Raw genomic sequence first — 72,089 nt, 5'->3', positions numbered from 1 at the left:
GGATGCTAATGTAGTAGGCAACATGATATAGAGGTAAACATTAGTTACCCCCCAATTAACAGCATCCCCATGTTAGGCATCACCCCTGGTAGTTAGTGTCCATGTAGGACTCTCCCCTAGTAGTTAGCTCCATGGCATGTAGGCACTCCCCTGTTGCTTAGTCCTCCACATGCAGGCATCCCCATGTTACTTAGCCCCCCATATAGGCACTTAGACCCCACTTAGCCCTCTCCTGCTTATGTAGTCATCTTCCCTGGTATTTACCTTCCCCTCTCCCCTCCGCCCCCCCCCCCTATAGGCATCTCCCCTGGTAGTTATATAATCCCATTTGTAGGCATCTCACTGTTACTTAGCACCCCCCCTATGTAGTCATTTCCACTGGTATTTAGCTTCCCTTCTCTGGTAGTTTGCACCCCCTCCCATGTAGGCATCCCCTTGTTACTTAGCTCAAGTCCCCCATTGTAGGCATCACCACTTTTAGTTAGGGCCCCTCCCCTACATTTATACATCTCTCTTGAGGCCCCCCCCCCCCCCCCATGAAGACATCCCACTGTTAGTTAGGTCCTCTCAATCCTATGTAGAAATCCTTTCTTTGAGTTAGCTGCCCCCGCTCATCTAGGCCACAAAAGCTAAAAAATAACAAAACATACTTAACTATCTGCCGGGCAGTGCACGGCCCACGAATTTTCTTCATGCAGTAAGCACACAAGTTATGTCAGTGGTGCGCCAAAACGCTGGGGGAAAGAGCAGTCTCTTGTGGACAGAGGCAGAATGCTGCGTGTGGCCACACTCTTTCAGTGGTGCCCAATGCTATACTTAACTGTGAGTGCTCATTAGGATTGCTCACAGTTAAAAGGACCACTTGCAGCAACCCGACAGCTGCACCTGGTGGTGATGCTGGCACAGGGGGTGCAGGAAAGATGGGGGCCATCCTAGAAAATCAGTACATCCCCCCAAAATTGGGAATGTCCTGCTAAATCCGGGACAGTTGGGATCTGTGGACATGTTATTGGGTATTCTGTGGATGGTAAAGGTCTTACTACATTTTAGTCACTAGAGGTCACTGTTTGCTCTGGTACTATTGTGAAGCACATCTGAAGGAAACTATAAGAAATAGTTAATAGATGACATGCCAAGGCACATGTTTCTTCACCAGGAGAGGTCACCTCAAAAAATAATAAAAGACTTCCTGTCTCTCCATGCTTTCTTCACAAATAGCAAGCTTTTCCAAAAAGTCTAGGTGACCATGTAAGGACATCAGGAAGACTAGTTTAGGAAATTGGTACCAGTCAGTATCTGAAAGTGTCCACGGAAAGCCTTGGGGCAGTGTCCTCCCAGGGCCTGGCCATCTGACCAGAGCCCACCTGCTGATTTTCTCAAGTTATCTTCAAGTTCTTTTCTTTTCCTGCATGCAAGCCATGTCAGACTATTACACCTCGGTTGAGGAACAGGGACTACATCCTATCTTTGCTGAGCGGCTATCCTGCATTCTTCCGAGCCCTGCATCTTTACTAGGAGCTTCAGTCTACAGACAGCGAATTGGGAAAGTGAAACTATGCCGAATTACCCCGCTACAACTTTCTAGGACCTAAAGGGAAAACTTCATTGCATGCTCACCCTTAACTGGGGTCTGTACTACCGGACGTGTCTTTCTGTGCCCACGTCCAGCAATAGACAGATCATCTTAGCTGTGAGTACAGGCTGTTTCTACAAGCTTATCGCAACCGACTGACTCTGAGGGTACAAACACACACACCGTATACGCAGCGTATTTACTGCTGTGATACGCAGCAGATTAGATCTAAATAACTGAACACAGCATCAAATCTGCACCATCAAATCTGCTGCGTGTTTGCTGGGTATCTGCTGCGTATACGGTGTGTGTGTTTGTACCCTTAAGCTGTTAGAGCCCTGCCAGCAGAGCACAGAACTATTTAGATAGGATCCAGGACACAGCACAAATGGAAAAAGGAAACATATAAACCTGGCCCAGCAAATGAAAGGTGAATAAGGGAACCCCAACACTAGACATGGGTATCCTTGTACTCATGCAAACATTAAACATTTGCCGAAGACTATTAGGGTATGTTCACACACAGTATTTTTACTCAGTATTTTAAGCTCCATTGACTTCAGTGGAGCCGATTTATATGTCTAAAATATGTCCGTTTTTTTCATTTATGTCATTTACATAATCTAATAGCCCCCGGATCATTACTAGTTGGGTGATAAGGATTTCTTTTGCCAAAAATGTACTAAAGTGGATGCAGCACAAATATTTTTTTATTCATGTAAATGTTCCCTTGCGTAAGTCCATTTCACAAGCTATCGGAACACAATGCAAATATAGAGAAGTAAATGCCTATTCAATGACACTCTGGAATATAGAGAGGATGCATTAACAGGCTGGACTGACATTGCTGTGGTCAAGTTACTTATATGCTCAGGTAAGGGTATCTGATAACCACAATGGTGTAAGAAATTAGAATTCTTTCTTCATTCTGAATGCAGGCTGTACAGATCATTTCTCCCAGCTGAATAGAGGGATTACAGAATGAAAGAAACACTCGGGGTCAGGGAAATTATGGAGTAACTATAGCAATCATGGTAAGTGGTATATGGTCAGAGAATCTCCCAGCCTTAAGGGATAAAGTGTGCAATTCTGATGAATGACGGAGTGATAGAAAAGCCTCTACACCCCAATGATGTGTTAAGCCTGGTCCCAGCTTGTGGCTGATAAACTGTCCAAGGGATAGAACCAGACCCTTCTGATAAAGCGTTCATATTACTCTTTAGTGTTAACAAAACCTAAGAAATAGTATATACTATGCTCATGTTAATAGCCAACTCTGTTTTACCTATTCTGTCGCTAGCAATTTCTGCCAGAAATGATATATTACATCATTTAAGATATAAATTTAAATAAATGTTCCTGTTGGCATTTTCCCCTTTCATATCAGGCAATTCTTACATACATGAAAGCCATTGCCGTGTAATCTAATGGTTTTAAAAGAATGATGGCTACTGCCACTTTATGTTTTAGAAGGTATGAATAATATAGTAAAAGGCATATGAGGAATTATGAAATCAATCATCTGAATAAAGACAATGTATAAAAATGACTATACAGTATGCCACGGGATTATCTCACATAATTAACAGCACATGGCATGTTGTATCATCATTGTACGTGTGTGTGTGTGTTATTGTATGTTATTCAAGTTATATGAAAGCCAAATTAAAGTGAATGCCCATCCTATGTAAGTTGGAAGGAGGGGGGGGTCTTGTTTAAGTTTGTGCATCTGGGCCTAATGTATATAAGTTTCCTGTTGTGTGCCTAAAAGCTTAAAGGAGAAATCTGTTTTTTTTTCTAAAAGCCATCAGCCTGTAGGGAGAGGGGGAAATTGATTTTAAGTACGCACTTAAAAAGTTAAAACACCTTTCTAAAAGCAGTTGATTTGAAAGAATTTTTTTTGCAGGAGTACCCCTTAAAGTCCCTCGTATAAAATGCAGGTCTTCAATTAATTTTCCCCACATTGTCCTGAAGTATGTTATAAATAAAGTTAGTTAAAAAGAAGAGAAAAAAAAAGGGAAAAAAAAAAAAAAAAGAACACTTGGATGATAGATGTGCACACTATATTAGCAGACCATGCAGTGGATATAGGGCCCTGAAACAGATTGAAAAAAAAAAAAAAAAAGTACGCACTTACCTATCCCTGTGCACACAATGAGCGGCTGGACCGGCCGCAGGACCCCCACCACGAGGCATTTTCCCTCGATTAGTGATGATGTCACAACTCAAGGGAAAAATACCTGCCCGACTGATGGACTGGAGCAGCATCCCGCCCCAGTCACTGGACAGTCCATCAGCTGGGTCGGGACGTGGAAACCCTGGAGATCCTGGAGCTCGGCAGGCGTCCTATGTCCGCTCACACCGCTCACCACGGGCACGCGGAGAGGTAAGTTGTACCTAAAATTGATTTCCCCCTCCCCCTACAAACGCCTGACTTCTCCTTCAAAGCAAATCTAGAAGCAACATTACCCATATAAAGTATTTTTTTTGTGGGGGCAGATTGGTTCTGTCACGTAGAATCCAATGATGTGCATTTTTTTTAAAAAAATTTGATGTCCAATTCTTGAGTTATCTGCTCCCAGTTCACTACTTTCCCTGCCTACTCAAGATGCTTAGGAGGCTTAATAAGTGACGTTGCTCTGACACTGATCACTGAGGCATTTGGAGAGGGCAGGAGCAATGGTACTGTTCATGGTGTGCATATCAGGATTCCAAGAGGAAAGACTGTTCTCCAAATAAAAGATTGCTGCCTATCTGCAGTTTGTTAAAGATTATCTGGATGGGCCAAAAGACTACTAGAACCATGCTTCATGGACAGATGAGAACAAAACAGAGTTTTTTGTTTTTAAAGGACAACTCTGGCGGGACCCCCCCCCAAAAAAAAACACAGACACACACAGACACCATACTCACCATCCCTCCGGTGACGATCATCACTCCATCCGCCCGCCGTCCGCCTCACCGTCACCTGTCTCCGCCGTCCAGCGATGTCTCTTGCTTCCGGGTCCATGAGAGAGAAAAGGCTGCCAGTGCGCTTGCGCACCGGCAGCCTTTTCATTGGCTGGAGCGCATCACATGGCTTCCAGCAAGCTCAACCAATCAGGGCTGAGCAAGCTGGAAGCCATGTGATGCGCTCCAGCCAATGAAAAGGCTGCTGGTGCGCATGTGCACCAGCAGCCTTTTCTCTCCCATTCACTCTCAATGAAGACGCCGAAGAGGAAGAAGACCCGGACCGCCCCCCAGCTCTGACGTCACCCGACACCAGAGAAGAGGACCGTGACGACCGTAATAGGTAATGTATACATTCTTGAACTTCCGGGGTGGGGGGTCGGGGGTCGGGGGTCGGAAAGTGGGGGAAGGGGGCCAGACCGGGTATTTAACCACATTACAAAGTTATATAACTTTGTAATGTGTGTTAAATAAGCCAAAAAAAATTTTCGCCGGAGTTGTCCTTTAAGGGAAACTAATAGCATGGATGTACATGTATCCGTGCTGCCAGTTTCTCATTACTAGGAGCAGTGCATACTTAGTGTCAATACTGCTTTGTGATCTGGTGTCCTTGGAGGTCTGTACTTTGGCCAGTAGTGCTCTTCATCCGATTCTTCAGCTTCAGGCCACCGCCCACCTTCTCAATCATTCTGCCCCAGAGCACTGATCAGCTCCTGGCAGGCCCACCCCTTCTAATGATTCAGTGGAGTGGGCCGGCCTGGGGAGGGCCGGATTGACGCTGCTCTCCAAACAGTGTTACTAGACACTGGATTAGGCTACAGACTGCATGGAAACGGCTTGGAGGATGAAGGTAAGAAACTTACCTTCATCCTCAGTACTCCGTGCTTAATAGGGAGCTATCAGCATGTTAGATTTGTAAGGTTTGCATACTTTTGCTACTCAAAGATATGTGACATTTATTCTTCAATAAATAACTGACCTTGTCTAATATTTATATTATTTATGCCTCCTTTCTTTGATTTGGTTCTCTTTATCTACTTTTAGTCATTGTATGAAAATTTGATGTTTTAGATCAAACGTATGCAAAAATATAGAAAATTCTGAAGGGTTCGCAAACTTTCAAGCGCAACCGTACATGTAATATCCAACATTTAAGAAAATAGAATTCTATCTTGTATCAATTAAGTTAATTTATATTTGATTACTGTACATAATGTGTAGTCAGCATAGTAGCAACCATACAGTTGGTTAGAGTACTGCCTTCTCAATCCTCAGCATTTATACAGCTTCCCCTCCATATGGCACACTTGTAAAGCATTCCCATTTAAACACATGCTGGTTGCTTGGGACATGCCCATAATTTCAATACATACATGTTTCGAGGCTAAACACAGATGCCAAATTGCCCGCTCTTCATGTTTAAATGACTGTGGAATCACTCAACGCAGTCTACTAACTCAACGGCAGAGCTAAGATGTAAATGCATTCCCTGCAATGTCATCACTGATGTTAGGCGCTGAAGCAGGAACTCAAAACAGAGTCATTAATCAAATTTATACAAGCTTTAAATGTTAAATATGCATATGTGAAATTCATAGCATCCTTAATTAAAAAAAAAATGGTCAACCACCAATAACTCCTGGTATACATATGGGATAGGAATAACAATGCCTATGAAATCAGTAGGGTGTGGAAGGACAATTATTTCTTAATGGTATCCAGAGCTGAGAACAAATGTTCAGAAATATGAATTTATCATATCAAAATAATATTACTCTGCTGTACTACAATTTGTGTAATCTTATTTTTTTTTAAGGTTTGTCTTCAGATCCAAGCAGTAAAATACTTCACCATTATACAGTACACAAGCAATAATAGCTTATGTTTTTTTCGGAATCAAGCAAATAAGTGGACCCTGACTGCCGTATGACTGTAAGCTGACTTGCGTAACTAGATTTTCTGGCGGATGTTCACTAGCATATTGCACAGATGTCAACACTCATGATTCCAATTTGGTTTGATTCTGGAGCTCAGGGCCAAACATGTCATTGTCACAGAATACATATGATTCCACGGAGAGACAATGAAGGTTTGTGTTAGAACTAATGACTTATTTCAAAGAAAGAATGCCTTGAAATGACTGAGACCTGACAAGAGCCGGATTATTTTCGGTCATCAGCAAGGTAGATAGGAGGACAAATGAGGGTGATATTCATTGACATGTATTGGTTTAAATTACATGTCCTCCTATCCAGCATCAAAACTAATGTCATGGAAAGTACCAGATTCATAAATAAAAAAAGAAGCGGGAGATGGAGCCAGTAATAAGAACATCCAAAAATAAAGCAAAGGTACAAATGGAATATGGGAGAAATATTGTGGTGGTAACATGGAATCGGAAAGCAATTGCATTTTCAATAGCTAAAGTAGGAAAAAACCACTACGAATAGGATACCATGCTGTGTCTAAAGACTGCTAGGAACATGGGTCAAAATTATGGTCAGCTTAAAGATTGCTTTAAATCGATTGTGGTAACAAAGAGTGAAACTTCCCAGCAGCACTAATGGAGGTGTTATAAGAAGTATAGAAGGGAAAAACTATAATGCATCTAAATGTATTAGTCTTCCGTGTAGCATGTGCTGCAGTGCATTACAACATAGGTATGATCAGAGCGGAATATAACACCCTTCCCATATGGCTGTGAAGAATTAAAGGTCCCTAGTGGAAAATTGATGGATCAATTAGTAATTTTCATTGTCAGGGAAACAACTTTGTTTAAGCAGAGAGATCTATAATAAGTATCATTTCCACAATAATCTTTCTCAGGTCAACCCATGTCTTTTAAAGTTGTCAGCTAGAAGACTTCCAGCAGAACAATAGTTAAGTCTATTGTAACAGGGAGAGGAGGATATGCTGCATTAAGATATATCTGGCTACAAATCATTGCTTTAGTAAAGAAAAGAAGGCATATGTTATATTCCATAATGGGAAACTTTGTTATCCTCAATGGCAAACACAGTAAAGCTGTCAGTGTCCTGCTAATTTGGTTAAATGCAAGTGTTAAAGGGGTTATCCAGGATTAGAAAAATATATAGTATGACTCTTGTCTGCAGTTTGGGTGGGGTTTTGCAGGTAGGCTTATTTACTTCAATGGAACTGAGCTGCTAATCCTCACCCCAACAAGGCCGGATGAACTTCAATTCCATTGAATTTGGATGCGGGCGCATTGGTGTGCGCAAGCATCCCAATTCACCATGGCACACAATAGAAAATGCGGGGGGAGCCGCACTCTCCATCGTCTGAACTGACAGGCCTGTGCGGCCGCTATTCAACTAGCATATCAGTTTTTCATGCGGCCGGTTAGAATCCCAGCCAGCGTGTATATGTGTGTACACTCCGGCTGGGATTCCTCTAACTTTTATGCAATGAATCTTCTGTATTAACCACGGCTGTTGTTGCAAATTGGCAACAACAACAAAATACAAAAGATACGTTGTGTGAACATAGTCTAAGACAGCATATACATCTGAGAAACAGATTGCTGATCTCAGGGAGACCAGAAAAATGACAACACTGCCGGCTGCTAGAGAAAGCGCTCAATTCAGTGAAGGTGCATGAAACATGAATATACTAAAGAAGAGCCCATGGAGCCTCATCAAAGAGTTTCGAAACACAAGACTAGCCAGATATCCTCCTGGGAAGGACCCAGCCAAGGGTTGGCTCCTGTAAGGAAACCATCAAAACCACCATATTAAGTGGCCTTATAAGTCAATGTAATGACAAGGGAAAAACCAAAGCCAGGTATCCATGTATACAGGTATACAGCTGTTTCGGGGTGTTGCCCCTCATCAGTGTGGAGAAGGATTCTGGCTAGGTCGAGCAATGCCTAGTAGCATAAACGTCTGGCCGACATAGCTGACAGTATGAAATGAGTCTAAGTTATGCATGCATTCTTTGGCTCTGCTTGTGCTTTAATTTGCAACTTGTATCGCTAGACATTTCAAAATTGGCAAGACAAGTAGTTTAGTATTTAGTGGGAAGACTGTGGCCTACAAAGCCCCAACAACTGTATTACAGTTAGCCAGAAACAGGTGCAAAAAGCTTTAAGTAAAGTCCTGGTTAGAACGGTTAAAAGACACTGATTCCAAATACATAATTTTTCCCCTTTACTCATTTGCATTCTCCAGTGTAAGTCCACAAATGGGGCACATATTCATAGAGAGGACTAAGTTCAGAAATATAATGCAGAGAAGTAGTAAGACTCCTGTATTTGCAGGCTGACAGCGAGAAAATGCAAGTGAGTAGAACAATAACAATTACCCATTTCTGAATCAGACTTTTTAAGCGTACCTGTTGTTTCAAGCTATTTTAATAAACTTGACAAGTTTTGTTTAATCAACCCTTCAGAATGATGACAAAATGATTTTAGTGTCCTCACTGCTGTTACTAAGCCCCTGAGAGCCACCTCCATGGTACACAGCTATTCCTTACATTTTCCATTTCATGGGGTGGGACCAGGACTGGTCTTTTGTTCAATTCTGCACACACAGGCACTTCCTATCTTAGCTGCCTTGTCAATCACAGTATAACATTCATTCCCTACTGCTATGTCATGACATAGTGCTGGTGAAAGTGCACTGAACAGGCTGACTGTGCTGAGGATTTAAAGGGAACTTGTCACCCCCCCCCCCCCTCGTGCCAGGTCAGAGCCTGGCCGACCGCCCGCAAGAGCCCCTTATACTCACCTCGTTCCCGAAGTCCCGTTCCTGGAGCCGGTCCGGGGACGGAGATATGACCGTGGGAAGTCTGGCGCGCGCACGCTACTGAGGTAAGTCCAACGGTCATAGAGAATGAATGGAGCCTTCATTCTCTATGGGCGTTGGACTCATCTCAGCAGTGTCGGACTCACCTTATCAGGGTGTGCGGCGGACTTCCCACGGTCATATCTCCGTCCCGGGAATGGCTGAAGAAGCGGGACTTCAGGAACGAGATAAGTATAAGGGGCTCCAGTGGGGGGTCGGCCGGGCTCTGACGTGGCACGGGAGGTGACAGGTCCTCTTTAACCAGTACACTACTACAGATGACATCTAGTGGGTTAATGGGTTACTAATGCACCTGTTTGCAAGGTGCTATGTGAGCAGACATGCAGGAAACAGCAGCAGCATTGTGGACACACAGCAGTAGGTACACTACTATTTACTCAAGAGACAGCTGCCCTTAACTATATGGGAGGTCAGGCATTAGAGAAGCCTTGATTTAACCTTGTGTATCTTCTTCAGCAGGCAGACGGGCCCAGCTTGCAGGTACACAACCCAGTTTTTGTTAGGCTCTCTCTCTCGCACATAGCATATGCTAAGCCATGCTCCCACTTCCTGTGTTTTGTCCTGAGTCTCTCTGTTGCTAGAGACAAAAATCTCCTGACGACAGGCAGTGGATAGCAGACTACAAAGAAGCAAGAAACATAATGGCTATGACTTTGAAGCTGTTTTTTTTTTTGTGTGCAAGGAGTCTATTTTGGTAAATGAAGTGGTTAATACATGTTAGGAATCACACTAGTGGCTATCACATGGAGGGTAATTGTTTAAAACAACAGTGGCCATCTACATTATTCACAAAGGTGAGAGTCTCTTTAAAACTGGCATATAAAATGACAGTCTTGATAAGTGTGCCCCTTTGAGTACAGTTGACCGATGCATGTGGAAGACTATCAGGTTAAACATTGTATGAATATGACTATAATTATAAAGTATTGTGAGCCTGGTGGAGACCTGATTATCCTCCACTATCTGGACCTGAATGTCCGAATGTTTACAATTATTTGGTGTAAAATGCTTTAAATGAATGTAGATTAGTCCTTACTCTTTTCTCAGTTGATCATTGTCCAAAAATGTTTAATTAAATCCACTGTGATTCAATGTTGTTACACAATAAAACATGAAAGTCCCGGGGGGAAGAGGGTGGAGACTTTTGTACATTTAATTATTTTTTGACATTATAGTCCAGAGGGGGATGAATACTTTTTGCCGGCTCTGTATATTTAATTACTTTTTGACATTTTGCTGTATTTTATTAATATATAGACAAGTAACATATTCTAATACACATAAGTCTGAATTTTTCTCTGTTGCAGATTTAAAACATTTCCTTCTTAGATCTGTAAGACATGATCTCTCACCCTAAATATTTTGGGATTTGACACACTTAACAAGCTTTCTTTCAGTACCTATGACTAAGAACTTCCAGCCTGAAATGCATCCAATGGATCTTTGATTTTTTTTAGGCTACTGAGCTATTCTTGATTCTAAATGGGCAATTAAATGGTATGTTTAATTTAACTTTAGAGATCCTTAGAATAAATATAATGCAGGTAAAAGGGCAGAATAGCCATATGAGATTGCTGGAAAAATATGCATTAGAATACTGGCACCTAGCCTGTTTTCAAAGGAACAACCATTAACTAAATCTCTAAATTTTATGTCAGGGTTGTATGCTGTAGAGTGTGTGGAGTGGGGGGTTTCATAGCAGACATGGCACTTACCCCCTCCCAACTGTGCCTGCTCTTATTCTAATCTTTTACAGTAGCTCAGAGCCATGTTTTGTTATCTCATATATTTTGTACTAGCTTAACACTTTCATGTGCTTCTTGGATCAGTGAGCTTTCTTCTATTTTTTTTTTAGTTTTTTTATTTTTTGCAAAATGCTCCTCACCTAAGGACCAGCTTTGGAATTTAATATCAGGGCTTGTTGGAAGCGTGGTATGTCTCTTCTTTGTAGAGGCATCAATGCTTCGAATCCATACCTTTGTCTTTAATATGTAAAAACCTCCTAAATTGAGTATATAACTTGTTGGAAAGAAGTTGAAGGGAGGTTGAGGCTCATCAAAATTATTTCACATTACAAACAGGGTATAAATGCTGCCATGACAGCATCAGGGAGGAGGCAGATAACACAGGATCCACCATTGATGATAGGACATGGCTCTAGACTGTAAAGCAGGCTATAGCACCGCTCCCCCTTCTACCCCACTACCCCTCCCCTACCTCCTTCTCTCCCATTCCTCTCCCCTTTCCTCCTTTCCTTTCCTTCCCCCTTTCTCCATATTCCTTCCCCTTTTCCCCATCCTTCTTTCTTACCCACCTGTATCTTATGCTACTTTTGATGGGATGATTCTCCCACTGTGCTTCCTTCTTGGGTCGGAGTCTGCTACCACCTTAGCAGGCCCCCGACCTTGTGCATTTACTTTGTCTTTAACTACAGGATATCTATCTATAATGTCCTTGTTACTTTTGTGTATTTGTTCTTATTCCAATGGTTCTGCCTTGTCTTTATTCTCCACTGTAAGAAAACTATGATGTAGGACTGAATTGTTGTCCACATTTGTCTTATGAAAATGTCAATAAAAATAATTGGAAAAAAAAAATAAATAAATAAATAACAACAGGCTATAACTTGAGATCGGTAACATAAGGAACACCATATATTTAAAAAATTTAACTTTTTATCTAGATAACTGTTTATAATGTTAAATTATAAAATTGTGTTCCAAAATTAAAAATAGCAACCCCTCTGCTGACAATTTTTCCATTGATTCCATACACAAATAAACAATAAGATATAAATGATGAATAAAAAAAAAATGGTATACCTATAAATTCCCCGGCTCATTGCGAAAATGCCACTCAACCCCCATGGGTGCCTTCATTCTATTTCCAATCAAAGCATAACCTTTCATAGCAACTACATAACATTTCATGTTTATGAGTAAAAACGTGATCCGGATGATCTGATGTACAAAACCCTTCCAAAAAATAAAAATTCAAGATATGCAGAGTTCATCGATGCCACTTTTGTCTGTGTCTACATGCAAGAAGCCTAAAGATATGAGTGATCCAGGTGGCAGTAAACAATTATATAACTGAGTAAACGATCTGGCAAATTAAGCACATGGAGTGAAGAGATGGGTAAGTGCTAGAGATGAGGGAACCAAACTTGCCGAGCCGAGATTCATTCTGAACATTGCAAAGGCTTGATGGCCTCTCTGGGACTGCTGCACATTCACAGCTTACCAGCCATTCTAGGACTGCTGCACACACACAGCTTGACAGCATCTCTGGGAATGCTGCATGCTCACAGCTTGATGGCGTCTCTGGGAATGCTGCATGCTCACAGCTTGATGGCGTCTCTGGAAATGCTGCACACACACAGCTTGATGGCGTCTCTGAGAATGCTGCATGCTCACAGCTTGATGGCGTCTCTGGGAATGCTGCATGCTCACAGCTTGATGGCGTCTCTGGGAATGCTGCATGCTCACAGCTTGATGGCGTCTCTGGGAATGCTTCACACACACAGCTTGATGGCGTCTCTGGGAATGCTGCATGCTCACAGCTTGATGGCGTCTCTGGGAATGCTGCATGCTCACAGCTTGATGGCGTCTCTGGGAATGCTGCATGCTCACAGTTTGATGGCGTCTCTGGGAATGCTGCATGCTCACAGCTTGATGGCGTCTCTGGGAATGCTGCATGCTCACAGCTTGATGGCGTCTCTGGGAATGCTGCACACACACAGCTTGATGGCGTCTCTGGGAATGCTGCATGCTCACAGCTTGATGGCGTCTCTGGGAATGCTGCATGCTCACAGCTTGATGGCGTCTCTGGGAATGCTACACACACACAGCTTGATGGCGTCTCTGGGAATGCTGCATGCTCACAGCTTGATGGCGTCTCTGGGAATGCTGCACACACACAGCTTGATGGCGTCTCTGGGAATGCTGCACACACACAGCTTGATGGCGTCTCTGGGAATGCTGCATGCTCACAGCTTGATGGCGTCTCTGGGAATGCTGCCTGCTCACAGCTTGATGGCGTCTCTGGGAATGCTGCATGCTCACAGCTTGATGGCGTCTCTGGGAATGCTACACACACACAGCTTGATGGCGTCTCTGGGAATGCTGCACACACACAGCTTGATGGCGTCTCTGGGAATGCTGCATGCTCACAGCTTGATGGCGTCTCTGGGAATGCTGCATGCTCACAGCTTGATGGCGTCTCTGGGAATGCTGCATGCTCACAGCTTGATGGCGTCTCTGGGAATGCTGCACACACACAGCTTGATGGCGTCTCTGGGAATGCTGCATGCTCACAGCTTGATGGCGTCTCTGGGAATGCTGCACACACACAACTTGATGGCGTCTCTGGGAATGCTGCACGCTCACAGCTTGATGGCGTTTCTGGGAATGCTGCATGCTCACAGCTTGATGGCGTCTCTGGGAATGCTGCATGCTCACAGCTTGATGGCGTCTCTGGGAATGCTGCATGCTCACAGCTTGATGGCGTCTCTGGGAATGCTACACACACACAGCTTGATGGCGTCTCTGGGAATGCTGCATGCTCACAGCTTGATGGCGTCTCTGGGAATGCTGCATGCTCACAGCTTGATGGCGTCTCTGGGAATGCTGCATGCTCACAGTTTGATGGCGTCTCTGGGAATGCTGCATGCTCACAGCTTGATGGCGTCTCTGGGAATGCTGCATGCTCACAGCTTGATGGTGTCTCTGGGAATGCTGCACACACACAGCTTGATGGCGTCTCTGGGAATGCTGCATGCTCACAGCTTGATGGCGTCTCTGGGAATGCTGCATGCTCACAGCTTGATAACGTCTCTGGGAATGCTGCATGCTCACAGCTTGACGGTTCTTTTGGGATAAGTCACTTACTTGCAATTCAATGCCCTATACGTCTGTATTTTCAAAAGAGATTGCTGACTTTTGAAGGTGATGAAAGATTAAAGGGATTCAGAAGTACTTCAGAAATACACAGCTCAAGCTATCTTAGGCTCTCTCCCCCTCTCTCCTGCACATAGAACTTATTAAGCATTTCCCCACTTTATGTTTTGTCTTACTGTGTCTGCTACTAGATACAGAATTCCCCTAACAACAGGCAGTGGACAGCAGATTGCAGAGAAGTGAGACACCTAGTGGCCAAGACTTTAAAACTGTTTGTTTCTTGGAGTTTTTTTTAAATGTAAGTGGTAATTTTTAGTTCACACAGATCACACAGGATTGGAGGTAAGTTGTATGAAACAATAGTGCCTGTGTAAATTGAGACCCTTAACTTTAAATTAGCCCCTCATCTGCTATGGTGCTTGGCTGTGTGTTCAGTTAATATAGAACTTGATCCAGGTTTATTTGGTTACAATCTGGTAATACCACTGAACAGCTTTTCTTACTAACCACCCACAGGAAACGAGATACTATAACCTAATTTATCTCAATGTCTTAGGAGTATGCCATAAATACACTGTCAGGGCTGCAGCGGCGTCCCGTGCTCCTTGCCGCCACCGCACCCCCTCTCTGTCTTATGCAGCCGCCGGTGTCCCGCTGCAGGGACCCAGCGCTGCTGCTAGTTCGGCCCCCGGGGGCGTCTCACCTCGCCCCACTTCTGTCTCTGTCTGTCTCGGCCGGCACGCGCCCCCGCCTCCTAGGGCTCGCGCCGGCTGTCACAGATTTAAAGGGCCAGTACGCTCCTAATTGGTGTATGCACACAGTCACTCCCTATTAATTCCAGCATGCTCTGTCCCTCATGTTGGAGCCTCTACATGTTTCCCTTAGTGTTTTTGGCCCAGCTCCCTGTTGTTCCTGTCCGCTGCCCGTGTCCGTAGTTGTTCCTGCTCGCTGCCCGTATCTGTTGTTCCTGTCTGCTGGCCTTGTCTGTTGTTCCTGTCCATTGCCTCTGCCACCTGCGGTTATGTCTAAGACCACCATCTGCACAGTCACTTGCCTACTGCTCCTGCTACACCTTGCCCGCTGTCACTAGCAAACCAAACCAGGGGTAGCGACCTGGGGGTCGCCTGCCTCAGCAAGCCCATCCCGCCTTGGGGCGGGCTCTTGTGAAAACCAGCGGCCCCTTCGACTCCGCTCCCTGGTGCGGTTTATGCCATCACTGGTGACGGTACAGTGGATCCACGACTCCCATTGTTACATACACATAGACAGCCTATTCTTTGGCTAGGCCATGAATATGTGAAAAGTGGTGCTCCCAATGGTCCACTGAGCAAAAAAATGAAGGCTATCCAAAACAGATTTACCATGTTTGACCATACAGGTCCCACAGATTGGTTGTCTAACTGTGACAGACTAGTTCATCAGTGAAAACCCCTTTAAGGCTCTGTATTATATTAAAGATTGAAAATGGTATACTTTTATAAATGTATTTGAAATGTCATTGTAAACTGACTATAAGGCAGCAATGACTGGTTTTATTTGCCTTGATGTGACTTGAAAACGCAGGGAGATAAATCCATAAAAATTAATTCTATGTCTCTGCACATAAGCAGCTTGCGTTAACTTCAGCTCATTTAAGCTGCAGTGGCCATTTCACTGGCGGGTTACATTGTGTAGACTTTGTGAAGCAACCTCATTTAATGCTAATCTTAGATATTGATATTGTGTGCACCTCCAGTATACAGAATTAATGGAGTGGGCATAAAGCGGATATTGTATTTCTCTATGTTGTGCCACGTTTTGCTCTGGTTGTTTTACTTATTGAACTAAAGAACTTTCGGAATAATTTGTTCGACAATGTGATATATGCTCTCACAAAACTTGCACAGGGAAACTTTTCTGGCTATTTTTGGACCATTTTTGCAGTAATATTTGTATATTGATGGTGCAAATTTTCCATCTTCTATATTCATATGCACCATTTAGCAGGGGATGAGCACCACAGCATCAGATTAATAGACTTCTTTTTTTATGTATTAAATATTGTCTACAATTTAGCAGTCCTGTGCGCACTTCAATCTGACAAAAGGAATATCACAACACTAGCTGGGAATTTGAATATCCTATTTGGAAGAGAACTATGTAACAACTAATAAAGGAGTACACTACTTTGGTAGCAATTTGGGGCTATAATGATAGTGGATCTTGGTGTATGCCGATAACATGATAGCATACCAGCTGCCTGCAGTCAATTGTAGGGTGATGTTAGGAGCTTGTTGCATTAAGTGTTATTTTGGAATTTAATATATTAAAGTATTCAGAAGGCCCCTAAGCATTCGAGTGGTGGCTGCCACTATTTTATCTTTTTAAAGGATAACTATCAGCAGTTTAGATGCATCTAACCTGGTTATATCTCCCTATAACGCATGGGTAGCTGAGGATACAGGCCAGCCAGGGCGTATTGGTGCACTGGGGGCGAGACTACCACCCCCACTGCAAAAAACCCTCTTTAGCTTTGGGATTTAACTGAAAACTACTCAAAAACAGCACCATGGGTTGAGGTAAAAAGCCTACCTACATTCTCAGCGCATGCATCCACATGTACTATAGGGAGATATCAGCAGGTTAAATGCATCTAAGCTGCTGACAGTTTCCCTTTAAACACAGCTTAAAGATTTTTAACAACCTTGAATGGCTTAATTACATTATACTTTTAGAGTGGTGACTAGGTGATCTTAATGCTTTCGCTGCTGTTATTGAACGCCTGAGAGTCCCATCCATGGTGCCCAGATATTTTGCAGGATGTTTGCTAGTAGCACACTTAAGCCTTCCAGTACTTATTAGCTGCTGTATGTCCTGCAGGAAGTGGTGTTTTTATTTTCAGTCTGACATGGTGCTCTGCTGCCATCTCTGTCTGGGTCAGAAATTGTCTGGACAGTTGCTACTGTTCTGGACAGTTCATAGAAACATAGAAGATAGAAAAAGACCACTTCTGCTGGAAGTTTGTTCCAAGCATTCACTACTGTTTCAGTAAAGTAATTTTTTCTCCTGTTGGTTCTGATCTTTCCCCCAACTAACCTCAGACTGTGTACCTTTGTTCTTAAGTTTAGTTTTCCTTCTAAAAGACTTCCCTCTTGAATCTTATTTAGTCCTTTAACATATTTAAAGGTTTCGATCATGTCCCCCCTTTCTCTTCTTTCCTCCAGACTATACAGATTCAAATTCTTAAGTCTTTTCTGATACGGTTTATGCCTCACACCCTCCAGCATTTTTGTAGCCCGTCTTTGGATCTGTTCTATTTTATCAATATCCTTTTATAGGTGAGGTCTCCAGAACTGGACACAGTATTCCAGATGTGGTCTCACCAGAGCTCTATACAGCGGGATCACAATCTCCCTCTTCCTACTGGTTATACCTCCAGCTATACAGCCCAGCATACGATTTGCTTTCCCCACCACCTGGTTGCACTGGTGACTCATTTTAAGGCTGTCAGATATCACTACCCCTAAATCAGTACTGCCGATATAATACTCGGATTGAGGATCACTTCTCCCCAAGTGCTTTTTTTAACATTTGAACTGCATAGACAGAGGTGAAAGTAGAGAGCACCATGTCAGACTGGAAAGAAATCCATCTCCTGCAGGACATACAACAGCTAATAAGTACTGGAAGTATTTTCAAATAGAAGTACTTTACAAATTCGTACAACTTTCTGACACCTGTTAAAGGAGAAGTCCGGCAATTGCTAAACTCCAGCAGACGGCAGGAGCAGGGGGGAAATTGATTACAAGTAGGCACTGACCTCTCCTTGTACCCAAGGAAGTAGCGGATTATAATAGGTCCATTTCAGGCGGTAGCCACAGGGCCCTGATCTCCTGGGGCCCCATGGCCACCCAAAAAGACTTTCAGTGGTGTATTGTCTCCTGGCTACTGTGCTGCCACGATTTGCAAAAAATGTATGCGTTTTTACCACAACTTTGCAAAAATCCAGGCATCATGACATTATCTATCCTGTACTATGAACACCACACTAGTACTGCCATAGTTACAGTGGGGTGGGGGCCCAGGCTTTGGAACAGACCGGGGCCTATGGTAAAGTTAAGGTGAGAGCCCCAAGGTGAGAGGCATGAGCGGTGGTGGGACCCCCACTAGGCCTTAGGAACTCCGGGGTGTCCACATCACGACCCAGCTGATGTATTGGTTTCTCAGCCAGTCATTGACTGGGGTGGGAGTGTCCAGTTCAGCATTCATGATGTCATCATAACTCGGAGGAAAATGACTTCATGCGGGGGGGGGGGGGGGGGGGGGGTCCCAAGGCTACTCCTGCCACTCACTGTGGGCACAAGAAGTGGTAAGGGCCTACTTACAACCCATTTCCCCCCTGCCGGCTGCCGGATTTTAGCAATCATTAGATTTTTTCTTAGATTTGAAGAAAAAAAGATTTTCAGAGTACCCCTTTAATGCGTCTAAAATTCCAAACAACACAATGTTGTGTTTAATCTTCTTTGGAAGTATCCTATCTTTTGGGTTTGCAGCTCATATGGAGATCTACAGTATATGCCTCTGTGATACCAGGTTACAAACCAGCCATGCATAGTGTATGAGATTATTTTCTCTGTAATATCGTCACTCATAAGATTGTATTATTAGAGTATCCTTGAGATCACCTATAAAACACTAAGCAGCCTGATTAACAAAATCCATGTAAAGAAGGAATACTTGCTGCTCTTCCGACCACTGTATATTAATCTCTTTAAGCTGCCATTTCTCTGCATGTCTAGTTCCTTGTCGTGTTGACTCTGTTAAAATTAGATCATTTCATATAACTGCCTCTTTTCTCATTCTAAATGAACACTTGTGTCAGAAGTGGCTAATGCAATTGGGCATGCCAACCCAGTGGAATGACTGTTTCCAACCATTACTAAATTGACTGATGAAAGCTCTTTATGGAGCAGTTGAAATGTGGATAGAAGTCTATGAAAATATTACTAAGAGGTGATATATAAGTCTATGAAAATATTATTAAGAGGTGACATATACCCTTTAGCATTAGGCAATACGCAGCCTTCAGACCTTAGTATAAACCCACTTAATGCTTACATCATTGTCAGCTACCACAACTGTGTCAATTTGATGTAGAAGGTGGATTATACAATACATTGTTCATTAAGTGTAAAACTCATGAGGATAAATCAGATTTACGGTAGCTGTTATTGTAGTTGCAGGTCTGACACAGAAAAATAACATCAGATTTTCTGTACCTAACAGGGTTTGTTGTGATATAATTTAAGGCAATAAACCCTTCTTTAGAAATGGTTATGCAAGTTATATTTCTTCTTTGAATGACTTACCAACAAGAAGATAATTTCCTAGGTATAGATCCACAGGAAACATGCTGCAAATGCCTAGGGCTCCACCAGGTATTCCACTTGAAGCTGGAGCTTTGCATAATGCAGCACATCAATAGCCCATATAGGCAGGGCTGGATTAAGGTTGGTGGAGGCCCCGGACAACAACCCCCCCCCCCCCAAATAAATAAATTAACTATGCCACGATCTATACAGATGGCAGCTTACTGTAACTTACTTAGCACAGGCCCTCCTCGCTCCTGGCTGTATTGCTTAGCATCCTCCTCTGTTGCGCACGTGATGGTCACTAGAGGCTGCAGTGCAGAGGAAGATGCCAGATCCTAGAGACAGGAGCGGGGAGGGCTAAGTATCAGAGTGCATTCCCACATTGTGTTTGTGTTAATAACGCAATGTACTGTAAGAACACAGCACTTTCTGTGCGCTGTTGCCCACCGATCTACTAGGGTTCCTGCTGGTGGGGGCCCCAAAGTGGTGGAGGCCCTGGGCACGTTCCTCTAGTGCCCTCCCTTTAATCCGGCCCTGCATATAGGTACTATCTTTCTTACATACTGTAGGTTGTACTGTTCTATACTGGCTTATGACTGCCCATCCTAAAAGTAAACAGAATATAGAAGGAATTCTATCCAATACAATTACCCCATAGTAATGATTCTGTGTTCACACTTTCTCTGTAACCAGCCCAGTGAATCATCACTGAACAACAAGGCATATACTGTATGCATTGATGTTCAGTACTTAGTTTCTATGGTGCGCTTGCATAGAACATTACATAAACCTTGTACTTGGGCAGGGACTCCGGTCAATGCTCTATGCATCAATGCATACTGCCTGGCAATATATATTGCCACTTACACTTGTTATACTCACTTGGACAGGGGGGTTGGGAGGTCTATATCTGGCCTAAGGAATGATCACTGAGCAGCTAAGCAAGCAATAGCACCCTCTAGCATAAAGTGACACTCTAGATAAGCAGTCACCCCTGTCAAAAGACAGGAGTCTCTACGCCTGTACAATAAGCAGTGATACTTAAAGTGGTTGGCCACTTTATAGTAAAATTGTTCAGTGTACAGTATTAGTATAAGGCTACTCACAGCATTTACTGACAGCAGCTCCATTTGTACCCCATAGAGTAAAAATCAGTAGTCCCCCCACCCTTTTCCGGCTGCGCTGCCCTTCTCTGTGGTGATTCAATCCAAACAAATAAATATTTGATGTTGAATTTGCCTGGAAATATGAAAATTTCTAACATCTTTCATTGTGTTTTTTAAGTCCATGTCACCTTTTAGAAAGACTGCTCATTGGCCCGATGTGTATATGTTCAGGGCTTGCTTGAGTAAAAGATTGCATTTGTCAGCTTTTGAAAAGGGTTCATGGCCTGACACTTGGTGTCGACAATAGAACAGGGACCCTGTTTGTGACATGTTATTGTCTGGATGTTCTTTTTGCCTTTTGCTTGTTCCTTTTGCACAGTTTAGTCTAGGTCTAGTGCAGGGATATTACAGGAGTAAATAGTTTAGTTTTCTCTTAATTTAGGTTAGGTTTAACACGGAGAGAAAGAGAGGTAGGTAAGTAACTTATTTAAGTGTTGCTGTACCTTACCCTCGAGAGTTTTCTTTGTTTTTTTTTTGTTGTTCCTCTAGCTCTTGTGTATTATCCATTTGATTCATCATTCATACTATAATCTCCAGTTCCAGTCATAGAATGCTATGTTCACACAGAGCAAAAGTGGTGGAATTCCGCGGCAGAATTCTCCCCCGCTTAATGCCGAAAGCCTCCCTGTCATTATGACAGTCTATGGGAGTCTCGCACGCCTTCGCTCTCGGCGCTGAAGAATGAACATTATCATTCTTCAGCACTAAAAGAGGAGCCATGTGAGCCTCCCATAGACTGTCATTATGACAGGGAGGCTGGCAGAATTCCGCTACTTTTGCTCTGTTTGAACATAGCCTAAGGGTGAGTTGCTATTTTATTCTTGTTAATCCTGATATTGATACATGCTTTTTCCTTTCCACTGCTAGCTGGTCATCATATTCTGCCCTACTATAAGTCCTAGGGGTATCTAAACACTTGTGCCCATTGTTAGGACCCATTGGAAGTGGTTTTCAGCCTCATGTAGCCACTGTAACATAGGACCATGCCCTAAGGGTCCTATTCCACAGGCCGATGGGGGCCCGATCAATTATGTAAACGAGCGCCGATCTGCTAGATCGGCGCTCATTTACTGGGCCTATTCCACGGCCCGACAATCGTTAGCGATAGCTGCAAGGACATCGTTAGCGATGTCCTTGCAGCCCTTGTTTCATACATTACCTGTCTAGGCACAGGTCTTCTCCTTCTCCCGGTCCCGCGTGGCAGCATCAGCTTCGGAGTGGCCTGACTGAACTGACAGAATGCTCGGCCAATCACTGGCCACGGTGGTCCTGGCCAGTGATTGGCTGAGCGCTCTGTCAGTTCAGACAGGCCGCTCTGAAGCAGATGCTGCCGTGCGGGACCGGGAGAAAGAGAGGACCTGCGCCTGGACAGGTAATGTATGATGTATGTGTAATCGTCGGTCCCACGACGCGCCCGCTATTCCACGTAGCACTGCGCGGGTGGCGACCGATGATTTTAGGTATGAACCTAAATGAACGATCAGCCAATGACACAATCATCGGCTGATCGTTCTCCCGCTTCGGCCGATTATCACTCCGTGGAATAGGCGCCTTACTCTTTATTTTTATTGCTAGGCAATATTATGTTTTTCCCTGGATGAGGACATTAAACTGCTACTTCAAGCCAGCAAGATCCTTCACTCGGTTCAATGTTAGTGTTACCGCCATTAATATAAAATCTGTCTGCCAACTAGTGACTTTTCTGGGCGCTATATTCTGGGGATTACCTTCTAACATATTCTGTAGTACCTTTTTGATATCATGTGACTTAGAGAGTTTAGATTTGTAGGGTTTAGATTTTAGATTTAGAGTTTAGGTTTGTAGGGAGCATTTGCTTAATTCCATCCCGGAAAACAAAAGCATTCACAGGAAAAATATGATTGCTCTGTACAATGTTTTCACAGCTATTGTTCTAGTCTTTCAGTGGCCTTATAATAAAATTTGCAGTTACGAATTAACATTAAATGAATACAACAGCCCATTGATTGCTTAGTTTTCTGGTTTTTGCATACTATTGGATCATTGAGCCCATATGCTCACCTAATAACAATACTAACACTGACATTTGCATTGCAATTTGCTTTTTCCCAGCTGGCAAAGGAAAATCATTCAATGGCACCTGTTTAGATCGGCTGATTCATCAAGGTTGTGTTTGGAGGAACTGTGCATAATTGTGTGCATTAACATGTAAGTTTTCTCACCTGCTTTTGCCTGGAGAGAATTAGATTTTTGTGAGGCATCACAATTTGTTTTTAAATGCTTTTAATGTCGCCCTCTTGAGATAATGCCAACTCCCTAGATTTTTTGTTAATTTTTGACAATTTTAGTTAAGGCTAGGTTCACACTGCATTTTTGCTGTTCATTTAGTGTATTTGTTTAAAGGGGAAAAAAAAAACACATGTAAAAATGAATTGGTAAAAATGGATGCTGTTGTATGTCTTGCTGCAGAATCTATTTACTTACATTATAAAAAATAAAAATAAAAAGTAAAATTAAACATGATAAAACAGTGCAACGGATGGAAAAATGAAAGCATGAACCCAACCCAGACATGTGAGCACTGGCTGGCACCCCATCTGTGTCCCTTCCTGCTTACCTCAGACTGCCCTAGGTAGCAGCTGGTAACTGGACAACGGTCCCTACACTGATTAGGTATTACACAAAACAACACAAGACAGACAGAAACACAATAAAATAGCAAAGGTACTGAATCGCAAAACCAAAAGCTTAGTCTAAGTCAGGCAGGATAGTCAGGACAGGGAGCAAACAAAGGGTAACAGGAGAATAGCAAGAATCGGAAACCAGAAGTCCAACCAAAATATAAAAACTGTAAAGCAAGAGCAGAGCTCAATAGCCGGCTTCTAGTGCAGACACTGGAGAAGCTTTATAGGAGATCAGAGGTCTGGTTCAGGCCTGGCCTGGCCTCTGATCTCAAGCCACGTACACCTGACCACAGCACACACTTGAAGGACCCTTCCTCTTTGGAAAGAAAACCTGTAAGTCGCAGAACTACTAACACACGTTAAAGGGGTTATCCAGTGCTACAAAAACATGGCCCCTTTTCCCCCACATTTGTCTCCAGATTGGGTATGGTTTAAAACTCAGCTCCATTTAAGTACATGGAGCTTAACTGCAAACTGCACCTGAACTGGAGACAAGAGTGGGGGAAAAGGGGCCATGTTTTTGTAGCGCTGGATAACCCCTTTAACTGTGAAGACAATAGGAGAACACAGCAGGTAAAAGACAGGTGCAGCTGACAAGCAATGAAACCAAACAGGAGAAAAGATGATGGCTCAGACAATAGAAAAGAAAACACAATATCACGGCCAAAAGCCTTGGCCGTACCTTACGAACCGAGGTACACACCAAGACCCCAACAGGCACAGTCTTAAAACTAACATGTAGTATTTTACTGGTGTATGGTGGATTTTCTTCAAATAGTTTATCCTGAGGAGCTAGGTTTTAGCTGGCCTCTGAAGAGTGAAATCATGCGGGTTTCTAGCTGTCCACAGAAAAAGAGTATTTGTGTCTCCTTGTATGAGCTGATAAGGTCTTCTCATACAATAGCTTCACAGAGACATGTATGGGACATTCAAAGATTTATTTCTCCTCCTGCCAAGGTTTTACCGCCTGCTGCGCTGGAACCTTTCTTAAAAAGAACTGTTAACATGTATCTAATAACATTTGCAATAGCTAACTCCTAATACCTCCTTAGTAATCTTAGTAGCCGTACATGGTACAGTTTGTTGTCAAAACATGTACAGTCTTTTAATTACTATGTATGCCCAATGCTGGTCATCTGATAAGTATTTCCTATAACCATACGTGTGTTTCTAATTAACAGTACCCTCCATGTATTGTGTGTTGCTATTGGTCAATCTTAAATCTTAAACACAGTCTTTCTCAGATAGACGTCACTTTGGTAAAGAAGTGACCTTACTATTTTAACAAGCTATAAAGGAATCCTTTTCTAAACAAAGTCAAGGGAAACCCATCTGTAAACATGCTTTGTTTGCTAACGCCTGTTATAGAGGATCTGTGGCCTTTACCAACCTGTTTGTTTTAGTAAATGCTTGTATTCTTCATGAAATAATAATTTTGGAACATTTTTCTAATAGATCTGTGTTGTGCTATTTCTCTGTTATTATTACTAGAAATGTATGACTAAATAGCCAATTTGGTGTTACCAGTTGTAGACTATCCTTACATGGACACTATCCATTCAAAGCTGACTGTCAGACAGTGTCACACCCACTTGGCTACATTTCATACATTACTAGTACATGACACATCACAGGGCTGTAATCAAAGATGTTCATGGGAAACACATGAACTTACGAAAACAGGCATGTCAGGAGAGGCGTGCAATTCCTCTTCATAGTCCCAGTCAAATCAGTCAGTATTTCTGGCTAGATAGTACAGGTAGATGTCAACCAAATGTCATCTCTCCCCACCCCAATGCACTTGCACACTGGGCCTCCATGTATTAAGAATTGGGGGAGGGTTACTAAGCTGCTGCCAGAATTTATGAGCGGGTTCATTCTTCGGGCAGATAGCGGAATCTGGCAAACCATAGAATAAAGCCTAAGGGACCAGCGGAGATGCGCACGTCCATGAGCAGGGGCGAGATGCAGAACCCGTGGTGGGTGAACGGCAAGGATTCTGTAGTGTGCACATACACTCAATCAGTGTAGTGACTATATAATATTGAAGCTAGGGACTTTATAGGCACATGAGAGGCCACACTGTCACCTTAAACGGCTTATACAGAGGCAAAATACATAAATACAAATAACCAGCACTGACTTTTATTAGCATGCAAAAACATTTTTCCATAGGTCTTTATTTAAAAATGTGCTCATGTTGTCTTCTGCAGCCTGCATGTGACCACATATAGATAGGCTGTAGTATCCCCTTCAGAGGGAAATCAATCAGATTATTTGGCCGGCGACTGCAACACTTTTCTCTCTTCTTTTGTTGATGTACTAAGCTAATTTATGACAAAGACAAACTTTAATATGGTCCTTAATCAGCAATGAAGATTGGTTCAGGAAGGGGAAGAGGACTTAATACTCGGCCATCAGGCAGCTCCTTAGATTGATTTCATTCTAAGGCAATGTTCACACAACATAAAACGTGGCTGCTGTTTTGAGTGCCGCTAGCCGTAGACAATAAACATTATTTTGTACGGCCTCATTGAACAACGACTGTAGTTGGTGCACCGTGTGCACAACTACTGGGGTTTTATTGAAATCAATAGAAATCAATGCATTTGGAAACATATGGCCATTTTGTTCAATGACCACTATGGCCGTAGATTTCAGAATGCATTTGTTATGGTCAGTATGGCAAAGGCAGTCTGACAAGGCACGGACAGTGAGCCTTGAGCTGACCCCACCCACTGTCCCTGCCTACTTGCCACGGACAGCCCTAAACGGCCGGACAACCACGGAGTCGGTCCCTACACTGAATAGGTGCGACACACAAAGCACGGACAGATGAACAAACACAATATGAGGTGTCAGACAAACCAGGTCAGCAACAGTTGAGCGGCGAAGTACAAAAACAGCAAACAGGAGAATAGTCGAAGTCAGATGCAGAAGGTCCGGAATACAGAGATCAGAGTAACTAAACTCTGCTGAGCAGGCGAGTGAACTCTAATAGTCAGCAGGGAAGAAAGAAACTTGCTGCTTTTTATCTAGGATTAGAGAATGGATCCAGCAGATAATTGGACCAGCCCTGATCCCAGCAGCAAGTTCAGCTGAGAAGATCAAGCAGAGCAGTAACCCCTGCACTGCCAGGAGTCTGCCAGGAAAAGCGGGTGTGGCTGGCAAATACAACACAAGAGAGTGAAAAAAAAATCACAGACAAACTCAGTGCTTCCTCGACCACCAGCGTGGACCAAGGAGCGCAAAGTCATATTCCTAACAGCATTACAGTGTGTGAACAGAGATAAGCGAATATGATTCGATCTAGATGGTGTTCGATCGAATATTGCGGTATTCGAAAGATTCAAATTCAATTGAGTAGTGTGACGAATACGCGGGAAACATTCGAAAGCTTTCCCATCGCAGTTGGCACTTTTTTTTAAATCCAATCACCATGCAAGGAGGCCGTGAGGGTCCCTGAGAGAACGCACGCTGCGCGAAAACGGCGTCTGCCCTCATTAGATGGCTGAACCACATGACCTCGAATATTTAATAATTGACTTCTGCCTCTCGACCGCAGATGCGCTTTCAACCTAGCCAGGGAGAGATCTTGGAGCAGGGAGAGATAGGTTTTAGTAGCATTTTGGTTAGGCAGGCTTACTACTAGAACCCAAAAGTCTTTTTCAGGGCTAAGATCCAGCGAAAAAGGTCATCTCTGAATCCAAAGCACTTCTCAGTGCTAAGACATAGATGATTTAACAGCAGCAGCAGCTGTATTCATTCCAGTACCCTGTGTGTACAAGTGACTTATAGTGTCCCTGGTTTAGCCCACTAAGAGCACGTAAACGTTATACCTATTGTGCCAGTTGCCCAGTAAAAGGCACGTGATACCTATTGTTCTAGTAGCCCAGTAAAAGGCACGTGTAGCTATTGTTCCAGTAGCCTAGTAAAAGGCACGTCATACATACTGTTCCAGTAACGTTCGTACAGCATGATGCGTGATACGCGCGAACAACGTGACGCTCTATGGACACACATTGGAATCATGTATGTAACACTGCGCAAGAAATACGAAGGAAATGTGAGAACATTGCCGTAAACATTTGTAAAGCGCTCGCAAATATTTTTCAATCGCAACTGCAGAGACTGGCATTATACTTCGATTTTGGGGTGTTGGGTGCACCCAGGCATGCTCCCCCTAATGTCCCAGTGTCATTCCAGAGGTGTTGGCATCGTTTAGGGAGGTTTCATGGGGGACTTGGTGACCTACAAGTAGTCGAATTTGGATTTCCAAGTGCTGAGAATTTATTTCCCATAGACTATAATGGGATCGAATATTCGTTCGAATAGTCGAATATTGGTGCCTATTTGATTCGAATTCTCGAAAGTTGAATATTTCACTACTCACTCATCTCTATGTGTGAACATTGGAAAAACATAAATGATACATGCAACTTCAATATTACAATCAGACCCCCACCAAATACACGGAGCTTCACATAAAGTACAAAGAAATATAAGAAATTTGCCACACTATTCATTTCGGTCTATGATAGATTATCCAAGGCAGGCTGAGTGGGTGTCTTACAGGAGGTTGGAGCACTAGTATGCACTTAATATGTGTATGGCATAACCTGGACACCTTCTTGAATCCAGTTATGTAAGCACAGCTGGAAGAAATTGAAAATATAGTGTCATCTTAGTTATTTGCAATCTTTTCATTTCCAAAGATATTTATTAAAAGAAATCCAAAATTGACACATTGTACACTAAGAATGCAATTAGGAACATGCAGTCAGGCAATCAAAATGAAAAGAGAGGTATATATCCCCCAAATCGGTGCAATGTGCTACAGGTAAGTACAAGTTAAAGACTCTTTATAGTCATAAAGAGAATACTGTTGTGGAACACACAAAAAAAGCTGAAAAGAGAACAGAAATGAAACATCCATAAATGAGATAATATTGTAAAAAAGAAAGAAAATTGTACACTGGATGTAGAGGGGTTTATTTATAAGAAAAAGGGCTAATCCCAGGATTATACGGCACAAAGAGATGCAGGTAGGGGTTAGGGACGTATCAGTCCAGGGCAAGGTGGCTCTGTGCTTTAGTGTAATGTCTTCTAGTGTCTGAGATGGTGACATTCATTTTCTCAATGAGAGTTTTTTTTATTACCTCTATTAATCACCTTTTATAAAGAATGAATCTAAAGTATAAAGCTAAAGTATACTCCACAACATTGAAACTGCAACACAAAGCAGGATAAATTGTATAGTTATGCCAACTGGAAAAGTAGCAGGAGCTGCAAAAATCTGCAAATATTGAAATTTTAGAGGGACTTCAGTGCCAGATTAAAATCATTTTTTCCCATCCTCTTGAAACCTAAGAAACTGGATCAGGTCGGTATAGGGATTGTGCAATGCCTCCCATTTGTAAATGTACCAGTTATTGCTCCTTGTTATAAACTAAAAGGCACAAAATCTTTGCACTTAGAGACTTTGGTTTATCACTAAGCTACACGTGTAGACCGAGGTGACTCTGTTCAACATTGCATGTTTTGGTTATGAGACCAACCAACTAGAATAAGAGCAAGAGGTGCATAAAAGTGACCTACAACCAATTTAGATTAGAAGAATGGTGCATAGTGATCCATTCTGTACTGCATGTAAAATTGGACATCACATGCTAAGCCAAGGGTGTTGGACACTGTCAACGCAAACCATCAGATGCCGCTTACAGGATATTCGACTACGATATTAGACATCCAGTTAAAAATGTTGTATTGATCTCATATATCACAACACCTAAAGTCCATCATTGTGCAGAGCCATCTTTTAATATGGCAACCCTAGGCGGCATGTTGTGAGCACCCTGCATGGCCTAAAGGTGCTACAATGACCTGCATTGTCTCTGGGCCCATGTATGTTTAACAAGACAAAACAACAAAAGGCAAGAAACAACCATAAATAACCTTGCTGATAGCACACTAGGCATTGTATGGGTATTTCTGTGTGGGACGCTCATACTCAATACTAAATAAATCAAGATATTTTGAATATTTTATTTCCATTTTTGATCATTTGCATATCATAGGTGTCTATCGATCCTGTGATTTCCATAATTCCACTTTTTTTCTTGGTTTTGCAATTTCAATTTTGAGGCATGTACTGTATATATTCATGTAGTCATTAGCATGTATTATAACAGTTTGTAGAATGTATATGGAAAGTGTGGGGGATTATTTTTAAGTAAAGAGACATATAAAGTAGCTTATTTCCAGAAGAAAAAGAATTTGTAATACAGTGCCATGTACTGGAGGCAGCTTCCCTTCAAATTGATGTTTGACCTTTTAAGATCCTTAATACATTATATGTGATTATATGCTGAGCCAGAATCCCCAGCAGAAGTTAGGGTTACACATCCGTTGACAGCTGTTTCGGGCTTTTTGACCCTTATCAGTACAGACCATGGATCTGACTGGTCAGTGAGAATATGGCGCATTGTACAGTCTGTAAGACTCAAATACATCAGTCTGGTCTTCTTTAAAGGGGAATTCCAAGATGAAATAACTTGTGCCCTATCCACTGGATAGAGGATAAGTAAGAGATTGTGTGTGTTGGGGGGGGCGAAGGGTTGACCTCCGTATCCCCCAGCAATCTCTGTATCGGCCTACGGCACCTTTGTTTTGAATAGAGCCATAGGTATGGCACGTGACCCGTGGCTCTAATTATTCCTGTGGTACTGTCGGAAAGAGACGAGTGCTGTACCCGTTTTTTTCCGACAGCTCCATAGGAATGAATAGAGCTGCAGATCATGTGCAATACCCTCAGCTGTATTCATAACAAAGGAGCCGTGGGCTAATAGGGAATCGCCAAGGGGTATAGAGGTTTGACACCCCCCCCCCCCCCCCCCACACACACACAATCTCTTACTTGTCCCCATCCTGTTAATAGAGGACAAGTTCTTTTATGTTGGAATAAGGGCTTTTTTGGGGCAAAATGTACAGATCAGCTATCCACAGGAAGGCACACTACACAGTGAGCAGCATTTGTCTCTGTTCATTGAGTAGCGTAGGTCCTTTTTAAGTGAATAGGAGCTGAGCCGCAGTTACAAATTGCCACTACTACACAATAAATGGAGGCAAACTCTGTTCACTGTTTAGTGCAGCGGCAAACAGCTGATCGACATGGGTGCAAAGTGCTACCAATCAGTTACTGATGATCTATACTATGGACAGGTCACCATTACATTTTGCCCTGAAAACCCCTTTAAGGAAATGCACTACTCTCCAAGCGGAGTAGTAATCTGTGGCAGCTAGAAAAGATTCTTAACCAAAGCTAAGGAATGGTTTCGTTGATCAATGAGACCAGCACAGATAATTGTGCTGCAGGTTAATATTTGTAAAAGTTTGGGACCAACAATCCTTCTATTAATGTACGTAAATTAATGGATTAATGTATGTAAATTCTTGCTAGCCCAAGCAGCTAGCCCATAGAATGTGCATAGCTGCTTGTTCTTTTTAAACAACTCCAATAATCTGTGCCTCATGTATTTAAAATGCCCTCATGTGCCCCATAAAGTGATAATGCCCCCTTGCCCCACATGTAGTGATGATGACCTCCTGAGCCCCCATGTAGGTAAAATGCGATTCCCTATAATAATCATAATGCTCTCCTGTACCTCACTATGTTAAAAATGGCTTCCTGTGCTCCTATAAAGTGATAATGCCCTTTATGTCCACATGTAGTGATAATAACCTCCTTGACCCCTACACAATGGAATTGCCATCCACTCGTGATAATTACCCTCCTGCGCCCCATAAAGTGATAATGCCTTTCTGTTCCCCCATGTAGTGATAATGCCCTCTTATGACCCCATATTAATAATGCCATCTTCTATTATAATAATGCTGTCCTGTGCTCCATATGGTAATAATAATATCCTCTTATGCCACATATAGTAATAATGTTCTTCTGTGCCCCCGTATTGTAGCAGTAATGTCCTCCCGTGCCCCATCTGGTGTTGTTTATCCCTTTTTAGTTATAAAGTTAATTATAAAATAAAAAAATAACATTTTCATATTGCCCTAGTCCCGGTTCCCACAATGAATGGCGTGACTATCTTCATAATATTATATCTTCGTGCTAGCTAGAGCGGGAATGGCATCTAGGCAGCTCTATGGGGGTGAATAAGGGTGCAGGAAACTGCTCCGTCATTACGAGCAACTGCTAGAAACCCAGATGCCAGTCATGTCCCTGTCCTCAGGGCAAGGGATAAAGAGGGAGTGTCCAGAAATAGTGCAAGACCATAGGCCATAGACCATTTTAACAGTGTTGACTCCTACCCACAAGAGCATCAAACAATTCGAGAAATTCAAGACCCTTTATTGCTTTAGACATTAGTCATTTCATTTAAAGACTGTACCTAAACTATTTGTCAAGTACTGTAACTGCCAGGTATGGAAAGTAATAGCCCCTTATACTGTATAAAAATCAAAAGCAGTGATTATTGAAAATTGTAAGGACTACAAATCCAATGTGATTGACTGGATTTATAACATTGTGATAAAGTAATAGGTACTGCTAGAACTGGCATTTGAAGCCCTCCCTATTATCATAAACTTAACACAGAGACAAATGCTCCTCATAGGATTTAATGAAGCTAACATTTAGAACAGTGCATTGGGTTTTGCCGTCCATCTGCCATGCATTTTGATACACTGTGAGTGTTCCAAAAATTTGGTTTAATTGAATCCTAAGGTGACCAATTTTAACTTACAAAAGCGTTGACAGCTTTGCTTCTTAGTTACATTATCTCTGGGCTTTATGGGCCAAGTGCTTTTAATACAGGCCATAGAATTCCAAAATGACTTTTAACATTCTTCATCATTTACAGCATTATATTGTTGCATATAATAAATTCCTCATCTGCTATACAGGAGCTTCGTCAGTCACTGATTAAATTGCTTAAATTAGCAATCTCCTCTTCAAAACAGTTTTCTGTAGCGGCTGAGAGGTGTATTTTAGTGGCAGAACGCTGACCAAAACATGTCATTTGGGCAACATTGCTGTAAAAAATACCAGCGCATTTTCTATAGTGCAACTAAAAACTACTGCTATATTGTCTCTTTTGCAGTTACAACCATTGTGCCCGCCACTCAAAACAGTGGCATGCCATAAAAACATGTAAGCTAACACATTTTCATTTGCTGCTATTGTGTCTCCATACACATCACACACAGATGTGAGCATAGGCTGCCCTTCAGGAGCTCTATAGCACATTCGTATTAGCAGCAACTTGGATGACATTATACAGCAGTAATTAGCAGTGTAAGCTATGATGTGTGCACTGGGGTAGAAACTAATATTAAATGCTGCAGACTATAGTCAATGATAACTTGATCTTCCAGTGAGTGACCTATATACATGGCACTTTGACTGCCCACAACCCTGCTGATCAAAATCCAATGGTTTATTTGCAGAAATGATTATGCCAAAAACATGCCAGACTATATCCACTGATCACTGTAGTTAAAAAAAATCACAGTGAGCTTGCACAAAGTGGCAAGCAATGAGCCAAATTCCGTTAATTATGCCATAAGTTTTTTCCCGAAAAAGGGTGAGCATCAGGGAGGAGAGGAAGAGGCTCATAAGAGGAGAAAGAAGGATTTTTCTATAATTCATATTTCTTGCTATGTTTCTTGAAGGAGCAATGACCTTTTAAAATCTTTTATCATAGTAGAATTTGATGGTTTTGTTTCTGGTATAAGAACAGGACCAAGTTTTAATATGACTGGAGATGAGCGAACCGGGTTCAGGTTAGAGTCCATCCGAACCCGAACGATCGGCATTTGATTAGCGGGGGCTGCTGAAGTTGGATAAAGCTCTAAGGTTGTCTGGAAAACATGGATACACCCAATTATTAGTATTATTGTGTTCAAGGTGTAACAGTATGCTGTAAGTATCTGAGCTCCATCTAGAATGCTGTATTTAAAATACACACTGGAAACTGAAGCTATATGTATCAGGAAAAAAAAAGTTCTGGCCACTGACAGTATTTAGATTAAAAATATTCAAGTCTGAACATGACTTTAACTGACAGCGAGTGTGAGTGCTTTACTCAACTGGTTTGGCTTTGGGTCTAGGTCTGCTAGGCACCTAGGAACAGGCCAAGTATATAGGAGAGTCAGAGCAGTACCAGGGATGAGACAGGGATGTATCATAAACAGACAGGTAAAGGATCAGGGCACGCGGCTTCAGAGTGTAACCATTAAATCAGCCACGAGGAGATGGATCCCTTGGATCACCGAGAAGTGCTGAGATACTCCTCCAAGTAGCGGAGTCCAAGAAGCACCCAGTTTTTACCAGAGCCTGCTGCAAGGTGGGATGGGCTTCACTGTGGGAAACTCCCAGGTTGTTACCCTCGGAGAAGGTCCCCTGTGACCACCAATTAATAGAAGTGAAGAAGTACAGGAGCCTAGAACTAGATGCTCTTCTTCCTCATTCACACTTCAAGAAATGAGAAGGCACTGTTCAGACTGGAGCTGAGCTGAGAATTAGAAACGGAACAAGATTCAAATGGCTAGAAGGATGCTAGGAAGCGAGAAAGTGGCAGATAGACTGAGAGCACAAACATGGTTTGCTAACTGACACACACCAACAACTGAGCAAATAGTTGTGGAGGTGGTGACTATATATATACACTTAGTTAAACAGACTAAAATTTTCCAGAACCTATGGGCTGAGCTATAAATACAGGTGAACAGGCAGGCACCTGCAACTAGAGGAAGCCCATTCCTCCAGGAGGCCAGCTCAGAGCAGGAAAGTGTACAGATGACCACAGGACAGAGAGACCTGCAGGAGGTACAAGATAACGGAGATGACTGTTTGCCGTTACAGAGAGGCCGGTCAGACAAACCGAGTCAACAACAGGAGAGGCACATGGCGTACCAGGGGTCAGGCAGCAAGCATAATCTGAAGAACAGGCAAAGGTCAAAATTCACAGAGAGCCGACAGAATAGCAGATGTTAGGAATGTGACTTTGCGCTCCTCAGTCCATGTCGGGCGGCCAAGGAAGCGCTGAGTTTATGTCTGCTGTTGCACTGGTTTTGTGTCTGAATTGTGTTTCACTTCTCAACCACACCTGCCTGGCCTGTCAGACTTCTGGCAGTGTAGGGGTTACTGCACTGCTAGGTCTGTTCAGCTGAGCTTGATGCTGGGATCTGGGCTGCTCCAATCAGCTGCTGGACCTGGTCTTTTTTCCTGGATAAAAAGCAGTCAGATCCTCTGTTCCCTGCTGGTTATTAGTTGTTACTAGTCCCAGCTCCCCTGCTCCTTTCCCAGCGTTCCCTGTCCTAATCCCCTTGCTATTGCTCTGCCCGTGTTCTGACCTCTTGCTTGACATTTGACTATCCGCTCTCCTTCTGATTTTCTACTGCGTTGTCTGTTTGGTTTTGACCCTGCTAGTTGACTATCCTCCATTGTGTTTTGTTTGTCTGTCTACGTTTTGTGTATCCACCTACGCAGTGTAGGGACCGACTCTGTGGTTGTCCGCGACCGTTTAGGGTCGACTGAGGCAAGTAGGCAGGTGACAGTGGGTGGGTTCAGATCTAGGGCCCACTGTCTTTTGTCTTGTCTACGCCTGCCAGCCTGCAAGAATCCAACAAAAATCAGGCAGAGGGGGGGCAAGTGGAGCTAGTTTAAATAGGTGCAGGTGGCCCTGAATTTGCAAATAGCTGGGGCAACTGGAGACAAGCCGCTTCTAGAAATCCAGAGCAGTTGGCCACATGTGCACCTTAGTGGCCAGAAGTGTCATTGTAGCAGAAGGAGGAAGAAGACGCAAGAAAACACGAGCAGCCCCAGGACAAGCATGGAGCACAGCAAAGGAGCAGACAGAATGGGCTAGTACTAGAGGTGAGTGAGCATGCTTGTCTGGAAAGTGACAGTCAGTACCCTGAACATTGATAGAACATACTATTGCTTACCCAAGATGCTCTGTACTGGTGACGCCAAACACTGATGCCTGTTTCACATAAGATACTTCCTCCACGGTTTTGGCATCAGGATTTGGCGTCACTCATACACAGCATCATGGGTAAGCAGTGACCTGTTTTATGATTGCTGCACAGTTAATTTCAGGGTACTGACTATCCATTCCCAATGGCTGCAGGGCCGCTATGCCTATATAGCTTAAGACTGTGATCATTGTGTAGAGCTTATAAAGTGAACTGGGATCTGGGCATTGAGCAATTGTTATTACTGTTTGATTAATCCCATGTGCTTGTGTGTGGTGACACAGTGACAATATAGGGTCTCTTTTTGCCTAGTGAAAATTCAGATTTTGTAACATTTTTTATGAGATTATACAATAAAATGAAGAATATTTTAATGGAAAACAATACCCATCTTTGGTGTGTTAGTATACTTTGTAGTAGTGGGTTTCCAATTTATTGAGTGAAGGGGTTATCCAGCTAAAATCTTTTTCTTTCAAATCAACTGGTTCCAGAAAGTTATATAGATTTGTAATTTCATCAATTTAAGTTTTCTTTCCAGTCTGATACAGCACTCTCTGCTGCCATCTCTGTCCAAGACAGGAACTGTCCAGAGCAGGATAGGTTTTCTTTGGGAATTTGCTACTGATCTGGACAATTCCTGTCTTGGACAGAGATGGCAGCAGAGAGAACAGCAGTGGATAAGTATGAGAAGACTTGAGATGTATTAATAGAATTAAATAACAAATCTTTATGACTTTCTGAAACCAGTTGATTTGAAAGAAAAATATTTTTGCTGGACAACCCCTTTAAGGTATTGTGACAGTTATTGAATACAAATATAAAAAATTATGACAAGTATTATCAGACATATTGTTTGTCACACAGAACTTTGGTGTATTACTGGTGACTCTCATCTGGCAGCATTACTCTGGCCTCACTATGATAAATTCTTCTGTTTCCACAGTTCAACAAGTTGTTAATATGAGTATATACTGTATACACAATCACAGTGTACAGCCATAAGTTGTATTTGACTCTTTCTGTATCCAATAAAAGCATACAGTAAATGGGTTTAAAATATTAAAGGGAATATTTTGCCCCCTTAAAATTGTTGAATTCCTTTTAAAAGTTGGATGATAAATAAAGCTGAAATATGCCAAAACGGAGGTTACAGTCCCTTACAGAACATGATATCCTGTCACTGTCCTACCAATCTGTTCCCTTTACTGTGATAAGAAGCTTGGCAAGCTTTTGAGAAATGATGTCGGGAAATAATGAATGAAAACTATAAATAGCCAGACTGTGATCACATCAAAGTGCTCTGCAGACTTATATATCGGCAGAGCGAAGGTCAATTGGTTCATAAAAAGTCACCGGAATTCATAGGTGTGGTTATTTACGGGGGCTTATACATTATTGGTTAGAATATATGAATTTTCTCAGCTATCCATCCAGACTGCTTACTATACAGCTCGGTGTAGAGATTACGGCTCTGGACCATACGTCTGCTTAACTGCTGATATTAAGCAGGTCAGTATTTCATGGGCTTTTTGGCAGCGCTGGTGAAAATTTCTTGTTTTTTTTAAGGTGTCGGGGAAACAAAACTCTCACTGTTAATAATAGATATGATATTCTCCTAATACCCACATCAACAGTCAACGTCAAAAGGGAATCATATTTTCGCGGAAACGAAATAGATTAGAAATCCCACAATTACAGCTTGTGTGTTATGATATTAATAAAGGCGAAGATATGGATTTAATGGCATTCCATAAATTATAAATGATATATTCTTGGCTCTCTATAATTGCCTTTCAATACCCTCCCTGTAAAGGGAATATACGCATGTAAATGTGCAAACCAATCATAATAAGTGGGTAGAGTCAGTTCTGTACCAGATCTGGCTCAATGTTTTGAATCTCCCATGTAGAGAGCCATGAGTAATAACCTGGTCAGTATTAGCTATAGCATTTCTTGGAAAACATCTACATTTAGTTTAGTGTCTAATCAAACCCAATGACGTCATATATTAGTTTCTCTTTTAAATTAATTTTGTCTTGTTCAAAAAGTCATGACAATGCAGCCTAATAATGGCTTGACTAGTTAAAGGGTAGTTTGACACAGTTGTTAAAAAAAAAAAAACCATGAGCAACACACACACACACACACACACACACACACACACACAAACATACCTATATGTAACCTACAATGCTTTTTGTTTTAGCTGTTTTTTTCCCCTTATTTACATTTTTTGGGCCCATGGCAGTTTTCCAAAATTCTGCATGATATAGCTTTTTATAGAGAATGAGGGAGATTTATCAAACACGTGTAAAGTGAAACTGGCTCAGTTGACCCTAGCAACCAATCAGATTACACCTTTCATTCCTCACAGACTCTTTAGGAAATGAAAGGTGGAATCTTATTGGTTGCTAGGGGCAGTTTCATTTTACACCATGTTTGATAAATCTCAACCTTTATTCTTTTTCCTCCCATCGAGCCTTATAGGTTGAACAAAACTTTCATGTGTGTGTACATGTTTTTTCTGGCATTTTCCCATTGTTCAATAAAAATCATTGAATAAATAAAATGCAAGTGAAAAAAAAATCGTCACAAAACAGCATATATGGGTTATCAGGACAGCATTTTAAATTTTTATAATTATACTCTACATACACTTACCTTCCTCACTCCCCTGCTGTTACCAACATCACGGAGCTCCAATCGCTGCTTCTGAGCACCTATAGGTTCAGAGATGTGATGTCACAGGCCCACTTAGCCTATCAGTGGCTGGGGCAGGACATTGCTGCAGCTACTTATTGGATGAGCAGGCCTATAAATTCACATCCCCAAGTGCTGCACAGCAAGGATAAGGAGGTGTGTGTGGGGGGGGGGGAGTGTATATCTTTCTTTTTTTTTCACTTGCATTCTTCTCATTACAACTCATGATTCTTTGATTATGTGATTGATTAAAGGATTTCTAATGAAAAATGTGAGTAGAAACTGTAAGGATTAAAGGTTTCTCTGGTGCGGGGTTAGTGGGCTTTCAGGATCCCAGCATGGTAGATCCAAGCTACGCAGTTTGGCTATAGCTATAAAAAGGCCTGGCGGGCTAGACTATAATCTCCTTAGTCACCGCTGTAAAAACACATATGGGCTGTGATCACTAAAAAGTTAAATGTGAATTGAATGATCTATTTTTCCACATACTGGTAGACATCACAACATTCATGGCTATGACCCACTCTTAAGTTGAAACTAATAACTGGATATAACCAATAGATACGTTATGTGAAATACTGTTAAGCCTTTTTATTTTCAGTTTTATTTTGTATTTTTGTTCCGAAATCAAATTACATCTCTAAACTTTACATTCTGTTCTAGATGGAAAAAACACTCTTAGATCTTCCACTGATTCCGCTTCAATACAAGGTTGAGTATCAAAAACAATCTTACCCCTGATCTCAGGCACTGATTCAAAAGAATTTCAACAATGTAAACATTACAGCTAGGGATGAGAGGACTTTTAAAAAGTTCAGTTCGGTTCGATCCTGTGAACTTTCGTTAAGTTCGGATTTGGACGAACCGAACCTAAAACAAACCTTTTTATAACGGCTGAATAATTGCAGCTACAATAGTGGGAGTCTGATAGGGTATAGTTTCGTTTAGGTGCAGTTGCTATTACAATGAAAAAAGTGAAAAAATAGTGAAAAAAAAAGTAGCCAAGGAGTAAGTGATTACACGGGACATAAGACACAAAGTTCCTTGGACCCAGTAGGGTGGAAAACAGACATTTGACAGTGGAACCAGCAGCAATAATAGTACTGTGAAATGGAGAGAAGAGTGCAGCTGCACCTCACACCTATGGCTGATACTAAAGCCGCTAAGCTACTTTAAAAACAAACACCAGGAATTTGGTGTACAATTTGATCAAACCATACTGCCCCGTGTACCCAGTGCAGGTATCCTGGTTCACACGGGTCCTTACGCTAACTCTGTACCGTGTCAGTCAGTGACTGCCTCCCCCGCAAGGCGTGCACATGCTGGGAAGTGAGGCCATGGAATGGCCCTGCAACCCCACTGTCACAGGACCAAACCCATAATGCCCCACACAGGCCCTGTGTACTGTATTGGACCCAGTGTGGTTGAGAACAGACAATTGACGGAGGAGGAGGCAGTAGCACTTGATTGCACCCAGCCCAGTATGGTTGAAAAGAGACTATTGGAGTAGGCAGCACCACTTGATTGTACCCAGCCCAGTATGATTGAGAACAGACCATTTGAGAAGGTGGAGGCTGTACCTGATTGCACCCAGGCCAGTATAGTTGAGAACAGACAATTCACGGAGGAGGAGGAGGATGTTCAGCCTTGGAGTGGTGGCCTGGGAATCCTTGCTGATGATGTTGTTCACCGCACTTTCAAAAACACGGACGAGTGGGATGATGTCGTTGATCCTATAGTCATGCCTGCTCACAAACAGAGTCGCGTCCTCAAAAGGGATCAACAATTGGCAGGACATGTTCGAAGAAACCTGTGCACTATGAGGTTTATCACATGTGCCATACAAGGTATATGACTCAGCCCTCCCTGCTGCACTGCAGAGACAATGTTCCTCCCTTTGTGGGGTACAACACTTCCCACCATTAGTTGACCTGGGGTCAGCCATTCATATATCTCCTTCTCCTCCCTGATTGTCCAGAGGAGCTCCTGCCCACCGTGGCTCTGTTCACCCAGGCTCAGAAAATGGAAGAAAGCCTGAGAGTGCCAGACCTGACATAGTTGGTAAGACACTGGGGCAGGTTGGACTGCAGTCAAAGAAGTGGATGGTTGCAAGCTGGTGGAGGCAGAACTTTTGCAGAACTGGCCCCCTAAAGCACCGGGGAGGTGACAGTGGCAAGAATGGGCTAACTTTCTGGTGGTCTTCTGGGGGAATGTTGACCCAATGGGCAGTAACAGACATGTACTGCCCTTGCTCATAATTAAAGGACCAGACATCAGCACTGGGGTGCACAGTCTTGGACACCAAGAATCCCAATGAGTCGCCAACATTTTTCTTCAAAACTGTGCAGTGATGGGACAGCTGATGAGACTTTTTTTTTCTCGGACAGTGATGGGACTTTTTTTTAAACTTTAAACGGGGTTCTCCTATTTTTTTAACCTTTGTTGTAAAGATATGAACTGAGATTTTCCCTTAATAAATTCGATAAATTTGAACACTGAAGTTGCTTTCAAATGTCTTGGTTAATACTCACGGACAGCTGTCACATTACATTTTTGATTAGGCAGCACCCAGGTATATCTGAGGACACTAATTTAAGGTCTCACCCAAACAGGGGTGACAGCACACATCTTGATATTCACAGAAAACCAGGATACAAGGCATTATAGGAGTAATAATCCCTTGTATCCTGGTCTATTCTGTGAAAAAAGTAAAATTTTGCGTCGCCGTTGTTAATTTTACCAGATTCGTAACGAACTTTCTCAAAGTTCGGTTCAGTGCCGAACCAAACTTTTTGCAAAGTTTGTAACTAATCTGGTTCATAACGGTTCAGTTCGCTCATCTCTAATTACAGCGACTATCGAGGTATAATAAACAATGCCTACTAAAATATATATTAATAATATGCTGAATAAACTGTTTACATATAAGTGAATTGTAACTTTTTACTTGGTCGTTTATGTAGGAAGACCTCTGAAATCTCTTCAACATATTAGGAGATACATCATACAGAAATAATAATATAAATTACAAATACATATACTGATAATGTTCTTGGCTGTGACCCTTTGTCACTGTTATCAGTGTTTCCTTCAAGGTGCTACCCTAGGCACTAGACCACCCGTGCTACCCTAGGCACCAAACCTCCAGCGCCTAGTGGCAAATAAGGCCCTATCCCATAGTCTGCCTACACGGCATAACCAGACTGCTTCCAGCCCTACATTTCATCTTACAATGTGATAACTAATTTTCACTTCAAAGGCAGCTCATGGCATCTGCAGACTTAATGATCCTCCATATATGATCCTGCAGATGCTGGGAGCTGCCTATGAATTAAATACGCACTATATAGAAGTTCAGGCCAACAGTCTGACTCTTATCTTATTAGATAAGAGCAGGACAGAAGACAGACGCTCCCGCTCCTCCTGCTCTCCAGTGGCTTAGGCCTTAGATTACACAACAGGGGTGGTGACAGTTTATCTTTAAGAATGTTAATATTTTTAAGTGTGGAGACTAATATTAGGCCTCACTGCAGGTTTTATTCAGGTATAATTGAAGTATGGAGTATGCAAAAAAAAAAAAACAAACAAAAAAAATCATATTTTTCGCTTTATAAGACGCACCCCTGATTTGGACCACTGAAAACAGGAAAAAAATATTTTCTGCTAATTAAACTTCCCTGTTAGTCTAAGGTCATGAAGGGGATAATGCAGTGAAGGGGGTCAAAGTTTATTTAAATGACAGTGCCTTGTACCTACACATACACAGCTGCTGCATGCACAACACACACTCAGCTCTGCTACACCATAGACTCTCAGCTCAGCCACACATTCAGCTCTGCTACACCATACACTCTAAGCTCAGCTACACATTAAGCTCTGTTACACCATACACTCTCAGCTCAGCTGTATCACACACACTCAGCTGTACAAACATATCCACAAGCACACACAATGTTATATCAACACACACACAGGGTAACACACACACAGACAGTAACACACATACTTCTGCTGCTCTGTACTTAGACGCGACCATTTAATGTAGGACCTGCGGGAATGTGAGTTGAAGGACCTTCGCTGATGTCACAGTCATGTGACTAATCACATGACTGTGACATGACAGAAGGTCCTTTAGCTTCCAAAGGTCCTTCAGCAGGTTGCCGTGTATATCCCCTCCCGAAGAAGGGAGAGGACTGCACAGCTCATGCAACCTTCCGGACCATCAGGGAAGGTGTCAGGGTGGTCTGACATTGTTGGGCTGCCCTGTCTCCTGTATATAAGACACAGGCACTTTTTAGCAAGATATTTTCTTGCTAAAAAGTGCGTCTTATAAATCAAAAAATATGGTGTATATATATATATATATATATATATATAAAGTATATATTCAGTAAAATGCATGGGGAGACATCCGCATGGCTCCTGTGCACTTCTCTTCATCCCCTGTGTCTCTGCAACCAAGTCAGATCCCATAAACTTGAATCGAAAGTCCGTCTAGGTGATGTGACACTGAGCTAGGCATGAACGGGCGGTGTGCAGGCATCTCAGACCCCGACTAATTAAAACTTTTGATGTGTCTCTGTGACATGTCAAGAATTTTTTTATGACAGCGCCCATTTATTAAACCTTATATGAATAGTAATGTATGTATAAAGATAAACCACTCTCCAAACAAATCCAGTAGATGATAGTCAGTGGAAAACATATACTAGTTTAATGCATAAAGTAACATTCCTCATCCAGTTGGCTATTCCAGATTAGGTAAAAAAAAAAAATGACCAAAGAAAAAAAATCAATCAAACATACCTAATTTAAAAACCATATCATACACATATAAAATGATGTCTTATGGTTGTTTATATAATAATATCATATACTGTATACGTATAATTGGACCTTCCACGTAGGTACATTTCACTAGGAAATAATAGTAGCTGAAGAAAGGACCGTGAGGGTCGAGAAATATGTTTGGCAGATTCTACAGAACAGACAAAGTTGTGATTGCTATACCTAATATAGCAAACAACTATAGAGAGAGCAAAACACCTTAGGACCGCTACAGCACACACACTAGAGTGGAGACAGCCATTGGAACACGGCTCAGATCGTATTCCACAGCGAGAATTTTCATGCCAAGTGGAGAAGACAAATCTGCAACTATACAAGACCAGTGATATTATTTATACAATATTCTACTCATGGCTATAGTCTTAAGTTTACAGACTGGTACAAGGACTTAACAAGTGTGATAATTACAACAGTATCATTGTACAATTTGCACACTCCTGCAGGCTTGTCATTTACTATTGAAGCTGTACCCAAGTGGACTTACAACAGGTTTTCTAAATGATTATATAGACAGTGATTGGATATTATCCTTTTATATTTGCATTTAAAATTAGGTATGTTTTATTGCTTTGGCCATTTATTGGTTTTATTTTTTACTCAACCTGGTCTAGCAAAATAGATAGGAAATGTTTGTCTATTACATTTTATATTTTATGCAATAAACGAGTACATCTTTTTCCATTGACTTGTTTGAAGAGCAGTGCATCTTCATACTGTACATACAGTACATTGCTATTTTCATGGTCCAGCTCATACACAGGCTTATACACCTGCACTCAACTACACAATATTCATGTGAATTCTGTATTCATCTGCTGTCAGGCAGTTTCTATCTTTATACTAATGTGAATAGTATCTTTTGTGTATTTGTTAACATTTTAAGATTTATAATAGAAGATAAAGCAAAAGAAGACAGGTGAAAAATCTATAAAAGGGGAACTCTACTAAAGAACTGAAGAAGTAAGTCATACGTTGGCCCCGGCAGCTCCCATTCCAACAATTTCTGGTACCCTTCCCAGATGAAGCTTCTCGTGCCTGTTCAGGTAATCACTGACTGAGATGGGGGACCACTTCAATGTCTAAATTGAGGGCTTATTCCCATGTCCCGTACTCTACAGACGGAGAAGCCATATAGTGACGTTTTTCCCATGATGTATGTTCTGTCCCAAGCATATGGAGATATATTATCCACAGGTTAACTATAATTGTTAGTTAGAAGACATGTAATGTATTTGTTATAGCACCATCTGCTGGCCAAAGTTATACAGTGTCTTATGTGTGTTTACTTTAAGACTGCAATGCAGTCTGGGAGTGTGATGTCAGAGGTGAAAGGCAAGCTGGGAAGAAGAAGGCAGTACTAAGATGTAATTGATATGAGCAGACATGTACACACTTGTCTGAGGCACCACTCATCTTGCATTCATTGTCCTGGACACAGCATATCTGGTGGGAGTCTGATCAGAGTGCTATTATGTTTATGTGTGTTATGAGTTGTTAGTTAGATTGCAGTTGCTACTCAGGGAGATGATGATACCATGCGCTCACTTGTATAGGCAGCCATGTTTAGTCAGTCATCCTGTCATGTGTTCCTGTATTATAAATGTCATTGTCATGCTATTATATGCTGATTACTGACAACTGTATTTCTGTATTCCTTGTAGTTTTACCATTTCAATCATTCCTGTCCATACCATCACTTTCATATCCATACTGTTAATCAATAAAGAAGTTAACATTGAGAACACAGTCTGCTTATTGGGAAGACAGGAAGAGGTTTATGCTGGATGTCAGATTGCACACTGTGAGAACGTGCAGGAAGACAGAACAGTAAAACAGATGCTAGTCACAAGCGATAGTGGACCAGACTATACGGAGCCGCCATCACGCACATGGTCATATGCACGGCTATTGTAGCGGCCGCCATATTGTCGCAAGTACGAGTGTACATCCTCCAGCAAGTGCTGATATCCACTCATATCTAGATTGCAGCCCACAAGCAGGCACACAATGTCTACTAGCAAGGCGTCTTCAGTCAGGACGAGGTCCCAAGCAAGCCGCTCTATCAAGTCTTCCATAAAAGAAAGTGCTGCTCTTGCTCGTGCAGAAGCTGAGGCAGCAAAAGTAAAATCCTCCTTTGCTGCTCAAGAGATGCAATTAAAGCTAAAGCAAGCAGATCAAGAGGCAGAGAGAGCACGTCTGCAAGCATCACTTGAAAAACTTGCTGCAGAGAAAGAGGCAGCAGCTGCACTGGCCAAAGCAGAGTTCCTGGAAGCCATGGAGTTTTCAGAATCTGAAAAACACAGCAGTATACTTGGGCCAGACCTAGAACAACAAGATCCAGCACAGCGCGTCTCAGAATATGTCTATCAACATCCTGGCATAGACGACAACCATGATCCAGTACATCTATCAACCTATACAGATTACCAGAGACCCTACCATGAACTGCAATATTACAAGCAAGAAGGTGTGCAACAAGTTGACGTCAGCCACAACTACCGTTCGACAGGACAGAGGATACAGCCTCCCCTCTGTCTTAAAGGGACACCGTTCGCTTCAGAACGGTATTATACAGATTGTCCTAAGCCAGAAGCTCCGAAAAGGTATGGTGATACACCGCACACACATCACCACAACAACACACCAGCTCACATGGACACTAACCAAGCCTCCATGAACTTTGCTAAATTCTTTGCTAAACGGGAGTTGGTTACAAAGGGACTTGTAAAGTTCACTGATCGAGCTGAAAACTACCGAGCATGGCGTATCTCCTTTCAGAATGCCATCAGAGGCTTGGACCTTTCCTGCAGTGAGGAGTTAGATCTCCTGGTAAAGTGGCTTGGAAGCGAGTCCGTTGAACACGCCAAAAGAATCAGAGACATTAACATAAATCATCCTGACACAGGCTTAAGGATGGTGTGGCAAAGACTTGATGAATGTTATGGGTCGGTAGAAGCTATAGAAAATGCTTTATATAAGAGAATAGATAGCTTTCCCAGAATAGTGAGTAAAGGTTACCAGAAACTCAGGGAACTGAGTGACCTCTTAATAGAGGTGCAGGTTGCTCAGGCAGAAGGAGATCTACCAGGGTTAGCATTCCTAGACACTGCCAGAGGTGTTAATCCAATTGTACAAAAACTTCCATATAACTTACAGGAGAAATGGATTATACATGGTTCTCGTTATAAACAGGTTCATAATGTCCCATTTCCTCCTTTCACAGTGTTTGTAGACTTTGTCACTCAACAAGCTAGAATCAGAAATGACCCCAGTTTTGATTTTACTATGTCATGTTCCACTGCCCCGGTGTCAAACCTCTCAAAACACCAGTGGCAGTCCACAAAACTAATGTTACTTCCTCAGGTTTTTCTTACAGAGCCACTAAGTCCCCCCAAGGGGAGAGCGTACCTATGGACCTCAGCAAGCATTGTCCCCTACACAAGAAACCGCATCCTCTACTAAAGTGCAGAGTCTTCAGGGAGAAGTCTCTAGAGGACCGCAAGAGTTTCCTCAAGGAGAACAACATCTGCTTCAGGTGCTGCGCAACTACGTCGCACTTCGCCAGGAACTGTGAGGTCAGTGTGAAATGCACAGAATGTGGCAGCACAGAACACAACACAGCTCTACACCCTGGACCACCCTCACAGGTGCCTTCACAGGCTGAGCAGTGTGTCAGAAAGCAGACTGACACTGACATAGAAGACACCCAGATAGTCACCTCTCAGTGTACAGAGATATGTAAGGGACTTTTAGGAGGAAAGTCCTGTTCTAAAATCTGCCCTGTCAGAGTCTATCCAGCAAGCCACCGAGAAAGAGCAATCAAGATATATGCAATCCTAGATGATCAGAGTAACAGGTCTCTAGCTAAATCCACCTTCTTTGACACCTTTAACATTAAAGGGCCCAGCTCTCCCTACTCCTTAAGGACATGTGCAGGTACTGTCGAGACGGCGGGGAGAAAGGCAACTGGGTACAAAGTTGAGTCCTTGGATGGTCAAACCTGTTTGTCTCTGCCAACCATACTGGAGTGCAATCAGATTCCCGACAACAGGTCAGAAATACCTACACCGGATGTAGCTGCATTCCACCCCCATTTGAAGCGTATAACTCACCTGATACCAGAGCTAGACCCAGGAGCACCGATTGTCTTGCTCCTTGGGAGAGATATACTACGAGTCCATAAAGCCAGAGCACAGATCAATGGCCCTCAGAACGCTCCTTACGCCCAGAGACTTGACCTCGGATGGGTCATCATAGGAGACGTCTGTCTAGGAGGAGCACATAAGCCGACCTCAGTCAACAGCATGCTCACTAGTACACTTGAGAATGGACGTCCTTCTCTCTTCCAACCTTGTCAGAGTAGTTTCCTGGTAAAGGATTTGCCACGCAGTGCCCCCCTACCTTGCCCGTTCGCAGACCCTTCATGTGAAGACAACGCTTGTGACGGTGAGCCAGACCACATAGGGTGCACAGTTTTCCACAGAACAAAAGAAGATAACAGGGTAACAATGTCCATAGAAGACAGGCTGTTCTTGGACATAATGGATCGGGAAATAGTAAAGGATGAGTCAAAAAGTTGGATTGCACCTTTGCCGTTTAAACCCCAGAGACCACGCTTACCCAACAACAGAGAAAGTGTTTATAGTCGATTTGTTTCTCTCAAACAGAAACTCCAGAGATCACAAGAGACAAGACAACACTTCTTTGCCTTCATGGAGAAGATATTCCAGAACCACCACGCAGAGATCGCACCAGCGCTGCAAGGCTCTGAAGAGTGTTGGTACCTACCCATATTCGGTGTTTATCATCCAAAGAAACCAGGTCAGATAAGAGTAGTATTTGACTCAAGTGCAAGGTGCGAAGGTGTCTCATTAACCCCTTAGTGACCGCCATGCTGCCTTTTCACGGCGGCCACTAATGGGCTTTATTCCGATGCGCACGCCTTTTAACGGCGGGCGCATCGGAATAAATTACCGCCCGGCGGCGGCTGCAGGACGGGGGATCAGCGGTCAGTGTGACCGCTGACACCCTCCTGTAACTGCCCGGAGCGGAGGATTCTCCGCTCCGGGCAGTTTAACCCGTTAAATGCCGCTGTCAAACCATGACAGCGGCATCTAACGGGTCCCGGTGGATCCCGGACGGCGCCGTGGTTCACTTACATGATCGCGATGTCCCGCGGCGCCGTCCGGGGTCCCGATGTCTCCATGGTGATTCCGGGGTCCTAATGAAGGTCCCCGGGATCACCATGGAGATGCCTGATGCTGACAGGGGTGGCCGCGGCTATTGCCTGTCAGCATGAGGCATGATACAATACATTGCAGTACATCAGGTACTGCAATGTATTGTATCAATGATCAAAGTATTTTACACTAGTGTACAGTAATGTACACTAGTGTAAAAGTAAAAAAAAGTGAAAAAAAGTGTGCACCAAACACAACACAGCCCCCCCCAGCCCCCCCCAATAATAAAGATGCATTACATTCCCCATACACTATAAAACATTACATAAAAGTGATCAAAAACACAAATCCTATACATATTTGGTATTGTTACGTCTGTAACGACCCAATCTATAAAACTATATCAATAATTATATCGCACGACACACGCTGTAAAAAAAAAATAAAAAAAACAGTACTAGAATAGCTGTATTTTATCAATCCACTTTAGAAAATACGTCATAAAAGAGATCAAAAAGTCATATACATATAAAACTTGGTATCAATAGAAACTACAGATCTTCCCGCAAAAAATAAGCCCAAAACCAGCTCTGTCGCGCAAAAGATGAGAACGCTATGGATCTTGCAATGCAGGGACAGTTTTTGTGGGTTTTGGCTAGGAAGATAGTTTCTATTGCGCCAAAGCGGTAATAGTTAAAAAAAACTATACAAATGTGGTATCGCCGTAACCGTAGCGACCCAGAGAATACATTTATTATGTTATTAGTGACCGCCGATACGGATTTATACGGCGATCACTAATGGGGTCTATTCTGCTGCCATCAGCTCTTTATGGCGATGGTGCAGAATAGTGCAGCGGCGCCGGTAATGCCCGCAGCCCCCTCCTGTCAGCTATCGGAGGTAGCTGAGGGGTTGGGGGAGAGTGTGGGGTCAGTCCCGGCCAGTCCCCTCACCGGTGATCGCCGTTATTATCAGTATAAAGGCGGCTACCGGTAATGGGCATTGCCAGCGCAGCTGAACGCTTTCATCTCTTCTCACCGTGAATTCACAGTGAGAGGAGATGAAAACATGTCCCCCCATCCCCAGAATTAACCCTAGTGACCTGGCCACTGACCCTCCCCTCCCTGGGCGGCCATCTGATCCAAGATGGCCGCCGTCATCACTGTGAACAGACTCTGTTCACAGTGATGGATTCCTAAAAATGATCCAAGCTCCGCCGGAGGTGGCGGAGAGCATGGGGCAATGATCGGTGACCACCCGGTGTGGTCCTAGTACAAGTGATCAGCGGTATATACTATATACCACTGATCGCTTGTTCCAAATGGTGCCGGCACTTTTTTACGCCTGTCACCAAAGTCAAGTGCCCTGGATTACCCGTAACCACCCCAGATTACCTGCAACCACCCCAGATTACCCATCACCACCCCAGATTACCCGTAACCACCCCAGATTACCCATCACCACCCCAGATTACCCGTAACCACCCCAGATTGCCCGTAACCACCCCAGATTGCCCGTAACCACCCTAGATTGCCTGTAACCTCCCCAGATTGTCTGTATCCACCCCAGATTGTCTGTATCCACCCCAGATTGCCCGTATCCACCCCAGATTGCCCGTATCCACCCCAGACAGCCCATAACCATCCCAGACAGCCCATAACCATCCCAGACAGCCCATAACCATCCCAGACAGCCCATAACCACCCCAGATTGCCTGTCACCACCCCAGATTGCCCGTAATCTCCCCAGATTGCCCGTATCCCCCCCATAGCCCATAACCATTCCAGACAGCCCGTAACCACCCCAGATTGCCACAGACTGCCTGTAACTACCCCAAATTGCCTGTAACCACCACAGATTGCTCGCAACCACCCCAGATTTCCCGTCACCACCCCAGATTGCCCGTTGCATCCCCAGATAGTCAGTGAACACCCCCAAATTGCCCGTCACCTCCCCAGATAGCCAGTAACCACCCCTAGATAGCCAGTAAACACCCCAAGATTGCCCATAACCACCCCATACAGCCAGTAACCACCCCAGATTGCCCGTAACCACCCCAGATTGCCCGTGACCACCCCAGATTGCCTGTGACCACCCCAGATTGCCTGTGACCACCCCAGAATGCCTGTGACCACCCCAGATTGACCGTAACCACCCCAGATTGACCGTAACCACCCCAGATTGACCGTAACCACCCCAGATTGGCACAGACTGCTCGTAACCACCCCAGATTGCCCATAACCCCAACAGATTGCCTGCTGCCACCTCAGATAGCCAGTAAACACCCTGAGATTGTCTATTACCACCCCAGATAACCAGTAAACACCCACATATTGCCTGTAACTAAAATGACACTCCTTCTCTTCTGAGCCCTGCTGTGTGCCCATACAGTGGTTTATGCCCACATATGGGGTACCATTGTACTCAGGAGAACCTCTGTTACAAGTTTTGGGGTGCTTTTTCTCCCTTGTTCCTAGTGAAATTGAGAAATTTCTAACTAAACAAACATGTTATTGAAAAAATTCAATTTTTTTCATTTTTACGGTCTAGTTTTGAATACTTTCCTCCAATACCTGTGGGGTCAAAATGGTCACCACACCCCAAGATAAATTCCTTGAGGGGTGTACTTTCCAAAATGGGGTGATTTTGGGGGGGAGGGTTCTATTCTGTAGACATTACAGGGGCACTGCAAACGCACCTGGCGCTCAGAAACTTCTTCAGGAAAATCATGCACTGAAAATGCTTGGCGCTCCCTTCCTTCTGTGGCCCGCTGTGTGCCCACACAGTGGTTTATGCCCACATATGGGGTACCGTTGTACTCAGGAGAACCTGCCTTACATATATTGGGGTGAGTTTTCTCCCCTGTTTCTCGTGAAATTGAGAAATTTCAAACTAAACAAACATGTTATTGGAAAAATTCTATTTTTTCATTTTTACTGTCTTCTTTTGAATACTTTCCTCTAATACCTGTGGGGTCAAAATGGTCACCACACCCCAAGATGTATTCTTTTATGGGTGTACTTTCCAAAATGGGGTGACTTTTGGGGGGGTTCTATTCTGCTGACACTACAGGGGCACTGCAAACGCACCTGGCGCTCAGAAATTTCTTCAGCAAAATCTGAACTGGAAATGCTAATTGGCGCTCCTTCCCTTCTGAGCCCCGCTGTGTGCCCACACAGTGGTTTATGCCCACATATGGGGTATCGTTCTACTCAGGAGTACCTGCCTTACATATATTGGGGTGAGTTTTCTCCCCTGTTCCTCGTGAAATTGAGAAATTTCAAACTAAACAAACATATTATTGGAAAAATTCTATTTTTTCATTTTTACTGTCTTCTTTTGAATACTTTCCTCTAATACCTGTGGGGTCAAAATGGTCACCACACCCCAAGATGTATTCTTTGATGGGTGTACTTTCCAAAATGGGGTGACTTTTGGGGGGGTTCTATTCTGCTGACACTACAGGGGCTCTGCAAACGCACCTGGCGCTCAGAAATTTCTTCAGCAAAATCTGAACTGGAAATGCTAATTGGCGCTCCTTCCCTTCTGAGCCCCGCTGTGTGCCCACACAGTGGTTTATGCCCACATATGGGGTATCGTTCTACTCAGGAGTACCTGCCTTACATATATTGGGGTGAGTTTTCTCCCCTGTTCCTCGTGAAATTGAGAAATTTCAAACTAAACAAACATATTATTGGAAAAATTCTATTTTTTCATTTTTACTGTCTTCTTTTGAATACTTTCCTCTAATACCTGTGGGGTCAAAATGGTCACCACACCCCAAGATGTATTCTTTGATGGGTGTACTTTCCAAAATGGGGTGACTTTTGGGGGGGTTCTATTCTGCTGACACTACAGGGGCTCTGCAAACGCACCTGGCGCTCAGAAATTTCTTCAGCAAAATCTGAACTGGAAATGCTAATTGGCGCTCCTTCCCTTCTGAGCCCCGCTGTGTGCCCACACAGTGGTTTATGCCCACATATGGGGTATCGTTCTACTCAGGAGTACCTGCCTTACATATATTGGGGTGAGTTTTCTCCCCTGTTCCTCGTGAAATTGAGAAATTTCAAACTAAACAAACATATTATTGGAAAAATTCTATTTTTTCATTTTTACTGTCTTCTTTTGAATACTTTCCTCTAATACCTGTGGGGTCAAAATGGTCACCACACCCCAAGATGTATTCTTTGATGGGTGTACTTTCCAAAATGGGGTGACTTTTGGGGGGGTTCTATTCTGCTGACACTACAGGGGCTCTGCAAACGCACCTGGCGCTCAGAAATTTCTTCAGCAAAATCTGAACTGGAAATGCTAATAGGTGCTCCCTTCCTTCTGAGGCCTGCTGTGTGCCCATACAGTGGTTTACGCCCACATATGGGGTACCGTTCTACTCAGGAGAACCTGCATTACAAAATTTGGGGTGCATTTTCTCTCATGTTTATTATGAAAATGAGATACTTTAATCTTAACAAATATATTATTGGAAAATTTCTATTTTCCATTTTTTTCCGGCCTAATTGTGAATACTTTCCTCCAGCCCCTGTAGGGTTAAAATGCTCATTATACCCCTAGATTAATTCTTTAAGGTGTCTAGTTTCCAAAATGGGGTCACTTATGGGGGTTTCCAGTATACAAGCCTCCTAAATCAACTTAAAAAAAGAACTGGTCCCTAAAAAAATCAGTTTTGGAAATTTCATGAAAATGTGATAATTTGCTGATACATTTCTAAGCCCCGTCACACCCTAAAAAAGTGAAATATGTTTACGAAATGAAGTCAGAATAAAGAGGACATATTGATAATGTGACTTACTAACTAATTTTTGTCATGTGCCTTTTTCTTTTAGAAGCAAAGAATTTCAAAGTTCGTAAAGTGCAAAATTTTCAAATTTTTCATTATATTTTGATGTTTTTCACAAAAAACACACAAGACAGTGACCAAATTTTGCCACTAACATAAAGTACCATATGTTACGAAAAAACAATCTCAGAATCGCTAGCATACGTTAAAGCATCACTGAGCTATAAGCGCATAAAGTGAGACAGGTCAGATTTTGAAAAATGAGCCTGGTCATTAAGGCCCAAACAGGCTTGGTCCCTAAGGGGTTAAATGATGTCCTACTGTCAGGCCCAGACCTCAACAACAGACTTATAGAAGTGCTTCTTCGCTTCCGCAGAGATGCTGTGGCATTTATGGCTGATATACAACAGATGTTCCACTGCTTTCTTGTCAAGGAAGAACACAGAAACTTCTTGAGGTTCTTCTGGTACCGTGACAACAACCCCTGTGAAGACATCATAGAGTACCGGATGAGAGTCCACATCTTTGGAAACAGTCCTTCCCCTGCAATTGCAATCTATGGTCTCAGACATTCAGCCAGAGAAGGTGAAGCAAAGTACGGGTCGAATGTTAGGTCCTTTGTGGAAAAGGACTTCTATGTGGATGACTGCTTGAAATCCACACCCACGAACGAGGCAGCAATCAATCTTCTCAAAAGGGCTCAGGAAATGCTTGCTCTGTCTAATTTGAGGTTGCATAAGATTGCTTCCAACAGCCGGGAACTTATGGAAGCCTTCCCCTCTCAAGACCACTCAGCAGACCTAAAAGACTTGGATCTTGGCTGTGACTCCCTTCCCATGCAGAGAAGCCTTGGTTTGCTCTGGGACCTAAAGGCAGATTCTTTCACCTTCCAAGTCAGCAAGGAAGAGAAGCCCTTTACACGCAGAGGTGTCCTGTCTGCCATAAACAGCTTATACGATCCTCTGGGATTCGTTGCTCCTGTCACTATCCAAGGTAAATGGATGTTAAGAGACTTCACCCAAGATACAGCCGATTGGGATGACCCACTTCCCTTGGAGAAAAGAGACCAGTGGGCAAGTTGGAAGAAGTCCCTGGAAGCTCTGTCCAGTCTCCATGTCACACGACCTTATGCTCCTGTGCCATCAACAGAAGTCAAAATGCAAAGACTTTGTATCTTCTGTGATGCCTCAGTCAAAGCGATTGCAGCAGTAGCATACCTAAAAACTATAGATGTCAAAGAACAATGCCATATAGGCTTCCTTATGAGCCGGACGAAACTGGCGCCACTCCGTGAACACACAATTCCCAGATTGGAACTCTGTGCCGCTGTGCTTGCAGTGGAGTTGGCTGAACTAATAACAACAGGATTAAACCTTGAAATCAAAGAAGTTGAGTTCTACACAGACAGCAAGGTGGTCCTAGGATACATCTGTAACGAAACACGACGCTTTTATGTCTATGTCAGCAACAGAGTGCTGAGGATCAGGAGATCCACTTGTCCCAAACAGTGGCATTATGTACCTACGCATCATAATCCAGCGGACCACGCAACCAGATCTGTTGCACCGGACCACCTGAAAGACACCACATGGTTTACGGGCCCTGCATTCCTGAACCGTTCAACGTCTTACACTACCGAACCTGACACGTTTGAGCTGATAGACCCAGATGATGACGGTGAAATCCGCCCCCAAGTATCTGTTCTACATACAGTGGCATCAGAACACTGCCTCAAATCCCACCGTTTCAGCAGGTTCTCAACCTGGAAGTCACTTGTTCGTGCTATTGCTTGTTTGACTCATATTGCTCAGACTTACAAGTCGACATTACCCATGGAGCAAGAATCCTGCAAGGGTTGGCATCACTGTAAACATGCTTTCACCGTTCCCAACCTGGAGAATTCCAAGAACATGATAATTCACATGATACAACAAGAATGTTATGATAAAGAAATTGACAACCTAAAGAAAGGGCAACCTGTCTCTAAAGACAGCGCTTTGAGAAAGCTTGACCCAATCATCGACCAAGATGGGCTGCTCAGAGTAGGGGGCCGTCTTCAAGAAGCCAAAGTGGAGTTTGTGGAGAAGCATCCTTTAATAATTCCTGGACATCATCATGTCGCAACTCTGCTTGTGCAACGTCACCACGTTCAAGTAAAGCACCAAGGCCGGTTGTTTACAGAAGGGAGCCTAAGAGCTGCCGGATTATGGGTAGTTGGAGCGAAGAGACTTGTGAATAAACTCATCTTCAACTGCGTCACTTGTCGCAGACTTCGTGGCACATCTCAGAAACCAAAGATGTCCAATCTCCCATCTGACAGACTGAGTACAGATCCTCCCTTCACCAACGTGGGTCTGGATGTATTTGGTCCTTGGACTGTGGCTACACGACACACTAGGGGAGCCCATGCCAGTGCTAAACGCTGGGCTGTCATGTTTACTTGCATGTCTAGCCGAGCTGTCCATATAGAAGTGATTGAAGCTATGGACACTTCAAGTTTCATTAACGCACTTAGACGGTTTATCGCCATGAGAGGGCCTGTGAAACATATCCGTTCCGACAGAGGCACGAATTTTGTTGGAGCAGTAAAAGAACTTCACATTCCTTCTAACTTGGACACTACCAATGTCGAAAGATACCTAAGTGAGCAAGGTTGCACCTGGACCTTTAACCTACCACACTCTTCCCAAATGGAAGGTGCCTGGGAGAGAATGATAGGGATTGCACGAAAGATCCTGGATTCAATCTTCCTGCAAGTGGGCAGTACGAGACTCACTCATGAAGCCTTGACTACATTCTTGGCCGAAGTTTCAGCCATCATGAATGCCAGACCGCTTACTACACTTTCCAGCGACCCTGGGGATACAACTGTCCTCACTCCTGCCATGTTACTGACTCAGAAAACCAACATTGTGAGTGCACCACCTGGAGAATTTGGTGACAAAGACCTCTACAGGCGACAATGGAGGCAAGTGCAAAGTCTTTCCAACATTTTCTGGGACAGATGGAGGAAGCAGTATATCTCCACCCTACAAACAAGGAGGAAGTGGCAGGTGAACAAGCCAAACCTCAAACCTGGTGATGTTGTGCTTGTGAAAGACAGCCAGTCGCACCGGAATGAGTGGCCATTGGGCTTTGTCACCCAAATGTTCCCAAGTACAGATGGGAATGTAAGGAAAGCTGAGATCAAAGTATGGAAGCTTGGCGAGAGCAAACTATTCCTCAGACCAGTAGCGGAACTTGTTTTGTTGTTTTCGCCAAAAGAGCCTAGTGGTGACATCAGTTGATGTCAGGCGGGGAGTGTTCTGTCCCAAGCATATGGAGATATATTATCCACAGGTTAACTATAATTGTTAGTTAGAAGACATGTAATGTATTTGTTATAGCACCATCTGCTGGCCAAAGTTATACAGTGTCTTATGTGTGTTTACTTTAAGACTGCAATGCAGTCTTAAAGTAAACACACATAAGACACTGTATAACTTTGGCCAGCAGATGGTGCTATAACAAATACATTACATGTCTTCTAACTAACAATTATAGTTAACCTGTGGATAATATATCTCCATATGCTTGGGACAGAACAATGTATAAAAGTAATAAAGCCGCTGCTTGCCTGTGTCATTACGGTGCCAAGCAGATTCAAACACTTTCCTCGCTCCAGGCATCATATTGATACATCATGCCGTGCGGGGGAAGTTTCTACTACAGGGCTTCCCCATCCATAGTGTTCGTAAAATATGGGATGTGGGAATAATCCCTTAGAGGTAGTTGCTAAAACTGGAGCTGAGGGGCCAAAATAAGTGAGTATAACTTTTTATTTTTATTTTAACTTGTTCCGGCAATACAATTTTTTAAACTGGAATGTTCATACAATTTTTTTTTGCCTGTTTTTTTAGCAGTTTAAATATTTAAATTTTTTGTAAAAAAGCAAAATTGTAGAAATGGGTTAAGAATTTAGTTGCTCATTCAACATATCTGTGGACAATTTTTTCAGTTGTTTTATTATGTTATTCTTGTCATTATTTCCCACTAGCATTAACATGCTTTTTATTTTAATGCCCATTAGGGTTACAGCCGTCATTATAAACATGTGCAATGACTATGCTTAAAATGTGTGCACTGACTATGCTTTCTATAGATTTTAATATAACACATTATTACATTTTTAAAAGGCTGATTTCTATACATATTTTTCGGGGGGTTGTATACAAATAACTGGTTTTACAGTGTGCACACATAGCCTAAAAGAAAAGCACAAGGAAATGTATGCACTGGAAGAGAAATATAGAAAGGAAAAAATATATATGTATATATATATATATATATATATATATATATATATATATATATATATATATATATATATATTGTAATAGTTAAATCTACATTTTAAAAAGTTGACAGAAGTGGCAAAAACAGACTCCGGCAATGCATCTTCCTCTTTCTTACTTTTGTTGACCTGGTTAGAGGTTTGTTATTTCAAACTACAATACTGATTGTGCCAAGAAACTTTTTCTTTTTTTCTTTCTTTTGGCTGACCTTACCCCAGCTACCGTGGTTCTATGATCTCCCCTCAAGCAACTATTTTCCTAGGATTCTGCTTTCACCTATTTTAGAGGTTATTCTGGGAGTCAATCATTGGGCCAGCTTAGAGCACTGAAGGCCAAATACCTCAACCCGAACTGGAGTAATTGAAAAGTGAACTACGCTGTCTGCATTTTTTGCCCTGGGTATTGCATCACACCATCATCATTACAAGACTCATATTGACTGAAGACATTTTTTTTTAGTTCTTGTGCGAAATAATCATTACATTTTTGTAACTTAAAGAGGCACTTTCGCAATATATATATACATTTTTTTAGAATTCTTTTTATATAATCACACGTTTCTATTTTTCTAAGTTTCTATGCTGCATAGATGTGGTAAACAGGTTTCCTACCATATCTGGAGCTCCTTTCTTGGGAGATTTATATAGCGGGTCTCTAACAAGCCTCTTTGCCTGTCAATCTTCCCTAAAGAGTGCGCTGACAGGCAGAGAGCTGCCCAGATGACTAGTCACAGCTCTCTCCCTGCACTGCGCACTGCATTAAACATTTTCCTGCTATATAAAGCTTCCATGGAAGGATCCTCAATTGTGCTGATTGATTCTTTTTAAATCAGTGTTACATATACGGCCACTGGGCATCTCCCTTCACTGCGTATGTGTACAGCTGCAGAGCAATCACATTCAGTAGCAGAGAAACCTGGGGGTGCTCGCATTGTATGGTCAGCTCTCCTGTCACACAGCACCAAACCCTCTGTAATCACAGTGACATTATACTAACTGAATTGTTGCATAATAAACAGCATTGTCTCCTGGTAAGCATGCATAGATATTAGACTTAGGAAAAAGTTAAATGCCCTTAGTTGATGAATAACCAACATGATGAATCTGCGTCTTTCCTTCCATGAGTGTGCAAAGGACTGGGACTTCCTGTGTTTGGTCCCTTTTTTAACCCCTTCACGTCAGTAACATGTATATATACGTTCCTATTGCACATACCCCGTGTAGTAGGAATGTATATATACGTTCCTGTTACTGACGGGGTTAATGATGAGAGCGGGATCGCTGCAGGGATAGCGATCTTGCTCTCATCTGACTGCAGCACCGGAGGTAATGAGAGTCAGCTGCGATCCCGCAGCTGACCCCCATTAACCCCTTAGTGACCGCCGAAACGGCGGTCACTAATGGGCCGGTGCCGCCACTGTATTTCATCTCCCCCCACCGTGAATCCACGGTGGGGGGAGATGAAATAAGTAAAATCAGACCCCAGATCAGCCCCCCTAGTGCCCCGGTAACTAACCCCCCCCTCCCCGCGGTGGCCATCAGATCCAAGATGGCCGCCGCCATCATTGTGAATATCTGTTCACAGTGTGATATTGAGTATATCTGTTCACAGTGATCTAGTAGTAAAAATTAATGAAACACCCATGAAACCGCCACCGGAGGTAGCGGAGAGCATGGGGCAGTGATCGGGGACCCTCCTGTGGGGTCCCGGTACAAGCGATCAGCGGTTTGGTCTCTGTCACTGAACTATGATTACTGTGATAGAAAATATCACAGTAATCATAGTAATATAGTGAAAATGAATGTATAAAGTACAAAAAGTGACAAACATACAAAGTAATAAAACACACACTTTTTATTATAGTAATAATTGCAGTTTACTCCCAAATTACCCCTAACCCCCCCCAGATTACCCGTAACCACCGCAGGTTGCCCGTAACCACCGCTGGTTGCCCGTAACCACCGCAGGTTGTCCGTAATCACGTCAGATTGCACGTAACCCCCCAGATTACACGTTACCACCGCACGTTGCCCGTAACCACCGCACGTTGCCCGTAACCACCGGACGTTGCCCGTAACCACCGCACGTTGCCCGTAACCACCGCACGTTTCCCATAATCACCGCACGTTGCCAGTGACCCCCTCCAGATTGTCCGTAATCACCCCAGATTGCCTGTAACCACCCCAAATTACATGTTGCCCGTAATCATGCCAGATTACATGTAACCCCCCAGATTGCACGCAACCACCGCAGGTTGCCTCTGACCACCGCACGTCGCCACTGACCACCGCACGTCGCCTCTGACCACCGCACGTCACCTCTGACCACCACACGTCGCCTCTGACCACCACACCTTGCCTCTGAACACCACACGTTGCCAGTGACCACCGCACGCTGCCACTGACCACCGCACCTTGCCACTGACCACCGCACCTTGCCTCTGACCACCGCACCTTGCCTCTGACCACCGCACCTTGCCTCTGACCACTGCACCTTGCCTCTAACCACCCCAAATTGCCAGTGACCCCCTCCAGATTGCCCGTAACCACGCCAGATTACAGGTACCCACCGCAGATTACCTATAAGCACTTCAGTTTATCCGTAACCACCCCAGATTGTCTGTAACCACACCAGATTGTCTGTAACCACCCCAGATTGTCCGTAACCACCCCAGATTGTCCGTAACCACCGCAGATTGTCCGTAACCACTGCAGATTTTCCGTAACCACCCCACGTTGCCCGTAACCACAGCAGGTTGTCCGTATCCACCACACGTTGCCCGTAACCACCCCAGGTTGCCTCTAACCACCCCAGGTTGTCTGTGACCACCCCAGGTTGACCGTATCCACGCCAGATTACCCGTAACCACCCCAGGTTGCTCGTAACCACCTCCAGATTACCCGGAACCACCTCAGACTGCCCGTAACCACCTCCAGATTACCCGGAACCACCCCAGACTGTCCGTAACCACCCCGCATTACCTGTAATCTAATTTTTTTTATTTTGTTTTAGTAACTGCACTATTCTAATAACTATTACTAGCTGCGGTTTTGCTCCAGCAAATTGGCGCTCCTTCCCTTCTGAGCCCTGCTGTGGTCCCATACAGTGGTTTATGCCCACATATGGGGTACCGTTGTACTCTGGAGAACCTGCGTTACAGATTTTGGGGTACATTTTTTCTCCTGTTCCTTGTGAAATTTAGAAATTTCAAACTAAACCAACATATTATTGGAAAAAAATCAAGTTTTTCATTTTTACTGGCCAATTTTGAATACTTTCCTCTAATACCTGTGGGCCAAAATGCTTATCCTACCCCAAGATGAATTCTTTGAGGGGTGTACTTTCCAAAATGGGGTGACTTTTGGGGGGGTTCTATTCTGTAGACATTACAGGGGCGCTGCAAACGCACCTGGCGCTCAGAAACTTCTTCAGAAAAATCTGCACGGAAAATGCTAATTGGCGCTCCTTCCCTTCTGAGCCTGGCTGTGTGCCCATACAGGGGTTTATGCCCATATATGGGGTACCTTTCTACTCAGGAGAACCTGCGTTACAGATTTTGGGGTGAATTTTCTCTCCTGTTCCTCGTGAAATTGAGAAATTTTAAACTAAAGGAACATATTATTGGAAAAATTCGAGTTTTTCATTTTTACTGTCTACTTTTGAATACTTTCCTTTAATACCTGTGGGGTCAAAATGGTCACCACACCCCAAAATGAATTCTTTCAGGGGTGCACTTTCCAAAATGGGGTGACTTAGGTGAGATATTACTCCGCTGGCACTACAGGGGCACTGCAAACGCACCTGGCGCTCACAAACTTCTTCAGCAAAATCTGCATTGAAAAAGCTAATTGGCGCTCCTTTCCTTTTGAGCCCCGCTGTGTGCCCATGCAGTGGGTTATACCCACATATGAGGTTCCTTTTTACTCAGGAGAACCTGCGTTACAAATTTTGGGGTACTTTCTTCTCTTGTTCCTCGTGAAATTGAGAAATTTCAAACTAAAGGAACATATTATTGGAATAATTTGAGTTTTTCATTTTTACTGTCTACTTTTGAATACTTTCCTCTAATACCTGTGGGGTCAAAATGCTCACCGCACCCCAAAATGAATTCTTTGAGGGGTGCACTTTCCAAAATGGGGTGACTTACTGTATGGCGAGATTTTACTTCGCTGGCACTACAGGGGCACTGCAAACGCACCTGGTGCTCAGAAACTTCTTCAGCAAAATCTGCATTGACAAAGCTAATTGGCGCTCATTTCCTTCTGAGCCCCACTGTGTGCCCATGCAGTGGTTTATACCTACATATGAGGTACCTTTTTACTCAGGAGAACCTGCGTTACAAATTTTGGGGTACTTTTTTTCTCTTGTTCCTCGTGAAATTGAGAAATTTAAAACTAAACGAACATATTATTGGAAAAATTAGAGTTTTTCATTTTTACTGTCTAATTTTGAATACTTTCCTCTAATACCTGTGGGGTCAAAATGCTCATCCTACCCCAAGATGAATTCTTTGAGGGGTGCACTTTCCAAAATGGGGTGACTTATAGGGTTTTTTCTCTCTGCTGACACTACAGGGGCTCTGCAAATGCACCTGGCGCTCGGAAACTTCTTCAGCAAAATCTGCAATGGAAAAGCTAATTGGCGCTCCCTTCCTTCTGAAGCCGCGGTGTGCCCATACGACCACATATGAGGTACCGTAGTACTCAAGAGAACCTGCATTACAAATTTTGGGGTGCTTTTTCTCTCATGTTCCTTTTGAAAATGAGAAACTTTAATCTAAACGTATATATTATTGGAAAATTTTAATTTTTCATTTTTTTACGGCCTAATGGTGAATACTTTCTTCCAGCCCCTGTAGGGTAAATTGCTCATTATACCCCTAGATTAATTCTTTAAGGTGTGTAGTTTTCACTTATGGGGGTTTCCAGTATACAAACCTCTTAAATCAACTTAAAAAAAGAACTGGTCCCTAAAAATATCAGTTTTGGAAACTTTCACAAAAATGTGGTAATTTGCTGATAAATTTCTAAGCCCTGTAACACCCTAAAAAAGTAAAATATGTTTATGAAATGAAGCCAGAATAAAGAGGACATATCGGTAATATGACTTAAAAACTAATTTATGTGATACGACTTTCTTTTTTTAGGAGCAGAGAATTTCAAAGTTCATAAAATGCTAATTTTTTTTAATTTTTCATATTTTGATGTTTTTCACAAAAAACACACAAAGTAGTGACCAAATTTTGCCACTAATATAAAGTGCCATATGTGACGAAAAAACAATCTCAGAATCGCTAGCATACGTTAAAGCATCACTGAGCTATAAGCGCATAAAGTGAGACAGGTCAGATTTTGAAAAATGAGCCTGGTCTTTTAGGTGCAAATAGGCTTGGTCTTGAAGGGGTTAAACAGAAAAATAACCAAATATTGGCATTGACTAAGCATTGACTGCAGTTTGGACATATGATTGATTTAAACACAGAAAATTTAAAAATAAATTTTGCAAAACTGCTTTTCATAACAACCCCTGTTGATTTAAAAAAAAAAAGAATTTTGCAACCAGTATGCTTTTAAGTTTTAATTCCCATTCAGAGTATTAGTTTCTTTTCTACTTTTAGTTTTTGATATCCCTACTTACACTGAACAACAGATTACCAACTCTTTTCAACCGGATATGATCCAAATGACTGAACAGGTCTGTATTCTGATGAACCTTTGACAATGCGCAATTGTTCTGTAAATGGCTGCACAGCAGTGGAAGTCAGATTACACAATAATATGTGTTTTCTATCCTGTTGCTTAGGTTGTAAATGCATCTCCTTATACTTACATGGACCTCACTGCAGCCATTTCTTTCTTTTCTATTGCAAGAATGAAGTGTATTTGCTGTAGTAAAATTACCTTAATAAAGGGTTGTCAGACATACTCAGTAAACGTGCTATGAATGTACTGTACCTGGGAATTTTTTTATTCTCGATCATATAACATTACTTATTTATTCCATTTTTAATATTGATGGTACACTTACTATATAAGTACTATAAATGTTCATTCTTTAAAGCAATGGTCACCCTGCAATTTTTCTTCATCAACTCCCTGTGCCAAAGCCCACTTTACAGTCTGCAGAATGCCCTGGTATTTAGTTTCAAATAATTTAAAGTACTAAAGTTTGCCAAACACCGCTACACAGAATATCTTATCATTGTAATATTTTATTTCAATTCCATTGTATCAATGCTGACAGGTTGCCAGACTGCAAAACCAGACTTTACATTTAGATGCCGCCTTTCCTGAGTCTTAGCAATGGCTTCCAGTACTTGGATACCACCAGGACTCATGGTGTGGACAGATTATGGTGAATAGTCAGCAGTTGCATGAGGGAACAATGTCAGAAAACAAAAATGCAACATAGCAACTCACCTTTAGATGACATGAACCAGTGATGGTAGTTTGAAGGATGGCTCCCAAAGCATGCAAAGGACAAAGGGAGGCTGAACGATAGAAGAGAAAGAGGACAACACTATATCATTTGAAACAAGCTGAGAGAACCAGAGCCAGAAAACTCAATAGAAACAAAACTTTTATTATGGGATGAATTTATTTATATGTTAGAAAACATTTTTTACACATTTCTGTAGTCCCCCATAGGGGACTTCTATGAGCAATACCATGATTGCTCATAGAGATCAATGCTGTACATATGTACTGCATTGATTCATCATGTCAAAACTCTATTGCTTCAGTCTGCTGGAGACAAACTGAAGCAAATCTAATGTGAGACAGCTTTGGAGGCCTCACAGAGGCATTGAGCCGCACTGACAATGGACCGGCTCACTGCAGAAAACCAATCCGGATCACTACATCCCCAATTACACATGCCTGGGCCATTTAAATGCTGCTGTCAGTTTTCACATTGGCATCTAAATGGTTCAGCATTCAGCATGGGCGATTGTACTGTGACAGCTATTAGCAGTGTCCCCCAGCTGTTGATAACACCTTGGAGCGGCCAGGTATAGCAGGGCTCAAATTGTGAGCCCTCCCCATACACCTGTACCCATATATCATGGTGCCTTTAGGGGTTAAAAGTAAATTCACGCCCATCTGAGTATTAACAAATATCCAGAAAATGGATCTCTAAAATACATTAACTTGGATTTGGTCTTTCTATTACTTATGCTGCCTATGGACAATCTGAAAAAATACCCAGAAACACATTTCTTTACTAGACCGTATCAAATAAAATATATTGATCATATCCCCATTTCTTGAAATGAATAAATCATTTTCCATGTCGTCATACTGAAAAAATACTCTATAAATGGACTCAGACTACAGTATTGAGAACAATAGACTTGAAATGGGCCATGTTCTTTTGTTATTGTGCTTTTTGCTTCAGCATTTTTTATATTCTTTTCTACCATTTTATGCACCACTACTGGTAATGTCTTAGAAAATGAATTTGCACACAAAGACTACGATCGCACCTCGGCACTATACTTTAATGGGCGCACATGTCCATGTTGCAGAAGGGGGCGTGACTGCTAATGCTTTTGTTTCTGCTCTGCTTTTTGTTACACTTTCTCGGCTTGTAAAAATAAACACAGATAAAAATAAATGACATCGCCATCTGTATATTTCAGTTTTTTCCCCTCATAAAAATGCTAAACCTAATTATAAAGCCATTAAAGAACACTACACTCTGAAGAGCTGTTGTGTTACCTCATAGTCAGGGATTGCAATTAACCCTTTGCTTAGAAGACATGCAAACAACGTGGACACTTACCTACAGACCCATCTGGAGCATTTACCAGGCGTTCCAATAGATATATAGGTCATTGAATATGAGTTCAGTTAAGGGACAGTTTATGACAGCTTCAATTCTTTGTATGTGTGAAGGTATGTGAATATTTGTTGTATATATGGGCATACATTTTATTTTCAGTATTTGAGCACTGTATAAGTTGACAGCAGGGTCTAATAATGTTGGTATTAGCTGTAGACTGTATGGCTATGTTGACACGGCGTAAGAGACCGGCAGTTCCGTGACCTGGCCGGGTCACGGAATGGCCGGTCTCTGCAAAGATCATCCTGGCCGCTACTTCAGTAGTTCTGATGCGGGCGCATCCCTGCGCGCCCGCATCAGAACTCTCCATAGCACACAATGAAGCAAGCGGCCAGAGCCGACAGGGTTTCACTGAATTGCGGCCGCAGAAAACTGACATGTCAGTTCTTTGCGGCGCCGCGAGGCATCCCGGCCGGAGCGTATACTATGTGTATATGCTCCAGCCGGGATCCCGTAGAAGAACATGAGGCTACTCCACGCGTACAAAGTACGGCCGTGATTGCCGATGGCAACAACAGCCATACTTTTACGTAGTGTAAACACAGCCTACAATAGTATTGTTTGGGCATTTAATGACATTGTAATTTCAACTCTTGGTATAACTTGCAACATTATAGCAATATTACTTGGAAATTAAAGCTTTATTTAGTCACTATATGATGGAAATATTTTAGATAATAAGACAGTACAGTGGTCCCTCCACATTAGTGATGTCTGTCTGTATGTCTGTACGAACATGAAGCTAATTTGAGCATGCAAACATTTCTCACAATATACGCAACAGCGCAATTAATGCTTTGCACCTGATAATCTGTATGCATTTGCATAACTGTAGACCAAAACACATGCAACTGCATAATTTACACTTTACGTCTGATTATCTGTACGCATTAGCTTAAAGCCCCTATTACACGGGGCAACAAGAGAGAGCAAGCGAGTGCTGACCTATCAGGTCAGTGCTCGCTTGCTTCCCGTTCCACGCTCGCTGCCGGTGCTATTACATGTGGCGGCAGCAAGCGGGTAAGAGCCAGGGGTACGCAGGAAACTGCCGTGGAGGGGGGGGGGGGGTTGCTGCCTGGGTGATTACTAGATTGTCAGCACAGCCCGTAGAAGATAACGGTGGTCTGCTGCAGCTACTCTTAGCCAATCACTGGCCACGGTGGCCCTGGGCAGTTAACTGATTGATGGCTATGAGTTTGGCCACCAGCTAGTGTGGAGCTCAAACTCTGTGTTAACCAATCCAGAAGTACAGGCTGGCTGATCAAAACAAGACCACTAAGGTAGCTAAAGGGTAAAGGTCGCTGCAATCCTGTCTTATACATAAATTGTAGAAAAAAGAGATTGAGGGCACTCACCACTTAAATGTGCACTGTCTTTAATTCATCTGTGGTTAGCAAACAATTCAGCAGGTAAAATTCATAAAGGGCTCGGGCGCCGCTGCGATCACTGACGAGTGTTTGGCGTCCGTGCCCGAAATGAATTTTACCTGCTGAATCATTTGCTAACCACAGATGAAATAAAGACAGTGCACGTTTAAGTGGTGAGTGCCCTCAATCTTTTTATTTCTACATTTTTTGTATAAGACAGGATTGCAGCGACCTTTACCCTTTAGCTACCTTAGTGGTCTTGTTTTGATCAGCCAGCCTGTACTTCTGGATTACATGTATTACCCAGTGGTTTTTCATATGAGGAGCACCTCCATGTAGCACGTACCCACATTACCTTGTCCTGCCCCTGCAGATTAAGTCCATTAACCAGGTAGTGCCGGTGAATCTATCCTATATTGCTGTTATCAAGTCTGTTACTAACACTACCACCAGGCCCCCTTATGCCGCCACCTTTCCCACCTGCTAGTTCTGCCACTGTCAATTAGTAAAACCCGCAAAGGTCCAGACTCTTAATGTTTTGACATATTTAGTTTGTACAATGACACTTATTCTGATGCCATGTACCGTTTTATGAAAGGCAGTACAGCATGTACTGACACATGCCCCATCTAAAGCCTCTGCTACAGACTGTATTGGACCTGTTAAAATCTGTGTGCCAATGCACACAATTGTTGATGCCTTGGATAATGCATTTGGCAGGAGCCTGGACTGCAAATAAAATAGGACATGTCAGCATTTGTTCAGGCTACATAAGTAAACGGTCTGTGATTGTGGGCAGCGCACTGAGGGGGATACATGGACCCTTTGGCTCCTGGGCTTCATAGCAGCTGTCATTGTTTGCTACACTTATAGCCCTGTCTTTCAAATAGATAATGCCTGTAAAATGATTTATAATAATTTCTTTTTTGGGAAGACCCCACACTGAGCTGACTGAATATGCCCCTCATGCTGGTTCTCCATCCTCCTTCTATTTGCATTCACTAAACTGCAATTCATAGTAAAACTCAAAAAGGATTGCTTAATACAAACACTTTTCTCTTTCTTTATATATTCTAGGCAATTTCGCAATGCGGATACCTTTATGTATACCCAGCGGAGAGAAAACAGAGAACTTTGTGCAGATTTGAAAAGAACAGGCAAAACTTCACTGTTTTATTCTACTTATAAAGCATTATGTATAGCACATAATAATTAAAAGTTCAGAGTCCCATTGTGTCTAGACTGCACAAGCAGTTCTCCAAGATGACAACCAATATAGGAGCTGAAATATCAATGAAAACCATTGTAAGGTCAATACCTCACTCCAGCACTACATTCAGCACTGGCAAATGTTGGACGCTCTATATGTATAACATGCCCAGAGAGTGCAATTGACCAAATTTATTCAAAAAGAGAGTGCTTAGAGTGCATTACATGTGTGAATTGAACAGGTATACCCTTAGATATGCCAAAATAAGTCAAATACTGAAAAGCATGATCTGAGCTGCTGTGTGATATAGATGCTTGAACCAAAAAAGTGAGTAATACTTGTGTTACATTTCCAATGGAGAATAATCTATGAAGTGTCATAGACATTCACCAGCTGCATCAGTGCTGTGGTCTGGCATGCCTCACCAGTCCGTCCTTATTCCCTCTCTCTCTCCTTGATTAACCCCTTAAAGTCAAAGCCAATTTTCGTTTTTGCGCTTTTGCTTTTTCCACTTTATGTTTAAAAGGCCATAGCAGTTGCATTTTTTCACCTAGAGAACCACATGAGCCCTTATTTTTTGTGACACCAATTGTACTTTGCAAGGACAGACTTTTTTTCCCCAAAAAATATGCAGCGAAACCAGAAAAAAATCATTTGCGCTGTCAAATTGAAAAAAAGAGAAATTTGTTTTCATTTCAAGAAGTTTCGTGTTTACGCCGTTCACCCGGGGGTAAAATTGACTTGTTATGCATTTTCCTCAAGTCATTATGATTACAACAATATATAACATGTATAACTTTTCTTTTATCTGATGGCTTTTAAAAATTCAAACCATTGTTAACAAATATATGTTCCTTAAGGCTATGTTCACACTACGTATATGTACGGCTGTAGTGCGAGCCGCGAATATTCGCCCGTAGTTTTGAGGTTGATGCGTACGCTGGAAAGTATACGATATACGGCTGCACAGTGCACACAACGTATGAGCCTACTGCCCGTTTGTAAATGGACCCGTAAAAAATTAACAAGACCATTGTTTGCGGCTGGAACTGTGCAAATTCACGGCCGTGGATTGACAGGCGGTCCGTACGGAGTACTTAAAAAGTAGCTGGCAATAATGCCGAATGCCGATGTTGTTCAATAATTTAATTCTAACGAATCCATCATTGTGCAATTAAATATACTGTTAAAATAAATATATATATAAATAAATGTATATTTATATATATATTTATTTTTTTACAGTATATGTAATTGCACAATGATGGATTTGTTTAAATTAAATTATTGAACAACGAAACTGATTTTATTACAACGAAAATGTGTTATTAATTAAATATTAATTAGTATAGGAAGCTCCATTAAGCCGTTAATTCATATTGCCGGCAATAGAGCATTCTGTACTAATCAATACTTGACTTTAATTAAAACATCAAATGTTTCTTCTAATTATGTTATCACAATAGCATTATTAGAAGAAACATTTTGAATTATATGTGCGCTCAGCTGATTGGCTGATCGGCTCAGAGCACATATAAAGAGCCGTCCGCAGCACAGTGACTTCATTGTGCTGCGGACCAGCGAAGAGGACACATCGGGACATCGGATGGTGAGTATAAAGCTCTCCCCACCCCCTCCCCAGCACTGCACCCATCCCAGTAAGGAAGGGGGGTCACTTAACCCCTTCCTTGCTGGGATAGGTGCAGTCTGACATCAGTCTGGCCCCCAAGGGGTTAAGGGGGATGCAATACATCCTCCCTTAACCCCTTGGGTGCTAGACTGTAAGCAGCGATCTGTAAAGATGCTGCATACTGTAAGGTGCACAACACCGCTCACAATGATGGGTGTTGTGCTCCTGTTTGTGTGTTTTTTGTGTGTTTCTCCCTTTTTGTTTTTCAGATATCGGTATCCAGTGGATTACGTCAGATTCCATGGACTACGTCGATGAACAGTGGTTGTTGTTTTTTTTTTTTTTTTAATAAAATGGTCAATGAGGGGTGTGGGGGTGTTTTTATTTGAATAAAAAAAATGTTTTCACTTGTGTCTTGTCTTTATTTCTTTACTTTATAGACTTAGTAGTGGAAGCCGTCTAATAGGCGGAATCCATTACTAAGTCGGGGCCTAGTGTTAGCCGGTATAAAATGGCTAACACTAACCCCCCCATTATTACCCCAGTACCCAATGCCACCAGGGGTACTGGGAAGAGCCGGGTGCCAGTGGTCCTAATGGCTCTTCCCACCCTGATGTTACCAGGCTGCTGTTGCTTGGTAACAGCAGCCTGGTAACACCAGGGTGGGAAGAGCCATTGGTTTAGGCCCTCCCCAGCCTAAATCTTACCAGCCTGCTGCTGCCCCAGTCCAGGAGCGCCAATTTTGACGCTCCGGGACCACTGGCACCCGGCTCTTCCCAGTACCCCTGGTGGCATTGGGTACTGGGGTAATAATGGGGGGGTTAGTGTTAGCCATTTTATACCGGCTAACACTAGGCCCCGACTTAGTAATGGATTTTGTCTATTAGACGGCTTCCACTACTAAGTCTATAAAGTAAAGAAATAAAGACAAGACACAAGTGGATTTTTTTTTTTATTCAAATAAAAACACCCCCACACCCCTCATTGACCATTTTATAAAAAAAAAACAAAAAAAAAACCAACAACCGCTGGTCATCGACGTAGTCCATGGAATCTGACGTAATCCACAGGATACCGATATCTGAAAAACAAAAAGGGAGAAACACACAAAAAACACACAAACAGGAGCACAACACCCATCATTGTGAGCGGTGTTGTGCACCTTACAGTATGCAGCAACTTTACAGATCGCTGCTCACAGTCTGGCCCCCAAGGGGTTAAGGGAGGATGCATTGCATCCCCTTTAACCCCTTGGGGGCCAAACTGATGTCAGACTGCACCTATCCCAGCAAGGAAGGGGTTAAGTGACCCCCCTTCCTTACTGGGATGGATGCAGTGCTGTGGAGGGGGTGGGGAGAGCTTTATACTCACCATCCGATGTCTCGATGTGTCCTCTTCGCCGTCCGCGGCACAATGAAGTCACTGTGCTGCGGACATAAAACATATATCCTCCACTCCAACCACTGGGTAAGATCGGGCGCTGGTCCAAGATAGGCCAAAAAATAAATAATGAAGATAAAAAACTAGTTATTAAAACACAACGCGTTTCGAAGTCGTGCTGACCTCTTTCTCAAGTCTTTCTCAGTTATCTCTACTGTGCTGCGGACGGCTCTTTATATGTGCGCTGAGCCGATCAGCCAATCAGCTGAGCGCACATATAATTCAAAATGTTTCTTCTAATAATGCTATTGTGATAACATAATTAGAAGAAACATTTGATGTTTTAATTAAAGTCAAGTATTGATTAGTACAGAATGCTCTATTTACCGGGAATATGAATTAATGGCTTAATGGAGCTTCCTGTACTAATTAATATTTAATTAATAAAAACACATTTTTGTTGTAATAAAACAGTTTCGTTGTTCAATAATTTAATTTAAACGAATCCATACTTGTGCAATTAAATATACTGTAAAAAAATAAATATATATAAATATACATTTATTTATATATATATATATATATATATATATATATATATATATATATATTTTTTTTTTTTTAACAGTATATTTAATTGCACAATGATGGATTCGTTTAAATTTAATTATTAAACAACGAAAGGGACTTTATTACAACGAAAATGTGTTTTATTAATTAAATATATTAACCATGAGAGGCATCGGCATTACTGCAGAGGATCGCTAACCCTGGTAATAGCGGTTCCAGTAAACTGTTTCCCTGGTTTCCCAGATGCATTTCAGAGGTGTTTGCATCACTTTCTAAAGATTTTATTTGTTATTTTTAGTTGAACCAGATTTCCAAGTAAATGACCGTATGTTTTCAGCCACATGTCTATTTTTTCCCACGGCTGTAGTTTCAGCCGCACATTTCCGGCCGCGTAAAAACTATAGCCGTACATATACGTAGTGTGAACATAGCCTAAAATTGCTCTATTCCCTTGCTTATAGCGCTTTTATCCTTTGGTCTATGGGGCTGTGTGAGGTGTAATTTTTTGCGCCATGATGTGTTTTTTCTATCGGGACCTTTATTGCACATATGCGACTCTTTGATAACTTTTTATTACATTTTTTCTGGATTTAATGCGACCAAAAATGCTAAATTTTACCCTTTGGGATTTTTTTATGCTTACGTTGTTTACCGTGTGAGATCAGGAATGTGAGAAATTAATAGTTTGGGCGATTACGCACGTGGTGATACCAAATATGTTTATTTATTTGTTTATTTATTTAAATTTATAAAATGGGAAAAGGGGGGTGATTTGAACTTTTAATAGGGGAGGGGATTTTTTTTTATTAA

The 72,089-nt window shown here is 42.6% G+C and overlaps 1 protein-coding gene across 1 annotated transcript; it reads left to right on the top strand.

Annotated features, from left to right (window-relative positions):
* Positions 1-44,141: 44,141 nt before the first annotated feature.
* On the top strand, positions 44,142-47,655 carry LOC138767638 (uncharacterized). The gene is made up of 2 exons (XM_069945283.1): positions 44,142-44,414; positions 44,630-47,655. The coding sequence occupies exon 2, from the start codon at positions 44,976-44,978 to the stop codon at positions 46,428-46,430; it is 1,455 nt and encodes a 484-aa protein (XP_069801384.1). The 5' UTR covers positions 44,142-44,414; positions 44,630-44,975; the 3' UTR covers positions 46,431-47,655.
* Positions 47,656-72,089: the final 24,434 nt, after the last annotated feature.

This window comes from Dendropsophus ebraccatus, chromosome 11 (genome assembly GCF_027789765.1).
Source record: "Dendropsophus ebraccatus isolate aDenEbr1 chromosome 11, aDenEbr1.pat, whole genome shotgun sequence".
In the NCBI taxonomy this organism is placed as follows: domain Eukaryota; kingdom Metazoa; phylum Chordata; class Amphibia; order Anura; family Hylidae; genus Dendropsophus; species Dendropsophus ebraccatus.
The sequence above is the reverse complement of the archived record's forward strand: the minus strand, read 5'-3'. Positions and strand labels throughout refer to the sequence as shown.

Excerpts from the sequence above, each read along its gene's own strand:
- LOC138767638 (XM_069945283.1), top strand. The coding sequence starts at position 44,976 with ATGTCTACTAGCAAGGCGTCTTCAGTCAGGACGAGGTCCCAAGCAAGC.